This window comes from Achroia grisella, unplaced genomic scaffold (genome assembly GCF_030625045.1).
Source record: "Achroia grisella isolate CSIRO2021 unplaced genomic scaffold, CSIRO_AGI_Agris_v1 utg515, whole genome shotgun sequence".
Classification (NCBI taxonomy): domain Eukaryota; kingdom Metazoa; phylum Arthropoda; class Insecta; order Lepidoptera; family Pyralidae; genus Achroia; species Achroia grisella.
In genome coordinates, this window is record NW_026712908.1 from 3963740 (window position 1) to 4035828 (window position 72089).

Genomic DNA, 72089 nt, shown 5'->3' on the forward strand with positions numbered 1-72089 from the left:
GGGACAATTTATAAACGGAATGCCACGGGACAACTCTTTTTGTTCCCAACTCTTTTGATTGTGAAGGGTATTTTTTTATCATTATTATTTTCTTTGGAGCCAGTATTCTTATATACTTATTTAATATCTGTAAAGCCGTTTATGTTTTCTGAGTATTATTTATAAATATACATAAAGATCATGCAATAAAAACAAATAAATATTACGAACTAACAAACGAATTAACTAAACATAACTGTGTTAATTTATATGCGTTCGAAATTGAAGCGAGAGGTACACCAGGAAAATCTCTCTACAATCTTCTAATAATTCAAAATTCAAAAAATCAAAATTCAAAAATTTAAATTTGGATATTCAAAATTCGAATCTTCAAAAATTCAAATTCAAAAATTCTAAATTCTTTATTTAGGTAACACAATTTTACAATTATATTCTACAGTTGTTGAATACTCCTTTTAAGAATGAATGAAGAATGATTCGAAAAGATCTTAGACCATCTAGAAAAGCAGTAAGTTCTATACAAGAATGTGTATCTAAAGATGCACTAGCTGTAGTTACAGTCTATCTCTCTACACCAAGATAGGAATCAGTATCTGCAGTGAAGATCACCAAGTCGTGTTGTTGCCGAAAAGTCGACACAGCTTCCAAACTAGATCTAAAAACTATTCATTACCTGATGATGCCTCGCTTAGAGGTGAAACAAATGTCGCTCTATGAGTAGATTCGATAACTGTCGGTGTTTGATCACTAGTGGGAAAGGTAACCTAACCTAACGCTTCAGGTAGCAGTATTCCGGTTTTAGAATTAAATTTTTGTGGTCTTACACAAGCTAATAGTGGCGGAATTAAACAATATAAAAATAATACAAATTCATTAAGTAATAATCACCAAATCAATAACTAAATAATAAAAATACTTATGACGTGGTCTGGTGTTTTGAGTAGTCATGCTCACTAAAATGTCCAGACTTGTGGCGGCGTGGTGGGCCGGGTCATTGGGCTCCCTAAAATATGGTCGAGCGCAGTGGTGGCTGACTCATCCGTCATACTCGTGAACGGGTGCTGCTTGTGTGGACTGGTCTGCTCTAATCACTATGACTTATTTTCTCTTATTAATTGTTTAACCAGTTGTTGTATATTGAATGTTTTTTTTCTATTTTATTATTTCATTGAATTAGTGCTTATCGGTGGTTTGTATTCACACACTTAAACTTAAATTGTAAGTAAGAATAAATTATTTAAAAGAGCAACACACAAGTTTCTTGCTTGTTCTTCTTGTGATGAGACAGCATTCCGAATGAGCGGTAGATTAAAAAAAAAAAAAATGTTATGACTATTCAAAAGTGCTTCAATGTAAGTTTATTTGAATAAATGATTTTGTATTCTACTTCCAAGCATATATTTGTTTTATTAAGTTATTTTATACTACATTTAAATTAACAATTATTCATTCAAAACAGAAACATTTGGAATTTTTTTAAATATAAATAAAAATAATAAATATTCGATAACTCATAAGATATGTATTTTTTGTTTAGTATATGTTTAGAGTCGAATTTTGTGGTCTCACTGATGCAAATGGTAGCAGAATTAAATTATATGGTATAAATACAATAAATAATGAAATGAACTTCCGTACAATAAGACTGAATTCAATATAATATTACGACAGAAAAGAGCTAGACACATAATAGCCAAAATAAGGATATAACCTAATATTCAGCTCAGAGAAGATTTGATAATATTTTTTTGTTATATAACCCAAAATTCCAAAAGTTAAATTAAAGTTAAATCTAGATAGTAGCATGGACTGTCACAGGAATTATTGCAGTATATATTTACGAGTAGCTGGATGTGATTTTTTTTATAACACTGGGGACAAACAAGCATGCGGTTCACCTGATGGTAAGTGATTACCGCCGCCTATGAGCACCCGCACCACTAGGGAAATTGCAAGTGCATTGTCAGCCTTTTAAAAAGGAATAAGTTCTTTTCTTGAAGGTTTCAATATTGTATCGTTTCGGAAACACCGTTGCTGGAAGGTGATTCCACAATGAGGTTGTGCGTGGCAAACATTTTCACGAAAACCGTGTGGAGGACCGCCATTTATCCAGATGATCAGGATGGTATATATATATATATATATATATATATATATATATATACATTAATAATTCTTATTTGAACAATGGGTCAGTTTTTCTGTTCGTTTTCGTTCTTCGTTATTGTCGCTTGTACTCCTTCATTTCCATGTCTATATACGCTGATAATATTGGGTCTTTTTCTACGACATGAGTAACGTTGCCGTAAATGCGACCTTTGAAATATGGCAAACTTCTCGGTATATTCTCTACTGGTATACTCATGTTGTACATATGATATTCACCCTAGAACAAAGTAATATTAAAATTATATAAACGTACTATTAACATATTAAGAAACTTGTTTGATTAGGTAATAATAATAAAAAATGCACACTTGATGTTTATTAATGCCACAAAGCAATTAAAGGCAAGTAACAATTTGTAACGCTTCTGTAAAAACATCGCATCGTATTCATGAGTATGATTGTTTGTGTCGGTCTGGGTGTTTTCTATGTATATTATGTATGTATTTGCGAAAAAAAAATTATCTATATATTTGTATCAGTTATCTAGTACCCTGTGTAAGAGAAGAGGCAAGAGCTCCACCGACAAGAACGTAGCTCTTAAATTATGAATGAATGAATGAATCTAGTACCCGTAACACAAGCTTTAGCTTGCTTAACTTGGGTCAAGATGGCACTGTGTTAATTGTCCTGAGATTATTATTATTATTATTATGGCACAGCTTGACACTAAAATTGTTAGTTTTAATTGTGGTGGGCTTGTCAAAACCGTCAAAATGAATATGTTCAAAATTGCTTGCTACTAATATACTATGCAGAAAAAATACGTCACACGTTACACAGATTCATATATAAAAGAAAATTATATAAAAAGTGTGTACAGAATTTTACAAGAATAAATAAAACAACACTAGGGCGCTATGTTCGACGTTCCATTATTTTTTTTTTTATTTAAAAAAAATACTAATGTTTATTAGCAATCAGAAACTAAACTGTAAAAATGAGTTTCATTATGTAATCTAAATGAGAGACATGTTTAACACGAGATTGGCTTTTTATGAATAAAATAACCTGAGTCCACAAAATAATTGCCAGATGATTAATAACTATTACAGATCAGCAAGTAGAGTAAAGCCTGCAATAGACCCATACGAATGAATATTTTAGTTTGATTTCATAAAAACATTCATAACATTCCATAACAAAAATTCACATTACATAAAAAAAAAATTAAAAAAGAGACTTTTCACATCTATATTAATATTATAAAACTGAAGGGTTTGTTTGTTTGAACCAGCTAATCTCAGGAACGGAAAAAAAAATTCGAATAGAATTTTTTTTTTATTGTGTTGGATAGTCCATTTGTCATTGAAGACTTTAAGCTATATGATATTACGCTACGACTAATAGAAGCGAAGCATCAGTGAAAAATATTGCAAAAACGGGGAAAATTATTCGTAATTGAGATCTTCCAAAGATAATCACGATAGTGTTTTTTATAACCACGCGAACGAAATCGCAGGCATAGCTAGTAAAAAATAAGTCTTAGAGCCTTACCGGCGGATGTGGACATGGCTTCTTCAGCCTCCCCTGTCTCATGGTGGATCCAAACATGTTGTCCATACTGATGAAGTTGCACCATCTGCGATGGATTTCAAAAAGGATTCGATAATTTCCATTGCCTATATCCTGGCATAAGTACATGTGCATCTGAAATATACAACCTGATTAGATAACTATAAATTATATTATTACCCGACTTAGGTAGTCATGCGGATTAGTAAATCACTTTATTCCCGATGGTCGCGGGTTCTCGCACCGTGCTGACATTTTATATTTAATGGATGATTATGGAATGGTTCATCCGCCTGCGATAACGGTTTACGCTGGCGGGGCACCAGTGGAGGATGATAGGATGAGGTAAGGATATTGTTTTTTTAAATACATACATATGTAAGGTCGTACAAACATACATAAGTCAAGTCAGTCAGCCCGTTGTGACAAATTCACCAAGAATTTATCACGATGATTTCCAGCAAGAACCGCGTGGAGGTCAACCTGATTTGGTACATTGCTAGCATAAATAATTATTTCACATTACTAATAATTCAAAAATCATTTATTCATGTAGGACATTTTAGCCGCTTATGAACGTCAATGTTTATACATTATAAGTTAATTTTTTTCAGTGTTTTTATATTGTTATTATTTTTTTTTCCAAAAATTCTCATCTATATAATTATTACTAGCTGTACCCGCGACTTCGTCCGCGTAAATAATGAAAAAATATTTAACTCAATTAACACAATATAAGTCAAATAAATAAGTTTCATCATTTTAGCTTAAAAAATGATAAAAAATAAAAATAAATATTTTATCAATAGGCTAAAAAATAAATTTCAAGCTTCTAGCTTTAAACATGACGATACATCTATATGACCTTGGATCTACCCTTTCAATCCTCTTGCAACCCTTTTTCACATTAAAAAGTAACCTATGTCCTTTCTCAGGATCTAGTCTATCTATGTCTGTTTCAAATTTCAATTTAAATCGGTTCAATATTTTTGGCGTGTAAGCGAGACAAACAGACAGACAAAGTTACTTTCACATGTATAATATCAGTAGGGTATTTAATAAACTAACTCTAAAAAGACAAAGAAAAAAGTTTAATCGTTCTAGCTTCCACAACCACACAAACAGCAAATTTCCACAATAACTTTCATTCCCTATTTTATTTTACTACCCCCCCTCCCCCTAAGAGTGAAAATTTTACAAACATTGAATGTCTAAAAATGAGTCTCAAACTTCTAGTTTTAAAAAATGACGATTCTTCCATACAACATACCGTTGCAACCCCCTTACAATCCTTTTTTCACATTCAAAAGTACCCTATATTCTTTGTCCGGGTGTAAACTAACTGTGTACCAAATTTCATTTAAATTTTTATTTTGTTTTGGAGCGTAAGACTGACAGAAAGACAAACAGAGTTACTTTCACAGTTATAACATTAGTGGGGTATTTAAAAATCTACCCCAAAAGAACCAATGAAAATAGTTTCATCGTTCTAGTTTCAAAAATTACGAATTTACATAATAACTATCATCCCCTATTTTATTTTACCACCTTAAGGGTAATTTTTTTACAAACAATGAATGTCATATTTATTTATATTTAATCCACAGCCTCAAAAATAAGTTTCAAGCTTCTAGCTTCAAAAATGACGATTTTACATAAAAACTTGCATCCCCTATTTTATTTTACCCCCTTAAGGGTAATTTTTTACAAACATTGAATGTCATTTTTATTTATATTTAATCAACAGTCTCAACAATAAGTTTCAAGCTTCTAGCTTCAAAAATGACGTGTTTACATAAAAACTTGCATCCCCTATTTTATTTTACCCCCTTAAGGGTATTTTTTACAAACAATGAATGTCATATGTATTTATATTTAATCAACAGTCTCAACAATAAGTTTCAAGCTTCTAGCTTCAAAAATGTCGAATTTACATAAAAATTTGCATCCCCTATTTTATTTTACCCCCTTAAGGGTATTTTTTTACAAACAATGAATGTCATATGTATTTATATTTAATCAACAGTCTCAACAATAAGTTTCAAGCTTCTAGCTTCAAAAATGTCGAATTTACATAAAAATTTGCATCCCCTATTTTATTTTACCCCTTAAGGGTAATTTTTTACAAACATTGAATGTAATTTTTATTTATATTTAATCAACAGCCTCAAAAATAAGTTTCAAGCTTCTAGCTTCACGACGATGACAACAAATGACGATTCTTCCATACAATCTTTCATCCACCCTTTTAACCTCTTACGCCCCTTTTTTCGCATTAAAAAGTAGCCTATGTCCGTTCTCAGGGTCTAGACTATCTGTATATCAAATTTCATTCAAATCGGTTCAGTAGTTTTGGCGTGAAAGCGAGACAGACAGACAGAGTTACTTTCACATTTATAATATTAGTTTTTGTCGCAGCACAAAAATATATTTTTATCGTTTCCGTACAAATAATAATTTTACAGTATTAATCTACTATTATTTAATCTACAAACCAACATTTTGGTTCTTACAATCAGCTAAATAATTTAAATAGTTCCATAATATATGGCACAATGAAAAGGTCATTTATTTTATAAAAAAGACAGTTAGTTTTTATTTTAGTGAAAAATAAGAAAATTCTATTTTGATACAACAACCATATATTTATTAATACCTATACTTTATTAATTTTGTGTTAATGCTTTTTAAATAAACACCCACACATTATTTCTGTATAACCTACAAAAATGGGTAAATAATTTAATTTCGGATAGTGCCACACCACAACATTCTTTAAAAAATGTAAATAATAAAATTTGAAGAAAAATGTGATTGTTATTAAGTTTTTTTTTTAAGTTGTTCAGAACAGGGAAACAACGTTTGACATTTATTATTATTTAACATTGGACATTGACTTTAATTTTTGTAATTTATATTGTAAAACTTTAAGTTGGGCTAAACTGGGCTTGTATCCAGAGCCGTAAAACAAATTAATAAAAAAAATCGCCAAATTTGTCTCGCAATCGGCCAATTTCAGGTTTAAAGAAAAAACACATACACACGATATACGATTTTATCATAAAAAAGTGTCAAAAAACAATATTTTCACTAAACGTCAACGTCATGTTTCCGGCAAGATCTTTCGTTTTACATTATGTTATCTGTGGTTTTGTTCTCTGTGATGGATACCTTATTGGCGCAAACGCACGCGATGAGTTGATTGGTTGTTAGCTAGTGAAATGAAAAGATGGCGAATGGCGCAAACGCACGCGATGTGTTGATTGGTTGTTAGCTAGTGAAATGAAAAGATGACGAATAAGGATTCAACAGCATAAAGATAACCTTGTATTTCCATTTTGAACCCCTTACAACCCTTTTTACGCATTAAAAAGTAGCCTATGTCCTTCCTCGGCGTCTAGACTATCTGCGTACTAAATTTCATTTAAATCGGTTCAGTAGTTTTGGCGTGAAAGCGAGACAGACAGACAGACAGACAGACAGACAGACAGAGTTACTTTCGCATTTATAATATTAGTAAGGAAGTAAGGATTATATTATATTTATTATATATAATTATTATTATATTATATTTATTATATATTATTATATTATTAACAGAATAGACCGCAACACCGGAACTCAATTTTAAAAATTACATAGATTAAGTTCCGGTAGATGATTTACTATACTAAGTATATAATCTAATATAAATAAAATTGTGTCTGTTTGTAATATTGATATAGCCGTTTTTTACTACAGGCATATGAATATAAATACGGTACATACACCAAAATAACATATTTTACAATTTTTGTCTGTCTGTCCGTCTGTTCCGGCTAATCTCTGAAATGGCTAGACTGATTTTGACGAGACTTTTATCATTTAATTATGCATATTTTGCCAATTTTCGCGCATATTTCATGCATATAACAAGCTTTTGATGTTGCATATAATCCCGTCTCTAGTCATGAGTTTTATTCTGTAATTACACTGTTTAATCTGCACCTTATAACTGAAAAACAGGTTACAAAGCAAGCTGCTTAGCGGCTGAAATAGGTGAGCCTAAGGTAATCTACAAAGTCCACGTTTTACTAAGTCTACGTCAATTAGATGTTTATGACTAGTTGACGCTGTGTAATATATTTATCGGTTGTTCAGCGGTTCAGCTCTTTACTTTCGATGGTCGTGCGTTCGATTCCTCGCACGATACAAACATGATCATGGTTGCAACATTGTCGACATATCGAGAACTCAATAAATATAAAATGTGGTAAGATCCCATGATTTTTACTAATCATACGTATAAATAATAACCGTGTCAAATTTAAAATAGTATACAAACATTTATATTGACGATTTGTATTAATCTGGATGTTTTTTATGTATATTATGTATGCATTAAAAAAAAATAGATATAAACATCAGTAGTCTAGTACCCACACAAATTCTGCTTAGCTTGGGACTAAATAGCGGTGAGTGAATTGTTTTGGATTATTATTGTAATTTATACTTACAGTTATATTGTTATCGAAATAAGTCAAGCCTTTAAGATGTAAGTCCACATAATAAAATGGATTTTTTCTGCTGAATCGCCTCGATGTCATATTAAAGTGTGAAAAATAATTAGGGTTGAAATACACAACGTGGGGTCGTTCTGTACTTATGTATCGAACCTGAAAATGATATAATTACAAATAGAAAAACGGATATCCTTGAATATAATTATAATAATAAAAAGTAACTATAATTACTTTTATTTATTTCTTTAATTAAAACAATATAAACTTACAGCTAATTGCCAACACGTTTATATTCTAAAACTATTATACTTAACTATATTAATATTATACTTATTATTATTTTCGTTCATCAATATATGTTTGTTATTTTTTAGTTTTCTCCTGTATGTATATTATTCTACCTGTTCATTTTTCAATCCGTTTCCCTAAGGTTGCCTTGAAAAGATTGCTTTCAGCAATAAGGCCGCCTTATTGTAATTATATATGTCCTTTAATATATTGTTTATGCCTTTTCTTTACTGTGTGTTACAAATAAAGTATATTATATCTATCTATCTATCTATATATACTACTTAAAATATATAATGACAAAAACATTCTTATTTTATTTATTATGGAAGGCAAGGCATGTGTAGCTTACAAAATGCCAGCGTACGAAAACAATAATCAGTTTTTCATTAAATAAATAACAAATATTATTGTTATTACTAATTATTTCATCTTCAATAAGTTTAAATAATTAGTAATAACAATCTGATGTCATAATTATTTGCTAGTTTTTGGTTAGTTTATTAAGAAACGCTTAAGAATTTACTATTTATTCTTTGTATTAAAAAATGTTTTTTACATGTTGATTAAATGCCCTAATAATATATGGTATTGCGATTTTTAACATATTTTATTGAATAACTTAACATTTTGGAATAAAAGTTATATAATATTTTATGGGGTGAGCCACCCTTATGTCTTAAGGATATTAAAAATAGATAACAAATTATTCACTGCTACCGAGTATACATATAAAGTTTCATCAAAATCGGTTCAGTGGTTGAGGATTTCATCGCGGACTAACAACGTGGCAATTTTTTATAGGCCTATAAAACAATTTATAAATTATTAAGAAAATATTACGAAAACCATCACTATTAAATACCTATTAAAATACCAACACTATTAAATACAAACCTTTTCAGCAATATCCAAGTGTAAAAACATAAGAAAAAGAAAAAAATAAATATATAATACATTTTTAGACATTTCGTTCAGTTCAATCCGCCGCACACTAAATAACAAATCTCACGTACAATTATGACACAGCATCCGACGTAATGACATTTGTCGCAGATAAATGAGGAATTTAGATCGAGGTACACTTTATACAAAGTCGTTTCTTTAGGCACCTTTGTCTTACCTATTTTTGAATTTAGAAAATAGGGCAATAAGGAATTTATCCAGTTGAATAACTTTCCCATTTTCCTATTTTCAAAAGGTAAATATTAATTAGCAACTACTATCTATTCCTGACTTAATTTGTTTTACTGACTTTTGAAAATGGGTAAGTTATTCAATTAGAAATTTCTTATTTCTAACTTAATTAGTAGTCACGACTTTTTATAGCACAGGGGATATGCGGCTCACCTGATGGTAACTGATTACCGCCACCCATGAGCACCCGCAAAACCAGGAGAATTGCAAGTGCGTTGTCGGCCTTTTAAAATAAGCTCTTTTCTAGAAGGTTTCAAAATCGTATAGTTTCGGAAATGCTATTGATGGAAGGTGATTCCATAATGCGGTTGTGCGTGGCAAAAAGTTTCTAGAAAACCGCACTGTGGAGGACCGCCATTCATCCAGATGATCAGGATGGTATTTTAGTTTCTGGCGGGTGGTACGGTGGTGAAACTCAGCAGCTGATATTAACCCAAAAACTCCTCCTCAGAAAACTCCCCGTGATATATACGATAGAAAATGCACAGAGATGCAATATTTAGCCGCAGAGCCAATGGGTCGAGTCTGTCATAAAGACGTTGATTACCAATAATTCTGGCTGCTCGGTTCTGAATGCAGTCAAATGGAAGTAGCTGGTATTGTAGTGCTCCTGCTAAGAGATGAGAACGATATTCCATATGCGGCCGGATCTGTATAATTTTTGAAAGTGGAGAAGTTATTCAATTAGTAATTACCTATTTCTGACTTAATTAGTATTTCCGCCTTATGATATTAGGAAGTTTATCAATCAGTAATTTTCTATTTCTAACTAAAATACATTATCATCATCACCATCTGAAAAACATATTACACCGATCACAAACAAATGGGTTAAGGAAGAAGCCTTATCCCATTTATTTGTGATCGGTGTAATATGTTTTTCTCTGCCTATTCATCCCTATTCGCAGTCATTTATTTATTTATTTATTTATTAAAACTTTAATGCACAAATACATAAATAAAGGTACACATGGCGGACTTAACACCTCGAGGCATTTTCTCCCAGTCAACCATTGGGCAAACAGAGATTCATGTTGGCGGTGCATTAACAATTTGAAATTCTAATCTAAAAAAAAATAAAATAATAAGAAGATCACTTTAATATGATTAAATATAAATACATATGCGAATATACTTATAAACTATAATACATAATATGAATAAATAATTATACATATATAAATATAACTACATACACGTACGTACCTACACACATACATACAAATACACATACAATTATAAATTTATACAAATCAACAGGGAAATTCAGATACATAGAGGTGGTTGGGTGGAGGAATAATACTACAAGGATAACAGGAGCCTACACTAGTTCTGGGAAAGGTGTTTGCGTAATTTGGATTTGAATGTGAATTTTGAAGAGCTGGACCTAATGTCAAGGGGTAACTCGTTCCATTGTTTAATGGCCTGTAAAGTGAAAGATTTAGAAATGAAGCTCGTACGATGAGCAGGAACGTGGAGAAGTAAATTCCTAGACGGACGAAGGTTACGAAAAGAGATGTCCCCATGAAAATGAAATTTGGTATTAAGATACTCGGGAGAGTTAGGATCGTATAGTAATGAATAAAGAGTACACAAGAGACGAACAATTCTTCGTTGGCGGATTGGAAGCCAATTAAGCTGAGAGCGGTAAAAAGAGATATGGTCGTATTTACGGAGACCGAAAATAAAACGTATGCAATTATTGAGAAGACGATCCAATTTGTTTAAAAGGTCCTCATTCATGTCCGAGCAGCACACATCTGCATAATCAATAATGGGTAGTACCAGGGACTGAATAAGTAAGATCTTAGTACTGGTAGGAAGGAAATTTTTAAACCGGTATAAATTGCGCAAGGTGTACGTAACTTTACGACTGACCTCATTGACGTGATTATTCCAGCTAAGGGTGGTATCAATCGTGAGGCCAAGGTCTTTGACATGCGTGCAGTAAGGAATAGACATTTTATTAAAAATTATCGGAGGAACAGACGTCAGGTTCGTTTTGCCGAGTTGTCTCGTGCTTCCCAAAATGATTGCTTGGCATTTGCTAGGATTGACAGTCACCCCGAACCTAATCGCCCAGTCCTCAATGTAGGCAAGAGCATCGTTTAACCGACTTACAGCTTCAGATATTCTTTCTACTTCAATTTGATAGTACAGCTGTAAATCGTCTGCGTAAAGATGGTAAGAGCACTTGAGATCATTAGTGAGGAAGTTAATAAAAATAGAAAATAATAACGGAGACAATATACCGCCTTGAGGGACACCAGCGACCAATTCGCACCAGTCAGATAGAGCTTGGTCATAGCGAACAGCCTGCCGGCGACCCTGAATATAAGAACGGAACCAACTAACGGCCGCGGAGGAGACCCCAAGATGAGAGAGTAATGCAAGAAGGACGTCATGGTCGACTGTATTGAAAGCGTTTGAGAAATCAATTAATATAAGGATGGTAACTTTGGAACTTTCCATGCCCTCTCTCACATCTTCAGTCACTTTGAGAAGTGCTGTAGCGGTGCTATGCCCAAGACGGAATCCAGATTGAAAGGGGCTCACAAGTTTGTTTCCAAAAATGAAATTAGAAAGCTGTTTGTGAGCTGCCGCTTCCAGAATTTTAGAGAGGTAGGGCAGAATAGAAATGGGCCGAAAATCCTTGAGAAGTGTGGGAGATGATACCTTAGGAAGTGGAAGGACGAAAGCATTTAACCAGATAGAAGGGAAGGTACTAGAAAGTAAAGAGCAGTTAACAATGTGAGTGATCAAAGGAAGTACATGTTCAAGTATGAGAATAATCATGATTCTACTCACATCATCAACACCAACACAGTTGGATTTGATGGATGATATAATCTTACGGATCTCCTCGACGGTCACAGCAGTAAAAGAGAACATATCCGAGCATAAGCTAGGCCAGGAAGCAATTTCCTCCAAAGTGGCTTTTTTGATAGAAGCACTTAGCGGTAAGGGAGAAGAGAAATGTCTATTAAGATCATCTAGTGAAAAGAGTGGGACAGTATCGCTGGTTTGTTTGCACAAACCGAGCGACTTGAGGAACTTCCAAGAATTAGCCGGCGAAGCATTAAGCAAATTCGAATGAATATATTGGCGTTTGGCTGCTCTTACCATGTAATTACACCGATTACGAGCCGTTTTGAATGACGACCAGTTCTCGTCAGTGCGATTCCTCTTAAACTTACAAAACGCCTGATTGCGTCTCTTCATCGCCATGCGAACGCCTCTCGTGATCCAAGGGGCAGGCGGTTTTCTTAGTTTTATACCATGCGATGGAGCATGTTTGATGTAAAGCTGGTGGATGCAAGTGTTGAAGTTGGAGAGCTTCGCATTGACAGTAGGAGCTTCAGTAACACAGTCCCAATTAACCGGTTGAATATCTTTTCCTAGTGCCTCCATATCAATCCTAGCGAAATTGCGTATTTCTTTAATTACGGGTTTACGTTTAACTTTATTCACGTTATAAGTAACATATATTATGTCATGGCGAGATATACCTGGTGCCGGAACTTGACCATGATTGAGAACGAAATCGGGAGAGGAAATATAAATGTGGTCAATCCAACTATCAGGATAGTCTATGTTGGTATGAGTGGGCCCAGTCGGTAACAAAGTTAACCCTACTGAGTTAACAATATGACCTAGTTTACGGGAATTTGCTGTATCACGGATGAGGTCAGTATTAAAATCACCCATGATTATATGGTGAGCGTGCTCGGACATAATGGATTCAAGAATTGTTTCCAATTCCTGAAAGTAATCTAGAGATGGGGGACAATAAATAACACCTAGAACGATTTTGGTCCCCTTGACATACGTACAAATAAATAAAAATTCAGCGTTAGCGGAGATGGGGGAAGAAGCCAGTACTTCGTATTTAAAAGAAGTCCGTAAGTAAATTGCAACACCACCGCCTCGTTTCTCCAAGCGGTCATTACGAATCATAACGAACCCTGGGAGACTGTAATTGGAGGACGGCATAGCTGGTTTGAGCCAACTTTCAGAAATTAAAATAACATCAACATTAATGTTGTAAAGCATGTTAAAAAGTTCACCGTGATGTTGAGGAATGCTTTGGGCATTCAGGTGACAAATATTGAGGCTAAAAGGGAAACGCTGAAATTCGTCATAGAGAAGGGAAGAAAGAGATTCATTTAAAGAAATATTCGGCGACTGGATTGAGGGATTTGAGTCATCTAATGCAGAAAAAAAAGAATCGTCATCAGACATACGAAGTTCTTTTTTTTATAAAAAATAAAAAAAAATAAAAACTATTTGTTGATTGTATAAATCAATAAATAAATATTAATAATACTAAAGTAATATAAAAATAGAAATAAAAAAAATAATATATAAAAATACAACTAATAATATTATTTAGTCTCTGCTAGAGCCCGCCGGCCGTCTGTTAACAATAAAAAAAAAACAAAATACATATATCCAATCAACATGTACAACAATTAGATAGAATTACTAATATTGTACAAAAAATAAAAAAATCTAAGTCAACAATCACTACGTAGAATAATGTTGAGTGAAATCGCGTATAGAAAATGAAAATTAATATTTGACAATCAGAATAAAGTAATCGGAGAAAGTGTCATCTGACAGCTGTCACTTGACACATTACACAGATAATATGCAGATGTAAACATAGAAGTCAAGTTATTATAATACTAATAATTAAAGTAAACGAGTAAAATCACAAATATGAGGGTGAAACTAAAATAAAATTACGCAGTAGTGATTGCTATATAACATTGAAATTGACCGGATAATACTAAATTCCAACTACTTAACACTAATGCTTGACCCGCATACCACGACGAGTTCTTGAGTATCCAGAAACCTTATGGACTCGCTGAGCTGACTGGGAAGCTGGATCCGGCAATTTAGACGATGTGGGCTCGCTGGATTTGGGAATTATAGCGTCCAAATCATCAATGTTGTTAATGCGGCGGTGACCGCCAGACGGATCTTTAGTGTATATATTACCGCTTAACGTCCAAACGTTTCTCATACCTAACCGCTTCCGGGCCTCGAGGAACAATTCCTGCCTCCGTCGAGTCAGGAATTCGGAAACAACAAGCATGGTCCCCTTCAATTTAGTCTTGCTTTTCCAAATTAATGAACTGAGAGCAGGATTAATGGTACGGAATATAATGGGTCTACAACGGCCCTCAATCGCCGTACCTAGGCGATGACAACTAGAAATGTCAGAGGCTTGGACATCGGATAGCTTGAGGTGATCCTTGCAGATAGTGGCAATCACAGAGGCCAAGTCATCGCCACTCTCTGGAACTCCGCCAAGTACTATACTTCCGTCTGTGTCTCATCTCTATTTCATCGGTTGTTTGGATCAAGTATGCTATTTGCTGACGAAGAAGACCCAAGACTTCATGAGTATAGATCTTAAATTCATTAAATTCATTGGACAATTGAACGATTGTGAGTGTATCCGTTGTTTGAGGAGTAATAGCCTGGAGTTTACCTTCAAAACTCGCCATCATCTTAAGAAGTGTGTTCTCCAATGTCTTCTGTGTAGAGGCCAAGTCAGCAAAGTTCGCCATCTCCAAAGAGTTAAGTGTTGTTACAAAAATGAGACTGGCCGGCAGGATTATGCAGATATTTGGTTATTTAATACATGTAAAGATATGCTAACACTTTATATTAATCTTTAGACAATAAACAATGCACTTAAGGTGAGATAATATTATTTTAGTTAATAAAAACAATTAAATTAATATAAAATTTGAAGAGAGATATTTTAAGTGTACAACTACCCGCCGTTTATCATATAAAGTCATCTCGTTATTTACTCCCTTTCTTATCATATCATCTTTCATACAGTCCATCCACATCTTTTTCGGCCTTCCTCTATCCTTATAACCATCCATATTCATATGTAATACCTTCCTTAAAATATTATCTTCATTCCTACGCATTACATGCCCATACCATGATAGACGATCACTCTTCCATCTCTCCGACACCGGCGCCACTTTCATACTTCCACTAATGTATTCATTCCTTATCTTATCCATTCTTGTCACACCACACATCCATCTCAACATTCGCATTTCAGTTGCATGCAGTCGTCTTTCATCATCGCCTTTATGGGCCAGCACTCTGATCCATACAAGACAACAGGCCAGATCTTGGTCTTGTAAATTTTTTCCTTAAGCTTATGGAGAACACGTGAGTCACACGTCTTCGCCGTAACCTGATTGACTTCTAACTAAAATACATTAGAGTGTCACAAATCCGAATTAATTAGAAGCATAGGTATATAGTTTGAATTTTCAAAATATTCAATTTTTTAATAAAATAACAAACTACTTCTCTTATTCCGTAATTACTCTGTGACAATATTCTAATGATGGATAATGTTTGTGTGTTTTTGACATGACTAATAATGTAATTTGTGTTATACGTATCAAACATTAGTATAAAAACAGCTCTACCGTATCGCAATAATTACTATAGGTATAATATTACATTATAATATAAAACTTGGTACCCGACGCATCGGTGCTGCATATATTTTAGATTATAATAATAAATAAATAACCCTGCATAATGATCACAGAGCTATCTAGTCCCACAGTATGCAGAGCTTGTGTTATGGGTACTAGTCAACTGATATAAATATGTAGATATATATTTTTGTAAATACAATACATACAGAAAAAACACCCAGACCGATACAAACAATCATATTCATGAATACAAATGTTTGCACCGTAAAGCGGTATGCCAAAACGCTGGACCTCCGAGGCTGTCAAATTATAGATAGGTATATACTATCTATATCTTAATGGAATTATAGACAGTAATACCATCAAGGCGGCCTCGAAGCTGAATAATAGACGCTCATTTAATTCTAGAGTATGTAATTCAAATTCATGTACGACATTTTAGCCGCTTGTGAACGTCATATTCTTTATATTATAATGTAGAAGTATCTTCTCAATTTATACATCCTCGGAACAGCGAGGACGTTCAGTGAAGCTTGTGAAGATATATGGACGTTTCTGCGCTTCTGGGACGAGCTTGGTTGACGAACTTTAGTTGTCTCTAGTATGCCTAATAGGAGATTAAATGCGGATATCAAAGCCGTACGTATTTTGGATAAGTGAAATGAAACAGACAGACAGATTTTGCTCAAATTTACTCAAATAAAATTTACTTGTTTATCAAAAATATTATTACAATTATAAGGAATTAGATCATTTTGTTTTATTGTTTTTTATATTCTTTCAATTCCATATCTATATATGCACTGAAAATAGGTTCCTTCACTGAATTATGAGTCACGTTACAGTATATGCGGCCTTTGAAATACGGCAAACTTCTGGGAATATTCTCAACTGGTATGCTCATGTTGTACAAACGATAAATGTCCTGAAAGAAATTAAAATATAAATAGAAAAAGATAACAGAGAGTAAGTACGTCGTGGTATAAAAGTTTACTACGAAATATCGTAAGTTCAAATCTGGTTGACACGAAAAGTATTGAACGGGGGGAAAGTTGATTGTTAGTAATGTGGAATTATGACAGCATTACTAGCAATGTACCATGTGAGATTGACCTCCACGCATTTCCCCCTGGAAACCATCCTGATAAATTCCTAGTGAATTTGTCACGATGGGTTAACCAACCTAACCTCATGCTCATTCTATCATTATCCACTGGTACCCCGCCAGCGGGGTGTATATTTTTTTGTGATATAAAAGAGAACCCTTATCAGTTAGGATATAAATATATAACAACCTGTTCCAACATTTATGTAATTATGTGTGTATAAACTGTTATGGTTTTATGTAAATTAATTAATTATGAAATGCCCGTGCGGAGCCGGGAACATCGTCAACCTTACCGGAGGATGGGGGCACGGCTTCTTCAGTTTGCCTTGTCTCATAGCGTTACCAAACATGCCATCCTTAGCGAGAAAAATGCACCACTTCTTATGTATTTCAAATAACAACCGAAAATACCCATTACCAGTGTCTTGGCTTAAGTAGAAATTCATCTGTAATTGTTAGACTTATATTATTATTATTTAATTCAGGCTACTAATAGCCCACATTATAAATACCTTATAGACTAACACACATATGTAATAATAATATAAATCATCTCTGTGCTCACGGCACTGATGACGGCAATCTGCCAAAGTATTACCGATACACCACACCCTTCGGCCAACAGTCGTCCTTCATGATGGTGGGATGATGGGCAGCATGTTGGTGAGGATCCGGACCACAAACGCCTTGAAACCAGCGTTGTGATTAGACTTCAGCTGCGTCAACCTCAATGTCAAGTTGCTCTTGGTTCTTATATAGTCGACATGTTTCTGCTCCTTTATTCACAGCCTTGGTGGTGCAGCTGTTTAGCATATCGCTTTACTATTGATGGTCGCGGGTTTGAATCATCACACAATGCAGTCATTTATGTTTATGAGTATGATTGTTAGTATTAGTTACAATTGGAGGTTGACTTTCCGCGGAACTCTCCTGGAAACTACTACCACTATGATAAATTCCTGGTGAATGTGCCACGATGGATTAACTGACCTGACCTCATACTCATTTTATCATATTCCAATAGTACTCCATCAGCGTAAGTCGTTAGAACAGACGCACCATTCCATTATCATCCATTAAAATTAAAACAATATACACAGCGCCATCTAGTCTCAAGTTAATCCTAAGCTAGCTTATGTGGAATAGACAACTGATATAAATACTTACATACATTTCTTTTTCGTAAATGCATACATAACATACATAGAGAACACCCAGACCGATACAAACAATCATAGTAATGAATACAAATGTTTGTACGGTGTGAGGAATTGAACCCGCGATTATCTCGGCTACAGTCACAAAACCAACGTGGCTGTCGATTGTGTTAGGATGGGTTATAATAGCAATAATTAGTAAATAGGTTCACTTGGGTATCGTGAGAGTTAATGTATTATAGGAGTTGCTTACTATAATATGGAAGGCACTTACTGTAGTATTGTTGTCGACAGTAAACAATATTTTGAAGTGTATATCTACATAATAAAATGGATTTTTCCTGTTAAATCTTCTCGACGTTACATTTATATATTCAAAGAAATTGTCATTCACGTAGGAGATATGGGGCCGTTCTGTACTTATGTATCGGATCTGTAAATATTATATTTATGTGGTCTAGCTAGGTTTAGCAACCTTAGTTTTGATGGTTGCGGGTTCGATTCCGTGCAAGGTCAAAATTTTTGTATTCGTGAGTTCATGATCATGAATAGAAAACTCCCAGATCTTTACAAACAATCATTTGTTTGTAACTATCCGGGTGTTTTCTACGTATCATATGTAGTTAAGAAACAAAGTATCTGTATATATTTATATATGGAAATTGGAATTACCCTTAAATAAATTCAAAACATGTATTAAATCATATTTACTGAGCAAAGCCTATTACTCACTAAACGATTACTTGAATGACGAGCGTGCATGGCAATAGTTGTTTATGTACTGGATTTTCAATTAATGTTAGACATACCTATATAAATATACATTGTAAATAAATTGGCTTTTAAAAAAAAAGTAATTCCAGTCAGTTTTTTTTCCAGTTCTTCTCAATTGGATCTATATACTGAACTAGACGGTAGGGAAAAAATTAAAACTATAATGTGAAAATTTGACGTTCAAAAGCGGCTACAATGTCCTACATCAACAAATGATTTTTGAATTTTGAATTTTATGTTCTCTAGTTGTGTAAAATGTCCTGAGATATTAATATTATTGTATTTTATTTCTGAAATTTATTTTATAAATTAAGTACTCTTTAATATTTTAATGTTATGTGTTCGAATTTGAATGTATATAAATAATACTAGAAAGAGAAAAGGGAATAATCTATAATCATGTTTATAATGATTAAAATATTATTTCCAAATAATAATTTGTTAAAAGTTATTAATATTATAAACTCGAAAGTTTGTGAGTATGGATGGATGTTTGTTACTCTTTCACGCAAAAGCTACTGAGCGGATTTTGATAAAGCTTGTCGTGTCGTGTTCTTTGTCCGCGATGGACTTCTAAACTACTGAACCGATTGCAAATTTATTTTGCACATTGTGTGAAATTTGATGCAACTTGAAAGATAGGATAGCATACATCTAAATTTATTGTCGCATTTTTCGCCTTTAACGATTAAACCGCGGTTTGGTCGCCGAAGAGCCACACTAGGCTTCCAAGCTATATCCGAACACTATTCGGCGCCTGATGATGCTTCGTTCAGAGAAGAAACACGTATTGCAATGGGTGTAGACTCAATAACGGTCAGAATTTGATCGCCATTAGAGAACGTCGGAACTGTAGTCAAGATTCCACACCGAATATTTGTGATGCTAATTGTAGCGGAATTAAACTAAAAAATAATATAATTCCATTAAGTAGTGAAATGGACTTCCGCAAAATAACACCGACTTCGATTAAATATGGTCTGTAGATGTTTGAACCGCAACTTTTTTAGCATTGCGTATAATCTTCCTATATAATGAAATATATCTAGCTCTATATAGTTTTCTTTACATAGAAAATATCGTGCGAGAATCAAACTCGTGACCACTGGAAAGTATAGTGGAATACTAAACCGCTAGACCGTCGAGATCGCTATCACAAACAATATAAATATTTAGCAGACGTACTCTTACAGTTACTTACAGAAGTTACCAATACCTACCCTTTCTGCCAAATTCAAATGAAGCGATATAAACAAAAGAAGGAAAATTATGTACACTACTTTGTTACACATTTCGTTTAGTTCCGTCTGTCTGACACTGATAAATAAAACTCATAGAAAATTGCGCCGACTAATATTGAAAATTATGATTATACGTTGCTGTGAAACTATAAAATCGGATGGTTACAGAAATTTCTAGAATAATTACACGTGTTAGAAATATAAGGCAATATTAATTCTCACAAATGTTACTAGATGGCGTTGATATAAAAGTAAAACTGGTCATCGTTTCGTTTTGTGTAAAATCAGTTGAGGTGATATATGTGAATATTCAAGAATGTTTTACGGTTATATATATATATTATATACGGAATATTCAAGAAAGTGTATCTGTATTTGTGAAGGACAAATAAACCATATATATAGACACAAGTAAAGTGCTTAGTTTATACCCTTAGGAGATAGAGTACCCTTAGGACCTCAAGGTTGTACAACACGAGATTCTTTCAAATGATCCGTTTCATTTTACAATAACTTATATAGAATTAGAAGGAAAAAATGTTTAAATAAATATATATTTATATATAATAATGGAAAAATCGTTAAATGGTGATGAGACGAAAAGTTTTTCTTTGTACGTTAATGTTTTACTTAAAAATGGCTGAAGCAATTAGAATATAATTTTCACAAAATGGGCCAACATATAGCCTAAAGAAAGTTAGAATAATTACCCCCCAAAAGGGGTACCTAAAGTTATTTTCGTTAAAACCATTTCAATAAGCAATACAATTAATACCTACAATTTTATTAAGTTATTAATTAATTGTCAGAGGGATCTTGTGATATAGTTTTAATCATAAAGAATATACCTAATAATACTACCTCTGGATAATCCATAAGGGACGTAGCGTAGGAAGGCTTCCAGCAAGGTGGACCGACGATCTGGTCAAGATAGCTGGAAGGCACTGGCTACGAGCAGCGCAGGATCGATCGTCGTGGAGATGTTTGAGGGAGGCCTATGTCCACCAGTGGACGTCTTCCAGGCTGTGATGATGACGATGATGATGAATCCATAAGTTATCTGCCCCCAAACTGCGTAGAGCTTGCGTTAATAGGTACTGGACAACTGATATAAATACTTTTTGTAAATACATAGTAAACATCCAGACAAACAATCACACTCATGAATTCAAATGTTTGTACCGTGCAGTAATCGAACCCGACTATCGGAAGTAAAGCGTGCTTAATTCAAATTCCATATATATGTAGTCATATTATTTCCATATATATATTTGACGACCTCGGTGGTATAGCGGTCTAGCACACCGCTTTACATCCAATGGTCGCGGGTTCGATTCCTCGAACGGCACAAACATTTGTATTCATGAGTATGATTGTTTGTATCGGTCTGGATGTTTTCTATGTATGTATTTTAAAAAATCTATGTATTTGTATCAGTTATCTAGTACACATAGCACGAACTTCAGCTTGCTTAATTTGGGTCTAGATAGCGCTGTGTGAATTGTTCTGAGATTATTATTATTATTATTATATATATATGTACAACATGTAATTATTAGTGGAAATGGGATTGTTAGTAATGTGGATTAATGATCTTATTGCTAGCAATGTACCATGTTAGGTTGGCCTCCACGCGGTTCCTCATGGAAACCATCGCGATAAATTCTTGGTGAATTTGTCACGATGGGCTAACTGACCTGATCTCATGCTAATCTTATCATCCTCCACTGGTGTCCCGCGTAAACCGTTAGCGCATGCGGATGCATCATTACATTATCAACCATAAAAATCATGTAATTATAGCAAATTATCGAAATATCTTAATTTATATTTTTACTGTTACAGTAATATAACGAGGTAGGTTGTAATAGGTTGTTATATTATTGGATATGTATTCTTTGTCATGACTAATAATGTAGCATTGAATAAATAATAACTTTATTTGATTTATATATTTCAATTTATACTATATCGTTATGTAAATACGTATGTGTACTGGCCGGAACCTTTGTTTGGGACTGCAAGGTTAACGTGTGATACGGTTAAAAGTTAATAATTTTTCTCATTTTGTTAAGTATCCTTTTGACTATCTACTTTTTATTTTACACTAGCGACCAGCCTAAATACTGGACTAAATATACTTTATTACAACAGAATGACCTTATAAACAACAGCTTTTTTGTCGTTAGACAGTACAAATATGTTTTGTTTAGTGCCGCCGGCCGGGCCGGTACCGCCGCCCCACTATGTCCCTGCATTTTAATTCTATAATATTTTCGGAAATATTAATTTAATTTACGTGCTGTAAATGGCCATATTGATATATATTAAATGGACAATGTATTTAAGGTACTTAATTATCTACACTCTATCTATTGAAAAAAACCGAAATAGAATTTCAATTAATTTGATAAAAATTAATGCTGTATTGCAACCACTTTATAAATAAGTCATTTTTTCTCGTAAAATCTAAAGGATAAAAAATGGTTATTGAGTGGGTTAATAGAGTAACCACTAGCAGGTGGTCACTATCTATACAAGCACATTTGAAAATAATAAGAGCTGTCTTTCTTGTCAATTGTCCTTGGTTCGAATACTCTCCGAACTGACGGTAGTTTCTGATATATCATAAGAGTCCGTAATAGACCTACTTAGATAAAGATATTTCGATTTGATATGATTTGTTTACATTGGTAAGCTATTCCAGTTACACAAATAAAAAAAAATCTACCATTCTACCATTTGGGGTACAAAATAAAACAGCAATGGAGAGAATTTATGCCCAATAAAAGATCTTATGCCTCGTATAAATTTGTTACTAGACATCGAGATGTCCCAGTTTATTTTTTAATCAAACAAAATGGCCGACACGTTGTCGGGGCGGGATCGGAAGGTTTGGGACGAAATTACAAATTAGGCGCCATTTAATTGGGGTTTGATAGGCTGAACGTGAAATATTTGTTACTTTTGTTTTGTTGTTATATACATATATTTGTTAATTTGTTAAGAATATACCTATATTGTATATTGATTTGTAAGAATGGTTGGATGGAGAAGTAAGAATAAATAATATGGACAGCAGTGAAATTAATTACTGCTATTTGGTAGTTTGTATTCATACGGTTTAACTTAAAAATGTAATAAGAAAGAAAGAAAGAAAAATATTTTATTCAGTGTAATGTAAAAAATACAATATAAACAACAAACGAAAAAAAAAGAGCAAATAAAATGTACATATAATTAAACTTAATTTACCATAATTAAAAATAACACAACTTTTTCTTGAAAAAGCAAAACGGTGCGGTGGATTCTTGTGGATTCTTCTTGTGATGAGACAACTTTCCAAATTCATGGTAGTTTTAAAAAATAAATATATTAGATTATTCGAACATGCTTAAATTTAAATTTATTTTAATATGAATATAGAATTTTCAATAGTAAATTCTTTTATTAAAAATAATGATCGCCCCGACTTCAATCTGGTGCTCATAACATTATGAGTTTGGTATATTACATAATTATATAACTTATATATCTGAAATTACATACCTTCGATACATTGACAGTTTCGGTAGAGGAAAGGCTTTCTAAGGCTTCCTTTCTCTTTATATTTTAATGCTACTTGGAGACAATTATAATTAACATGAATTAACAGTTAAAATTTATAAAAATATATCGGCCATGAATTCAAATGAAATGACTTGTTTAACACAATATCACAGTAGTAGTTGTAACTAATATTTTTAAATTGCTATATTTATTATGCAAGGCGCTTATTAAAGTAAAAGGTTATCCGTAATTTTGTTCGTATAAGATGAATATTTCGATTGACTCGGTTAATTATGTTTATATTTTGTTTTTCATTTATTATATTTTCATATTTTCTGTCGAGTATTGAAAGGTTATGACGAGTATTTAAAGGTTATGACGAGTATTTAAAGGTTATGACTAGTATTTAAAGGTTATGACGAGTATTTAAAGGTTATGACTAGTATTTGAAGGTTCTGACGAGTATTAAAAGATTCTGACGATTTGCATATTTTCACACACAATTATTCTCTGCACTATCTATGGTTGACAGAAATTGGCAGAAAATGCCGGTGCCATAATGGTGTTAGGGCTGCCAAATGTACTATTACTTATATTTACTATACTTTTACTATTACACGTACTCACTATACTTATTTTGTGTTCTATGTATTGAAGTTAAATAAATATTTAAAAAATATTGATATCCTACGTCCCAAATATATAGTTATATAAAATTTCTCAATAATTGTTTCGGATGTTAAGGGCTAATAAATACTAATAACAAAGAATCTCACCTTTGATTATTATGATTGGAAATACTCCGTATTTACTTTTACATCGTCTTTATGACATCTTGTGGATGAAAAGGACACTCACATTGTTGCATATTTATTTTCACCACACGTAGAACATTTTTATACAATCATATGAAAAGACATTTTTTGATGTGACTCGAAAGAAACTATAGGTTATTCTTTCACGTCCGTAGATTATGGCAGTTTTTAGCAATTGGCATGACAAATAACCTTACTACCCACTTGATGGTAAGTGGTAACCGTCGCCGATATATATGAACAGCACTATAGACAAAACATTATCATGTGACTCCCGTGATAGATTCATGCGTTGTTGTTAATAATGAGGATAGTAGCCCCATTGGTAGTAAAATACCATGTAGGGTCGACATGCCGTCTCCACTGGTAAATTCGCCACGATGGGCAAACTGACCTGACCTCACGCTCATCCTATGATTCTTCATTGGTAGCCATTTTGGCCAGCGTATACAGTTAGGGCAAGCGCGTGCGTCTATAAAAAACCCACTAATGTAACCGGAGAACTAAGAGTTATGTTTTATATCGTAATTCTTATGGAATCTGTACTCTTAGTAGTAATTTAAAATTATTACATATATACATACATAACATACATATGTAATCCCAGAACTATTCAAACAGCGCCATCTAGTCCCAAGTTAGCTGAAGTTTGTCTTATGGGTACGAGTACTAGATATCTGATACAAATACATATATACATATTTTTTTTCGTAAATATAAACATATTACCAATAGAAAACACCCAAATCGATACAAATAATCATGAATACAAAAGTTTGTGCCGTGCGAGGAATCGAACCCGTGACCATCGGAAGAATGGGTAAACCGCTGAACCTCCAAGGCCGTCAATTACATAATACTAACAAAATTTCGTTCATTCGCTAGTTAAATATAAATCGATTTCTGATTTACAAGAGGGGGATCTCGAAGATAAAATCTGATAAACAGATTATAAAGTTTCGCCATCGTAAGATACTTGAGATTTTTACATCTAATCAATCTTTAAAGCAGTTTTTATTCATTTCTTCGCTAAATCACCTTTAAAAAGGGAAAAAAGATTTTAGGCTATCAAGCTACGTTGCAGTTTCCAGTAAGAACCACTACCACGTGTCGCATATTTGAGTTTTTTGAAATTACAGGATTTTTACACGTGAGCGACTTACTATCGAATACTACGATGGTATTAATTAGACAAGTTGTGGTGACAGAATGGATGGTGAAGTTGATGTAACTGGCTAATCAGATATGTAGGTATTTTTTATTCTAAATATGTATTTGAATTTATAGTTCTTTTATTTATTTATCCACTCCACTTTATCTAACATCACGTAATTCACGTAGCGTTTAATATATAGTCCTAATAACTACTATATAAATATAAATATAAAAATATAATATGCAAGAATTAAAATGTGTAAGTTCTACCCTACTGTGTGTATCTTTTGTTGCAGTTTTATTTTTTTTGTGTATAGATAAAACGAAAACACTAGATATACCGAGATATATATTGAGTAAAACTATTGACATAACAGAATCAAGTATAAAAATAATGTATAATTTAAAAGACACAGATATGTGAATTAAATATATCTACGTATATGTATATTATAAGTTACTAACATAGTTTTATAAGTTTTTTACTAACACAATATGGATGTAATCCGAATTAAAATTAAAATAATAATTTATATAGTAGTTATTAGGACTATATATTAAATGCTACGTGAATTACGTGATGTTAGATAAAGTGGAGTCTGGCAATATTTATTCGTCCTTTGGTGAATTAGTATGCATGAATTAAAAGAAAATGGTAATTTAAAGGGTTATAATAGTTTAAATTATGTAAGTATTTATTATACTTCAAAATTTATAATAGTTTAGGGTTAAAAAGATAATTTGTTAGACTTTATAACAATATGTTATGATCAATACGAGTCGAGTTACAATAAAACATATTAATCAGCGTATCAATAGTAGTAAAAGTACATAATTTAACCATGAAAAATAAATATAATACGTACCTCTATATATAGGTAAAATTTCTTTAGTAATAATAAATCACAATGATAATGTAATAATAATAAAAATTAATACGTTGAGATATATTTTCGAACTGATCGAAAAGAGTGAGTGACTATCGAGTAATGGTAGTAGCGGTCTTATAATCCACCGTCAATGAGCGGTCGGGCCGGGAACTCATTAACGGCAGAATAAAAAGGTTTTATTACTAACACATTTTTGTTTTATTTTGAAAACTTTGTACGCGCCTTCATGGGGTTTAAGCGAATCTTTAGTAGGTACGAATAATAAAAAGAGATTGCTTTATAGTATAACCGAATTTTCTACGTTTAATCATTCTTTATGTTGATAATTGTGGAATAGCAACCTATAATTATTAACAAAAAAATCACTATCTTCTTCCTGTAAATATGTTAGTACTTTACAACTAAACTAAAACTTTACAATTCATACATGTAAGATTATGAATATAATTGAGTATCTAATATGATCTATTTGGTAAATAGCGCCATCTAGTATTTATAGACCGAACCACGTTGTTTGTCAGAAGATAACCGATACCTCCGCTTCTCTCCCTACTACACTAACTTCGGTCTATAAATACGGAGGTCGGTAGTTGAATAATCCTCTTTGGTTGGGTGAGCCGCGCCATTCAGTCGAGGAGAGCAGAGCGTGCCGGTTGTGTTTTGGATACTAAAGGAAGGAGAATTGTATTAGGAATGGGTTCATCCCGGTCTTAGTTAGGCCTGGGGGGATGCTGGAAGTAGTGAAGGCGAGTGTTAATGTATTCTAAAAGAGCTCTTTAAACCTACACCCGTGTCACAAGTCACGGGCGCTATTTGGGGTTTCCCTTGCGGTAGCCGGCTTCAAACCCTAAGTCAGCATCTTATACAAGTACCACCCTTACATACATATATATAATTAGTATAGTTTTTCTTTCATCATGATTTGTAATTGTTTCGTATATTAAAGAAATTTAATACATATATAATAACAGAAATGTTATTTGTTATTTATAGGAGCCAAGTCAGAATAGCGTTGCAGAGTTATCTGTAACTTTATGCTGAGTTGGTTGCCTCTTCATCTTTGCGACACATAAAGACACTTTTATTTTTTTAACTTGTATATGTTTTTTTTTATCTTATGCGTGCTATGTGTTTGTGATTGATGAAAAAATAATTTATCTATCTATATATCTAATCCTTAGCTGTAAAGTGTCTTTTTAAAATAGATACAAAGCCTGTGACAATATTTTTGGAGCTGAACAAAATTTGTTGTCCACCTTTGTCGCTTCAACATCACATAACTGTGTTTTCGTTACAACACAATGAAATGTCACAACATTCCACCACCCGTAAGAATTTTTAATAATATTAAATGGTTCTGATGCGTATTTAAGTTTCTGACGAGTATTAAAAGGTTCTGACGAGTATTTAAAGGTTTCGACGATTATTAAAAGGTTCTGACGAGTATTTAAAGGTTTCGACGAGTATTAAAAGGTTCTGACGAGTATTTAAAGTTTTCGACGAGTATTAAAAGGTTATACGAGTATTAAAAGGTTCTGACGAATATTTAAGGGTTCATAAAAGGGTTTAAAGGTTCTGACGAGTATTTAAAGGTTTTGACGAGGATTATATGGTTCTGAGTAGTATTTAAATGTTCTGACGAGTGGTGGAACAGTCAGAAATATAAATTGACACTTTTTTTTTAATGTTGGCTAGTTTTCAATTCACGATGCCACAGAGGTCGGTGTTCTATATAGTAAATACTAAACCACATTGTATCAAATATTGGAAAATCCGCTTTATCTTATTTCAGTGGACCGTTTGACCTGAATTTCAGAAACAAAGGCTCGCGGTTGGCACTACAATAAAAGGTGGAATTACGTGGTATTTATGGCTACTTTGTTTCTGGTGTTGGTAACCCTTTGAAATTTATAAGATGTGAATGGTCTTTCCTTTGAATGCTTTTTAAATAGATGCCCAGTGGTTTGGTGAGATACCGCAAATGTACAAGTACGGAGCTCAGGGCCATAAAAATGGCAATACTAAACATGAAGTACAACAAAACTGAAACCTGACGCTCGAAGAACGACGACCACGGTGGTGTAGCGGTTTGGCATACCACCGTGATTACAACAACTTTTTTACTATGGTCGCGGGTTCGATACCTCTCACAGTACAAAGATTTTTTTCCTGAGTAAGATAGTTTGTATAGTGTTCTCTGTGTATATTATACACTAGCTGTTCTCCCGACTCATATCGATATCAGCTACCTGTCTAAAAAAAGTCTCGTCAATATCGGTCTAGGCATTTCAGAGATTAGCCGAAACAGACAAACAGATGTATATGATATGTACCGTGTTTATATTCATATGCATGTAGTAAAAAACGGTTATTTCAATATAACAGTCACTCCAATTTTATTTATATGTATAGATATATACATACTATTGAAATATAATGATTAATGTCAAGTAAGTGTGCAGATGACGTTGTGCGGTTCAGTTAGATATATAAATTAGATAATCCGTATCACTGAATTGACAAACAATTGTTAATAATACAAATGATAACAAAGAAAAATTTCCCGGTTCGATAACCCTATCAAACATACCTGCTCGGGTAGGGTACAATCACGAAGCATGTACCGTGTGTTCCCAATCTCTTTTCCACGAAGTTATTGGACTGTTTTCGTTTAAATTTAGGGCATCGTACGTGACCTAAGGAGGGTTGGTTTGCGACGAATTACGAGCAAAGTTCACAAGACCGTTGGAAATATAGTTAACTTCACTCTCTTGATGTTTTATGGGGCTACAGTAATTATATTACTTGTATGTTGTATATATTAAGCGAGTTGATTTTACTCATTACTTCAAAAATATCTATGTACATATTTGTCGACTTCAGGCAACTTTATATTATTTATACGATAACTCGCCCCGACTTCGCCCGGGTGTACATGTATTATATATATAAACCTTCCGCTTGAATCACTCTATCTGTTAAAAAAAACCGCTTCAAAATCCGTTGCGTAGTATTAAAGATTTAAGCATACATAGGGACGGACAGACAGCGACAGCAACTTTGTTTTATACTATGTAATGATAATGGCCCATATTATATATGTATCTTACTAAGATAAACTCGAAAGTTTGTAAGTATGGATGGATGTTTGCTATTCTTTCACGCAACAACTATTGAAAGGAATGAAACTTTACAGTGATAGAGCTTATACATCAGAATAACATATAAGCTATAAAATATATTACTTTTATTTATTTCAGGCAACTGAATAATTTTATAAATACTAATTTTATAAATTCTTACTAATTTCTGAAACGGCTCGACCGATTTTGATGGCACTTCACTCACAGATAGCTAATGTTGATAGGAGTAGGTAACTTCGGCTAGTTTTATTTAATAACTTTGATTTATTGTAACAGATTTTTTCAGTTGCGATATCTATCCAGTTAAAAATAATATTTTATTTAGAAAATATTTTTCTTATTTCAGTATGTTTGGTTGATTATTCTTTTTTATATAGAAGAAAATGGTTTTACACCAACGGAATAATTTGTTATATTAGTCAAATAAAGAGTTACCGTTTCATATTATGTTAAAAAAAATCTAACAAACAAAAGCATTTACATACTTTCCTTGTTTCTTACTTTTAGTAAGAAACAAAGAAAGTATGTATGTATGTACTCTATGCTCACCAACAAGGAATTAATTTTAAATTAAATTAACAACATAAATTTAAATATTCAATATCACTTTCAAAAGTATGCAAATATAAATACAGGTAATCACAAAGTTGCGTCTTGAAATTCACGAGGAAATACGAGATAAATGTTAATTTATTATTCACACACCATTAATTCTTGGCTCGGTTGCACCGGCGCCGTATCTCATACCGCTGCATCTTAACGTCTGAGAACTTGGCTAATGTTGGGATGGGTTTAGAGAATGGGGCGTTGCTTAATTTTGCACCGTCTTTAACGTGTTAAAATTGCTAAGAATTTGTTTGCAAAATTCTGTTTCTTTCGGACTAGACATACTTAAACATAGACACCTATACAAATACCTATAATTGTAAATAAACTGGCTTTTAAAAAAAAGTAATTCAATTGAGTTTCTTGCAAGTTCTTCTCAATTGGATCTATACGAATTGGATGATAGGGAAATTATAATATAAAAAAAATACGTTCATAAGCTATTATAAATAATAATAATAATAATTCTTTATGGGAACTAAAAAATATAATATTTTACAAAGTAGGGTAGTGTAACGATAACAGTAGATAAATGTTTGGAATTTGAATTTGAACTACTCTAATGTTGACCGCAGCCTTTTAATTTTGCATCGGGCTAAGACGAGTTTGAATTGCAAAGAATGTGTTTGTGAGTTCTCTTTTCTTTTAAGGACTGATGCTGTAGACCGCATCTGGCCATTACAGCTTTACCAAACGATGTGCGAATTCACTATCTTTGTTATGTTTTATTCAAATGAGAGATCCAAAAAAGTATGTCAAATACATGGTAATGTGTAAGGTTTATTGATATAATATATTTCTATGCATAATTAAAAATATTTTTTTAGCATTATGCACTTCTTTTCGATATTAACTCTAATTGTAATATATAAGTGTGCGTAATTTTATACTCGTTTACAACGTTTTTACTTCAAGTAGGTATATGTATTATTATTGTATTATATATCTTAAAAACAATGAGCGTAAACTATTAATTAATCATATTTAATGCGTGCGCTTTTTAGAGAAAGTTTATAATTTAACCCTTACAAAATTCACGGAACAATAAAACAAGTTTCGACGAGATGAAGTCGCGTTTTCGGCAATGAGCTTCAAAGGGTTCTCGAAGTGAGCAACCCAACAATGTTGTATGATTGATGCTTTTACCGTCCTCTTGTACATTTTGCCGCTGATAAAATGCCATTTTAGTGTTACAAAATAATTAAGTATTTTAATTAAAAGTCGAGTCGTGGCACAGTGTTTCACTACTCTACTTAAATATCGACATTGTAAGTTCTAACGCCGATGCTAAATAGTATGAGTTCGCATCGCACGGTACGAACATTTGTATTAATGACTGTTTGTAACGATCTGGGTATATTGTTTATGTTGTGTATGAATTTACAAAAAAAAAGACTCGAGTTACAAAATAATTGAGAGTCCTGATATAGTCACTATCCTGACTTAATGTCGTCGATGCTAAAATGTATCAAGTAAGTGTTGATTTCTAGTTTTTGATGGATTCGATGGTTTAGCGGTTAAGCACCGATGGTCGCAGGTTCGATTTATCGTACGGTACAATTTTGTATTGATGAGGATGATTGTTTGTATCGATCTGAGTGTTTTGTTTATATTGTGTATGTATTTAAAAAAAAAATATTAATGTATTCATATCCCTGTTGTAAACTTTCCCGTTAATAAAATGCCATTTTAGTGTTACAAATTTATTAAAATTTTTAATTAAAACTCGAGAGTCGTAGCACAGTCTTTCATTACTCTACTTAAATATCAACATTCTGAGTTAAAAACAAAGTAAGTTCAAAGAGTTTCAAGTATGTGTTAATTTATATTTCTTGACGGCCTCGGCAGTACAGCGGTTTAGCACATCGCTTTTTTTTTCAATGGTTGTGAGTTCGATTCCTCGCACATTACAAACATTTGTATTCATGAGTATATTTGTTTGTATAACTCTCTCTGGGAGTTTTTATGTATATTATGTATGTATTTACTAAAATAAATGTAATTCTCTGATAATTATTATTAATTTCTACTTTTTCCTTTTTTTGTTATGTTTTACAGATATGGCTACGCACGTATTTATAGGCTGCCAGTTTTTATACAGAATTATACATTTGGTTTATTTATGAATAAGGGGGTTAGTGTAGACACAAAATATATCTTACGTTTTACAAGATTATAAACTAAAAGCAAACCGGTGTCGCTCGCCAGGATCTCACCATGCACGAAATAGGTACACGATAAGATAATTCGTACGTACTTTGTAGGAAAATCTGCGACACGCGCCCCCAAATGTCGCAGCATAACAAAATCCCAAGGAAATTTTCGTATACTGCACGATTGCTACTTGATGTGTTCATGCCATTCACGTTCCTGTGGCGTGATGTTTTGTGATTTTAATCTACTCATGTTTTCATGTGTATGTATGTAACATTTTGTTTGTAAAGCTTAATGCATTCTAGCGAAATAAAAGGCTTTTCGCTGTGATTCCCAAGTCTACAGCTTATTTTCGTATAATTTGTGTATAAATATAAATATTTGTATACAATTCTAAGTTTCTATACAAAAATCAACAGCTAAAAGGACTGATAGAAGATCGTGGAAGGTACAGCGACAAGAATGCTCTTCAATTATGAATGAATGAATGAATGAATACTAAAATATTAAACTAAACCACTACACTAATTTTCCGTACAATCGCGCATAACAGCATTTATCAAAAACAATTAATAGCATAACATTGAAATTTAGATTTTTATGAATTGGAGTATAGCGTGATGGTTATCACCTCATCACTGTAGCGTAATATAATGTGATGAGTTGTCGCTACTTTTGATCTCATCATAAAGTTGCAAATAGTGGAAAATAAGTTTCCGCGTCGAGCCACTGGTGCGTTGTGGTTCGTTCGTAGCGTAGATCTCCACCGTGATCGCAATCTGCCCTCGATTAAAAAGTTCATGAAGGAAGAGTCTCGACGCTACTTCTACTCCGCCCAATCTCACCCAAACCCATTTATAGTCAGTATGGTTGATTACGCACCGAGGAAACATATCCGACGTACGCGATAACGTCGCCCGAGGTAAACTCTGGGGTTTCAGAGGTGCTTCCTCCCGCGTACAACTACCTGCCGAGATTTCCGCACTGCAGCATGGGATTTTTTAAGAAGGGTATATTAAGTTTTCTTAAGAGTCGGCAACGCGCACGTGACACTGGTGTCTCAAGCGTCATGGGTTATGGTAACCATTTACCATCAGATGAGCCGCATGCCTGTTTCCTACCATCGTAGTATGACCATGGCAGATTACCGTCATCAGTGAAATGATCACACATTATGTTAAATTTAATATCTTTCATGTTTATTTATTTATTTATTGTTTTGCATACAAAAATGGCGGACTTAATGCCTGATGGCATTCTCTACAAGTCAACCATCGCTTGGATCAGACATCATAAGGCGGTGCAATTTAACAATTAATAAATAAAGAAAAACAAATATATAAAAATACAGAAAAATAATATATATATATGCAAATATATAAACATACTAATATACCTGTATAAATACATAAATAAACAAAAATTAAGGCTTATTAATTACATACAAAATCATGTTATGTCTGTAAAGTATTTATAATATGCAAAAAAAAGTGAAAATAAAATTGTTTATTTGGTACACTGAAAATAATTTTAATTTACATTTTATCGGTTTATATTAATTTTATAGTACCAAATAGGTCACAGCTCAGCATATGTCGTGACGGGGTGCCACGACGTTGGTATTCTGTGGGTACCTTCATAGATAATAAATATAATAAAATAATAATAATAATACACATACATCTAGGCGGATAACACAGAGTTGTTTACTCTGTGTAATCCGCCTAGATGAATGATGTATTTACGACATACTACAATATATAAATAAACATCAAACATAACTACACACTGAAACATAAAATAAACATAAAGTTCTGGTGACACTAGTAGGGCGACACCTTGCATTACCCTGCCTTTGGAGGGCAGACACATCACGGCACAGTCTTCTGAGTGAGGAAGAGTATTTTTTTAAATTTATTTTTAAAAATCTGCACAGTTAAAGAATCCTTTATAGAACGAGCCATTGGAATTAAATAAATAAATAAATAATACAAAAAAGTACTTCCTGAAATCACTAATAAAACAATAACATGTGAAAAGAAAACCCTTTTATGTTGTTAATTTATCATTCCGACCGTACACTTGGGGACAACAAAAGTACTATACACGCGCGTAATGGCGTCACTAGTTCGAGAAATAGCACCCTTGTGTAGTTATAACTGTTTTCGTTTGCTTGGATTTGTTTATTTGTTATATAAAACACCTAAACTACGCAGGCAGTAGGGCCTGTGTAGTTCAGGTGTTTTTTTTCTCATAAATACAATAGTATCTGAGCGACAGAGTCTACATTCAGTGTTTTTTTTTTATTGTGTTTTGTTACAACTATAGAGAGATCTAGAGAGACTAAAATGTCATGCCTTTATGTTTTGTAATTACTGTTTAATTCAATATTTCAAACAGAATACAGTTTACTAAACAATTTATTATATATGTGGTTAGGTTGGCGTGTTGATATACAGAGGGAGTGATATTAATAAAAGATTGAATATATAACAGTGTATATAATATCAGAATTAAAAATAACAAATAATAATTAATTTAACAACTTATTTAGATCAGTAATTTACAAGCGAATGAATTTGACATTTTGACAATTTATTTTTTATTAAATGTATCTGTGTTATATGGCTAGTTTATGCAAGGAGGTTGGTAGCCTACATATACCTACTGCGCGGCGTATAGAAATAGGCGAAATATTTGACTACATACGAATATTTCATCCAAAGTCTTCCTCGGTAGGAATAATACAGGCATAAAATGTATTAATAAATATTATAACTATAAAATCTTTACATAGTATAAAACAAAGTCGCGTCGTTGTCTTTTAAATGACGCGACAGATTGTAATGCAGTTTCAGCAATAGATAGAGTAATTCAAGAGGAAGGTTTTGAACCGTCCCGGTTGCTAGTTTACAATAAGTTCAGAAAATACCCGTTACAAATAGTTATACTAATGACTACAAATGTCTGTGCTGTGCGAGGAATCGAATCCGCGACCATTGGAAGTAAAAAGGTGCTAAACGGCTAAAGCATTGAGTCCATCAACTAGATAATATGATATATATACAACAGTATGATATATACTAAGTATATGCATTAAGTACGATATTACTTAGAACCTATATATTGTACATATGTTGATGGGCACGATGGTCTAACGGTTTTCAGGTTCATATGTCATTTTAAGCTCTATACGGCTAGACGTTGTTGTTTAGGTCTTTTATAAAGTTATCTATGAGAGAAACAATTGTTTGTTCATCAAGTATCTAGTTTATTGTTTTTTTATACTCCTTCATGTCCATATCAATGTATCCGGAACCTATCGGTTCTTTCGATGATACATGCGTAGCATTACAATATATACGACCTTTGAAATATGGCAAGCTTCTCGGTATATTCTCTACTGGTATGCTCATATTGTACATATGGTAGTCGCCCTGAAACAAAGATTTTTCATATCTGAGTATGTCAACTAGTAAATGACCCATTTTTTATAGCATGGGGTTATTTATTAATTTGCATTCTATAATGTTACAATAGAGGGAAGGGGATTGTTAGTAGTGTGGACTGATCCCATAGCTAGCAATGTACCATGTCAGGTCGACCTTCACGTGGTTCCCCCTGGAAACCATCGTGATAAATTTCCGGTGAATTTGTCTCGATGTGCTAACTGACCTGACTTCATGTTCATTTTATCATCCTCCACTGGTGCCCCGCCAGCGTAAACCGTTAGTAACTTATATTTTTTTTATTTATATTATTAAAAGTTAAGTTAACATCTAAAGATTTATTGAAGAGGACGCAAAATCATTAATTGTGTTTTACTGAAATTGAAATGAGCATACTGTTCACAGGATGGTAGGTTATTAACACTGTCCATGAGCAGTTTTAAGATTAGATAAATTTTAAAAAAGATATTGTGCTTTCAATATTCTTTTGATTTTTCGTAGAATCATACGTTTAGTGCCGTTGTCGGAGGAACTCTTGCCACTTGTCACAGTTTTCTATCATCATCTTTGAATGTTGATACGACGCCGGTTCAACTTTGTTCTTTATGTAACTATGCCTTGGTCTTCTTCACCTCCTTCTTTCTATTTTTCCCTTTGTTAAAGACGATATGGGTACGAAATAAAATACAGCGCTTTGTAGAAATGTGTGTAATGGAATGAATGATGGATGCAATTACAGAGATCGCAATATGCACATAACATAAAAACTAGACAACGCACGCACCGCTCCCCGCCTCACCACATCAGGAACCAGTTATTATTTATATTGTATTACGGTGAGGTTTTAACATACTGGGCCCCTTTGAAAGCTTCTTTCAAGGACTCGGGTGTCGCATCTTGATTCTTCTATGCATCATGCTTTAGAAACGGCTCTTCTCAGGATGAATCACTCTCGTGATGCCATCTGATCCAGTATAAAGCTTTACAACATGACCAAGCAGCTATTTCATAGGTGGAAGTTGTTCATCTTTAATTATAACCAAGTCATCTGGTTTATTTCTTGATATTTTGTACGCCACTTCACTCGTTCTTGTAATTCAGACAGGAATAATATTCATAAATTCATACGTGCGGGGGGAAGCGCATTGTCAGAACTGTGGACTGATGATTACCAGAAATGTAGATACATGACTCATTCTACAAATTTTATAAAAACCATATACCGTGTCTCTGTCAGTTTGTTACGACTAAAAGATTATGGATTTTTTTATGTAATTTCCTTTAAGTCCATGCCCTTTTTTGTGTTTTGTTTTAAATTCTTTTTTTCTTCTTTTCCTCATTTGCTCCGCGAAACGTATTGTGTTAATTGTTTGTGTAGTAGTGTAGCTTCTCTCTTTCTTCTCTCTCTCTCGTTTAGCCTTATAACTAATTGATGGTGTTCTGAGGCTCTGGTACCAATCCAATCTGGCCCCGACTGCGACCGTGTCGACACCAACCCTCATAGCGTCAAAAAAAGGAAAAAAGCACCAAGGGTGTAAGTACACCCTTGGTGCTTTTTTCCTCTGGTACCAATCCAATCTGGCCCCGACTGCGACCGTGTCGACACCAACCCTCATAGCGTCAAAAAAAGGAAAAAAGCACCAAGGGTGTAAGTACACCCTTGGTGCTTTTTTCCTCTGGTACCAATCCAATCTGGCCCCGACTGCGACCGTGTCGACACCAACCCTCATAGCGTCAAAAAAAGGAAAAAAGCACCAAGGGTGTAAGTACACCCTTGGTGCTTTTTTCCTTTTTTTGCAACTGTGGTCCATACCTCCAACACTATAATGTGATTTTTGAACGCTGTTTGTTCGACTCTGTCCAGTATTTTTATTTCTTCATTCTTATTTTATAATGGCAAATAAGCATACGTCCCATCTGATGGTAAATGGTTACCGTATTACTATTATGGTTTTGATTTTAGTATGGATCATTCTGTATTCTTCTCTATTACTTCTGTATTGGCGAGCTCCTTAAACCTTTTCATTCTCATGGTAGTCCCTCTCATGGTTTGCTAATTCAGGTGCTATGAATACCGACTTCGGTTTGCGCTGTTACAGAAGCTGAGGCCGTGTCTTTTAGGGATATTATGCTGTGAATTTTATAGATTAAATGCACTAAGAAATAATGTTCACCAGCAGTAACTTACCGGGGGATGTGGACATGGCTTTTTCAGTCTGCCCTGCCTCATGGCGGATCCAAACATTTTCTCCATAGTAATAAAATTACACCATTTTCGGTGGATTTCAAACAACGGTCGAAAATATCCATTACTTATGTCTTGAGTGATGTAAAAATGTACCTGAAATATATGTTTTATGATATAGAAACACTAATTAACAAAAACTTTTATGATATAACTAGCTGTGCCCGCGACTTCGTCACTGTGGAAAAGTAACCATGACTAAATAAAGTATACAAATAAAGAATCTAACCCAAGCAATAAAAAAAATAGTTTCATCATTCTAGCTTCAAAAATGACGAATTTCCATACAAATTTTCACAGCCCATTTTAGTCCCTTAAGGGTAAGAATTTTACAAACATTGTATGTAATATTTATTTATACGTAATCAAAAGCCTAAAAATATTAGTTTCAAGCTTCTAGCTTAAAAAATGACGATACTTCCATACAACCTTGCATCTACCCTTTACCAGTTACAACTCCTTTTCACATTAAACAAAAATAGCATATCCCTCCTCAGGGTATAGACTATCTGTATACCAAATTTCATTTAAATCGGTTCAGTAGATTTGACTTGATGGCGAGACTGACAGACAGATTTATTTCGCGTTTATAATATTATAATAGTAAGAATTATGATTATTATAAAACTTATGTTTATCAATAATACTGTACCTAGACTGTTTTTAATAATAATAATTTATTTAATTGCTTGATTTTTTTTTTAATTCCGGAGACTAAATTGACAGTTGTAAATGTCAAATTCTCAAATAATATTACTAGAGTACCTGTATACCGAATTCATCATCATCATCATCATCATCTCAGCCCAGAAGACGTCCACTGCAGTTTGATACCGAATTGTTTAATCGAAAATTTTTATTTTAACATATTAGTTTTAAAGCTTGACATGAGATGACGTTTCCACAACATATTTTCAGAAATTAGGTACATATACTAGTGTTTCCAGTACTGTTGTAATTTTTTATTAATACGTTTAAAACTAAAAGCCACATATTAATTCTGAGTAACTTATAAAAATCGGTAATTAATATTAATTTCCAATAGTGCCTCAACCCTATTTTGAAATTGAATAAATCTGAAACATCTGAAATGTCAAATTTGTGTCCGGGATTAAAAACAGACTATAAAAGTATCTAATAAAACAATGCAATTGACATCAATAGAATTTAAGTACAAAATAAAATCATATTTCCAGCAACCTCCTTTTCACAATGTGACTGAAAATCTGAATTCCAATGTAAAATTATGGCATTTTCAATTAGCTGACTTTTAATTAGTTTTATAGATATGTATATAATTTAATTTATTAATTTGAATAGTTTAAATTGTAATTGTGACATAATTATCTTGAAAAAAAAAACATGTAATTACTATTGACGTGGTATTGTGTAACGATATTTGTTACATTTATGAATAAATTGAGAATAAATTGGGAGACGGACTGCTGTCAAAATTTAAATTAAGAATTGCAAGGCAATGTACTGACATTTACCTGCAATTCTTAATTCAAATTTTCCCTCTAAATATGAGTTTCTTAAGTCAGCCTACCCCAATGGCAATTAATGTAATCTGTCATCATCATTGTCAGCCTTACTTCTAACGGTCGCGGGTTCGATTCCTCAACACTGATAGAGTATGTTTTAATAATGATACATTTAATGCAGTGTTTTTAATTATATAGTATGAACTTACCGTCATGTTATCGTCTAGAGGAAATAGAGTGTTGACATGCAAATCCACATAATAAAAAGGATTTCTTCTGTTAAATCGTCTCGACGATAAATTCACAAAAGAAAAGTATTTAGTATTGTAATATGTTACACGGGGACGTTCTGTACTTATGTATCGAATCTGAAACAGATTAGTTTAATGGATGTTTATGGAATGAGGCACCCGCCTGCGCTATCGTTTCACTATGGCAGGGCGTCAGTGGAGGTCCATTAACCCATCGTGACAAATCGTTATATGTTCTTCTATTGTTAAAATACGTAATTAATATAATATAATGGACTAATATAATTAGTAAAATACACGGGATCTTACCACTTGTTTGTTTCAATCGACATAATCACGTGTAAACTGAACATAGCGGTTGAAACACTGCCGAAATATCGGGAACTCAATAAATATAAAACGTGGTAGGATTCCGTGGTTTATACTAATTATACGTATAAATATATCGTCAAATTAGCGTCAAATTTAAAACAGTATATAATAACTGACCTTTTCTGCAATTTCCATATGTAGGACCATCAGAAAAAGAAGGAAACCAATATGTAATGCTTTGGTATACATTTCGTATTGTTCTGATGATTAAATCGAACTCAGTGTATGTCATTTAGACATGATAACAGGATGTATGTTGCAGTAGATTCAGATATACAATAGTTTTGCAAAGTATCACGAAAGGCATTGTTATATTGAACACTAGCTACTCGCCGCGGCTTCGCACGGGTGTACATGTATTATATATATAAACCTTTCTCTTGAATTTCTCTATCTATTAAAAAAAATCGCTTCAACCTCCGTTGCCTAGTTCTAAAGATATAAGCATACATAGGGACGGACAGACAGCGATAGCTACTTTATTTTATACTATGTAATGATGATGAATACACATGTATATATATATATATATCATCTGGATTCAATAAAATCGAATTTCATTATTCCGCATTGTTCTGCTACAATAATAATAGACATTATTAATTTCAAAGTAATAAGTATTTTCTATGTGTGTGTGTGTTATTATCTGTATCAATACTATATTAATAGTGGAGTAATACAGAAATTAAAGTTTTTTGAAATTAGACTTTAATACCACAGTTATAAAGTAGACCTACCAACATTTGTAATTTTTGACTTATGCCAGTATTATAATAAGTGTGGGATATATCTACTATATATGTAATTATAATAACATTTAATTTAAAATAATAGTATTATTATTATATTTTTATCGTGATATGGTCGTGTAAAGCTGTAATCTCTATTTTTAACCTGGGATTCAAAAATTAATTGAATACCTTTTCTAACTATCGATAACAGCGGAGTCTCACTAGGATCATTTTTCTCTTCCGATGTTTCGCCGATGGCTGGCTCATCCGTCATACTCGTGAACTGCTGCTTGTGGAGACTGGTCTGTCCAGGTTACGAACACTAATTAGACTTTTTGCTTTGCAATAACATATGCTGGTGGTCAGTCTATTTCTCCCAAACTTGAAATTAAATTAATCTGTATTATTGTACACATGTACAACATTTATTTGAAAAGAATACGAGCTGAGTTACTTTTCAGTTCTTCTCATCTCGAAATCATTCTGAACTGACGGTAGATTTGACATATCGTAAGAGTCTGTTATAGACCTACATGAATAAAGAATATTTTGAATTTTTATTAACCTAGAGAAATATGAAAGACAGCGGTAAGCCCACTGTTACGTTGGATTCAAATATAGCGAGCGAATTGTAGACATTTTTTTTTTATAACACAGGGGACAAACGAGCATGCGACTCACCTGATGGTAACTGATTGCCCATGAGCACCCGCAACACCAGGGGAATTGCAAGTACGTTTTCGGCCTTTTAAGTAGGAATAAGCTATTTGAAGGTTTCAATGTCGTATCGGTTCGGAAATACCATTGCTGGAAGGTGATTCCACAATGTGGTTGTGCGAGGCAAAAAGTTTCTAGAAAACCGCACTGTGGAAGACCGCCATTCATCCAGATGATCAGGATGGTATTTCAGTTTCCGGCGGGTGGTACGGTGGTGAAACCCAGCAGCTGGTATTAATCCGAACAATTCTTCAGAACACTCCCCGTGATATATGCGGTAGAAAAGAGCTGAGACATGTCAAATATATTTTTTTTAGTGGACGATAAAGGTACACCCGCCTGCTCTACTGGATGATAAAGAAATAGTGCACCCGCCTTCGCTAACGGTTTATGCTGACGGGGCACCAGTGGAGGATGATAAGATGAACATAAAGTTAGGTCAGTAAGCCGTGATAAATTCAGCATTTTATCATAATGGTTTCCAGGGAGTACCGCGTGGAGGTCAACCTGTATTGCTAGCAATGGAGTCATTAGTCTACGTTGCTAATAAACTCCTTCCACCCCATATAAAATATTGTATTCATCATGAAGTATACTGTTAATAGTGGCTACCCCATCTGGAATTATAGTCGTGATATTTTTTTTATAATATCTTAGAACATTTTAGCGCCATCTAGTCCCAAGCTAAGCAGAGCTTGTGTTATGGCTACTAGAGAACGGATTAAATACTTATATACATTTTTTATTTATATACATACGTAATATTCATAGAAGACATCCAGACCTATATAAACAATCATAGTCATGAATACAAATATTTGCACCGTGCGAGGACACTAATTATGAGTATAGAAATAAAGCAGTACCTACGTCAAAAAGTGTGCGAGCAATCGAACCTGAGACCACGGGAAGTAAAGCAGTGCGTCAAACCGCTAGACCACCGAGGCCGTCAAAATTCGTATTATGATTAATTTTATTTTTATTCAACTGTACAGATGACTATATTAATTAAATTTTATAACAAAGCTTATAATTAATTATATTCGTATTATTATAGATATTATCTTATACTAAGATTATAAATATATATGCATAGGAAGTAACAAATCAGGTGATATGCCCTGAATACTGAATGAGATCGCAAACTGCCAAACTAGGTCGCAAACGAGCGCATTTTAATTAATTTTTAATTGATTCCAGAAGTGAAATTTGATATTTTCATCGCCGGCAGAATATCGGTAGAAGAACGTAATTTAAATAAGTGCAATGCGTTTAAAATAGAAGACCCTTCTGATTGCAATATTAATCGAGTCTGGTGATCTGTGGTTATACCTATTTCAGACATCAGCTTCTCGAAGAAATTGATTTTAATTGTAAACAAGCATTGTATTATCAAAACTACTACATGTATTTGTTGCCATCCATGTTTGTAAAGATAAATAAATAATTATTATTATTATGTTACTAGCTACTCGCCTCTGTTTCGCACGGGTGTACATGTATTATATATATACCTTCCTCTTGAATCACTCTATCTACTAAGAAAACTGCTTCAAAATCCGTTGAGTAGTTTTAAAGATTTAAGCATATATAGGGACGGACAGACAGCGACAGAGACTTTGTTTTATACTGTGTCTAGCTAACCAGCTACTCGCCTCAATTTCGCGCGGATAGATGTATTATATATATAAACCTTCCTCTTGAATCACTCTATCTACTAAAAAAACTGCTTCAAAATCCGTTGCGTAGTTTTAAAGATTTAAGCATATATAGGGACGGACAGACAGCGACAGCGACTTTGTTTTATACTATGTGTCTAGCTAAAACTCGCCTCGACTTCGCGCGGGTAGATGTATTATATATTGTTTCTTGAATCACTCTATCTACTAAAAAAACTGCTTCAAAATCCGTTGCGTAGTTTCAAAGATTTAAGCATACATAGGGACGTACAGACAGAGAAAGCGACTTTGTTTTATACTATGTAATGATAATGATAATGATCATAAACCATTTACTATGTATTATACATAAATAGCGCGTTATTATATGATGCTCGTGATACCATCCATGCGTTACCATTCCGGAAAACTACTCCTTTTTTATTTATGGGTAGAAAAATCTTCACTAGAGCACTCCCCTTTATAAACAAAAATGTTCATCATTCCTCTTCATATGGGTGATGAAGGGATGGGCAGGATTCTTACCCACTAAAACACCATACGGTGGCCGAGCGCCAGGGCCGGAGTCGCGATGTCGTGTTATTTGAATATATCATTCTACCACGAATTCAGCGGCAACTGGTCCCTCAGTCCGGATCCTTAGTGGATCCGGATCCCGGTATCTTTCAGATTTCTATAGTTTTTGCGTGAAAGAGTAACAAACATTCATCCATCCATTCTTACTTGACGACCTCGGTGAATGGTGGTAGCGGTTTAGTACACCGTTTTACTTCCGATGGTCGCGGGTTCGAATCCTCGCATGGTGCAAACATTTGTATCCATGAATATGATGATTGTTTGTATCAGTTTGGGTATAACAGTGGGATCCGGTGATCAGATGTTATGCTGAAAAGAACATATACTACTGAACTTGGTCAAATGCTGAGGAGTGGAGTTATCAAACAAACCCGAAAGTTTGTTATAATAAGTATGACCGACCGTCGCGGAAATCTTTGTCTTTGTTTAACAGTGCACGTCTACCGGGCTGAAATGATGATGATGATGATGATGATGAATGTTTGTGTTATGTATGGATAGATGGATGGATGTTTGTTACTCTTGCATGCAAAAACTACTGAACAGATTGTGATGACACTTTACAGTAATACAGATTATTAATAGAATAACACATACGTTATAGTTTAAGACGATATGTAAAATGGACGAAATATAATTATAAATGTGATGTAGACGAAATTACGTTGGTCAGCTAATCATTACATAGCATAAAACAAAGTCGCTGTCGCTGTCTGTCCGTCTCTATGTATGCTTAAATCTTTGAAACTACGCAACGGATTTTGAAGCGGCTTTTAATAGACAGAGTGATTCAAGAGGAAGGTTTATGTGTATAATACATGTACACACGGGGCGAGTAGCTAGTAGACTATACACGAAGCAGTTTTTTCTGTCAATGATAATGAAATGGTGCATCTGCCTGCGCTAACGGTTTACACTGACGGCGCACCAGTGCAGGATGATAAGATGGATATGAGGTCAGGATATTTAGCCCATCGTGATAAATTCAAGAGGAATGTATTACGATGTTTTCTAGGAGGAACCGTAGGATGGAGTAATTAATTCAGATTACTAACAATATTTATCCCCCCTCCATTCTTTATAGATGTTGAAATGTAATATTTTGTTGAGGAAGATGGAGAAAGTGCGTCCTGGAGGGGAAACTCTGAGAGGCTCGAAATAGCTCTGGTGGGTCACCAGATATGGCATCCATACACTAACAACCTTGCAACGTGGAAACGAATCGGATAGGCATCCGCCTACCGGTGGGCGATCCCACGCTGATGGAGAAGAAGAAAAACTAGTAATCCTCATTGCTAGCAATGTACCATGCTAGCAATGGGTATCACTAGTTCCCATTACTAACAATCTCCTTCTCCCCAAACGAGACTGAGAAAAGACTGTGACCCCAACGCAGACTTTTTACAAAGTAAACTATTATATCGAATGCTATAGGAACAAAGTCGTGGGTTCAAATAGATTTTAATAACGTTTTATTATCGTTCTGAACATAACAGTCACAAAAGAAGCATATTGGCCGCATTCCAAGTACGTACAATGCGTGTTTTTACATGCAGTTTGTCCTAAACAAAGTGACAGTATAAAATCTGTATGTACAATCTCTTTAGATATTAAACGTACACATTATGGTGAGCACCATCTGAGCTATTTTGATATTCTCCGTTTCATTATAAAACAAAGTTTTTTTTTAAGTAACTGGAATAAGAAGTCAAGCCAGTTGATGAAAAATGGTAACCGTTTAATAAATATAGCACAGATTACACAATAAAATTTGCCGTATTTTTTAAAACATAATGAATAGTTTTAATTTAACTCCTAAGGTGTCTTAGAACTAAAGAAGAACCTATGACTCATGAGATTGAGGCCACAGATAAAGAAAAAATAAAGTTATATGACTCTTAGAATACTGAAGGTTGTTGCTAATCACTCCAAAGTTTTAGATTACAGTATATGAGTTTATGATTTATATGTTACACATTCGTTCTTATTCTGGACTAACAAGGTATTTTTATTGTTCGAACCGATATGATATTGAAACCTTCAAGAAGAAGCTTAGTCTTTCTTAAAAGCCCGGTAACGTGCTTGCAATACCCTGGCGAGTGTTCAGGAGCGGGTAATCTCTTACCATCAGGTGAGCCGCAAGCTCGTTTGTCCCCTATGCTATAAAAATATAGCCTGTAATATACAATAATTTAACATTTATATTTGAACAAAGATTTTGGTGTACTCGCCTGCGCCAAAGATTTACAACGGGTCACCAGTAGAGATGAGAGAAGACCAGTAAAGTTACAGGATAAGAGGCATGACACCTTAGTCTTTGTCCTTACAATGGCAGCGCATTAGTGGTATCACGGCGTCACGTGATAACGTGATGTTCATGTATACAGGCCATGGTTACCACTTATCAGGTGAGCCGTCAGATTGTTTGACGTTCCAATTACATAAAAAAATTAAAAAAAAAACCTCACACGACAGCATTTTAGAAATATTCTGCAAACGATTATGTGAACATGAAACTTCGTCGAAACAATTTTCTACTAACAATTTACTTTCAAACCACCCAAACTTTTTAATTAGAGCACCCACGTACCGCTACCATGATTTATTTGATGTTCTACAAGTATAGGAAATGTACATTGGACGCTCTATTTTAATATATTGTGGCTATTTTCAACAATATAATCGGATAGTTTAATTAGTATAGTGACCTTTTTTATAAATCCATGTTACTCCCTGATAATGTAGTTTTCTATAGATTAAATATTTTTTAATTACGATTTAGTTAAAAAACAAATTCTTGCTCATTACAATATCATATCTAAATATATATAACTAAAAGGTGACTGACTGACATAGTGATCTATCAATGCACAGCCCAAACCACTGGACGGATCGTGCTAAAATTTGGTATGCAGGTAGATGTTATGACGTAGGCATCCGCTAAGAAAGGATTTTCATTAATTCTACCCCCAAGAGGATAAAAAAGAGGATGAAAGTTTGTATGAAACTTTGTCAATTTTAAACCGATCGTGCTGAGACTTTGCATGCATAAAGCTACTATGACGTAAGCATCCCCTAAGAAAGGATTTTGATAAATTCCACCCCTAAGGGGCTACATTAGCACGAGCGAAGCTGCTGGCAAAAGCTAGTACAATAAATAATAGTGGACATACTTATACATTTCTACATCCATTCTTACCGGAAGCCGCTAAAAGTCCATTCCTAATTGATCTTCATTACACAGTATAAAATAAAATCGCTGTCGCTGTCTGTCCCTATGTATGCTTAAACCTTTAAAACTACGCAACGGATTTTGAAGCGTTTTTTTTTAAATAAATAGAGTGATTCAAGAGGAGGTTTTTATATATAATACATGTATACCCGTGCGAAGCCGGGGCGAATAGCTAGTTACTTATAAGGTTGTGAGTTTGTATGTTTGTAATCCAAATCTCATCACGTACAATAATAATAACATTTCTAGACAATTCACACAACGTCATCTAATCTTAAGCTACACAAAGCTTGTTATGGTTACTAGACAACTGATGTAAATGCTTAGATTTTTTTTTGTATGTACCCATACATAATAGTCACAGAAAACAAATACTCGTGAATACAAATATTTGAACCGTACAAGGAATCAACCATCATGACCATCATGACAATCGGAAAATAAAACAATGGACTAAGATGCTAGACCTCTGAGACCATCAACAAATAATGCTTCTGACGAGTTTGGACGTTATGACAGTATATTTAGGGTGTAATTTAAATCTACAGGAAAAGATTAATACATACCGCGATGTATTGAACCCGCGACCGTCAGCAAAAAAGACAGTTTTAAACCACTTATAGTTAATAGTATCTATTAATTGGTGAATAACAAACATTCTGCGGCACCCGTGTTCAGGTGCCTTCCTGTTACTTAGATAAGTCCATGCATTCCTAATGTATGGTATAAGTTATAAGCGTACAGTATTTATATCTTGTATATATATCTTGTATAATTCTCGTGTCACAGTTTTCTTTCCCATACTCCTCCGAAACGGCTTGACCGATTCTCATGAAATTTTGTGAGCGTATTGAGTAGGTCTGAGAATCGGCCAATATCTCGTACATCGTACATTTATATTATTATATATATTAATATACTAGCTGACACCGCAAACGTTGTTCTGCTATATAAATTATAATCGCTATTAAAAAATAGGGGTTGGTCACAGAAGGGTGAAAATTTAGAGTTGTATGTATTTTTAATGCTTTATTTTATACTAGCTGTGCCCGCGGTTTCACTCGCATTGAATTTCAGTATAAAATATAGCCTATCTGTTATTCTGAAGCATAAGCTTACTGTAAAGTTTCATCAAAATCAATTCAGTAGTTTTTGCGACAAACATCCATACTTGGAAACTTTCGTATTTATAATATTAATAAGATTGTTTTCTTTTATTTTTTTATTTATATTTACTTCTAAACTTAGTTAAATATTTTTCGTATTTTCATTTCGTAAATAGTCTGTAAACATGTGTTTGGTATATCTAACATTATTTATTTAAGTACTGATATAAATATATAATTACTTTGTTTTTCTAACAGACAAGTGTGTCTAATACCCATAACACAAGCTATACTTAGCTGGGGACTAGATGGCGCTATATGAATTGTCCTAAAATGTATATTTAGTATCACTTATACAAAGTATCCCGTACTCCATTCGCGATCGCTTATCTCTTGTAACTTGCACCAGATGCACAACTTTTCCAATAAATGTTACGTTGGCAAGCAGGCAACTGTCGTTGTGGTCGCCGGCGCATTGTTGTCCCACCTCACTTGCCTGCCGTTGATTTAAGCAGAATTTTAATCTTTTAACCCTTTAATGCTTTGTTCGAATTGGTTTTATGTGGCAAAGGGCAGGTTTGCGGTTCAATTTAAAACTTTTGTTACGATAGATTGGATATGTATACGTCAATATTGAATTTGTTTCGGGGTTGATACACCATCAACATTGTAGTATTTGCGATTGGTTGATTTCATTATGGAAATAGTGTGTGATAGTGTTTAGATATATTATTATTGTATTTTTTTATCTGTCACCCATATGCCGGTGTTATTGTCATCGTCTCCTACATTAATAATAAAAATAATCCTTACGATGCACACAGCGCCATCTAGTCCCAAGTTAAGCTGAGCATATGTTATGGAGTGCTAGATAACTAACATAAATATTTATTTTTTTATAAATCCATACAAAGTATACATAGAAAACACGTAGACTAATACAAACAATCATACACATCAATACATGAAATGTTGTTGTTGATTGTGTTAAAGTTGCTTTCAGTTTGCTTTGGGAGATATGGAAATTTTGTACTTAAATTTAAATGAAACGACGTTGTGTTTTCACAGTTGTATTTTGGCGACTGATTGTAATGTATACAAACGGTGGCCGGCCGGCAGAAACACACATAACTATAACTGCGGTCCGATGTAGACCAACCAGTTGTTAACATCCGAGGAATCGACCGCACGATCATCGGAAGTAAGGCGGAGTGCTAACTTCTACTCCGCCTAGGCCGTCTTATGTCTCGGTTGCTATTTTCCATCTACTTGTTTGGTTTTTCACGTACATCACGTCATCATGTCACGTCATCACTCCTCTGACAAACCCATGAGTTGCCATTTCGGATTATTAATATTTACTGCGTCCGTGCCCTATCATTCTGCTTCCATATTTCGCCTTTTAAACTAAAATACAGCTTACAAAGCAAGCTATTTGGCTGCTGCTAGACAGAAGTCCAACCTGCGATTTTATACAAAGTCTAACTTCAGTAATAAAACAAATTCCCTTCTATAGATCCCTCGTCTAATCAAACGGGGTTTCAAATTATGATGCCCTGAGTTGAGGTTTTAACTCCTAGCGGTGCCCTCAGACTAAAGTATCCGTTAGGCTGGAGTTGGCCTTCAGCTGCTTCACAAGTCCTTGCGCGTGTTTGGAGGGCCATCTGCACTCGCCCCCTATCGTCTAGCTCTGAAGTCCAGATGCGGCTAACAGCATTAGAGTGGGTGGGGATTGTCAGTAATGTGGACTAATGATCCCATTGCTAGCAATGTACCATGTCAGGTCGACCTCCACGCGGTTCCCCTGGAAACCATCGTGATAAATTCCCGGTGAATTTGTCACGTTGGGCCAACTGATCTGACTTCATGTTCATCCTATCATCCTCCACTGGTGCCTCGCCAGCGTAAACCGTTAGCACAGGCGGGTGTACCATTCCATTATCAACCTCTAAAAAAAACAGCATTAGAGTAGTCCGAGAAAAAAAAGGAAACAAACACAAGCCAGCTACGGCTAACACCATTTGAGTAGTCTGAAAAAATATATATACATAAGCTGTCTGAATATGTACTCAGCACGCTTCCGATATTATATTTTGGTAGAAGATGTTCTATGGGTTCTGTAACTGATACACAACTCGATTATTGGTATCGAATTGCAGCGGCAACCAGGAAAATAATATTTGACACTCGCTGCAGGTGTCGCGTGTCGGGAATTAAAAAAAAATGGTATTTTGTAATCTATACCGTTATGTGGTACATGTGTAAAGATTATAGCGTATTAAACAATATATATTAAATTACTCTATTACTAAGTCTATTACTAATTACTCTATTATTAAGTCTTGGGTTTTAGCTTTGTGATAGTCGCAATATTCGATTCTCACCTATCTGCTGCCTCTACAATCACGCGCTCTTTGACATGCGTATCGGCTTTCATGCAGGAAAGAACGTATGACAAAGAGAACGAGAAAGAGAGCGCCGTCCGTTGCGAATTCCCGAATTCTTCGTTCATGCGCGATTTAGCGCGGGAAAGCCACTGCGCGCAATCGTTAGTGTAGGTATTTAACAATTTTTTATTTATTACAAAAAGGCACTAATCTTTTTGTAATAAATAAATAATAGTCAATTACAATCACTAACGATTGCGCGCGCTTGCATTTATTGCATTATAGATTGGAATTTATTTATTTGAGAATAATCGACGCTAAGTGAATTCTCTTGGTTTATTATTTTTACCAAATAAAATATTTCAAGAAATCGCTTTCAGCTTTTAGCTTGTGTCAGCTGTTTTATTCGTTCTTCAACGAAGACAGTTTGGACAAGTTATCGAAGTGTTGATAAATTTTACTGTCACATTCTATTTAATTTTTTTTTGTTTGTATTACTACTGCTGTAGGGTATTATTTATTTGGAGTTGAGATATCAAAGACACGCCGTTTGGCAACTTTTTTTGTCACAATATACCGACAGGTGACAAAAAATAGCAATCAAAAATTTAATAGTTGAATAATGTATGTATTAAAATGAGTAGCAAAAAATGAGAAATATGGTGATTGAGGTTACGGTTACTTTGCTGATTTTCTCTCTAACAGCTAGTTGACAATTTATTATTACTTATTGCTTATTGTTATTTAATATAACTAATACATGCTTTTAGTGATGATGCAGAGACTAGTGTATAGGGAGAGTAAAGGGCACTAAACTTAGATTTTAACGGCTTATGGGGACCGGTGGAAGATGACTACTGCGCCGACGACAAATAATTCTCATTATTTATCGTCGGCAGAAAACAAGACAATCAGACACACATATATATCACATACAAGTACACACATATACAGAGCTGAAATAATAGTACAGTACAACAACTATTTCGTATATAATTCTACAAAATGAGCTAGCTATTACAATAACTGTTTGAATCTGTGGCACCGAAGGTAACGGCGTGTAAAGAGTACATAGAAATATATAATAATTGCAATAGTTACTATTATTATTGAAATGATGAAGTATCTCACCAAACTTCCATTCATGGGAATAAGCATCATAATTCTAGCAGTGTTGCCATATCCTCATATCACTTTACGATGCTTTTCTTTATTGAGGGTTTTGGGTTATTGTCAACTGTTAAGACCTGTAACACTGCGACTTAAAAAGATCTATTGTGCTCGGCCTTTATTTTACCATGCTTAGTTGGTGTAGATTCTTTTAAAGAAAGCTTCTTCCTTTGGTATGATAAGGGAGGGATTTACATCGGTTGATGAATGTCATCAACCGATGTAAATCCAAATATAAGGAATACCTTTTATACCAAAAATTATGTTTTAGCTTTATTTGAAATTGAGTAAGTAATTATTATTTACATCTAATATATAAAATTTTCGTATTACAGTGTTCGTAAGTTCATCTAAAACGCTTTGTCCGATAAAATTTTGTGTGTATATTCAATAGATCTGCGTACAAACAATTTTTATTTTACTTAATGGTATGTATTTTTTTTGATCCAGTGTTAATATAAATATAATATAAATACAACTCTAAGTTTTCACCCTCCTACGATCAAGCTCTATTTTTTAAAAGCGATATTAATTCGTATGGCAAAAGAACGTTTGCTGAGTCAGCTAGTTGTGTTTATATTATGTCAGTGAGATACCAAATTATATATATTACATTACGTTTATTAATCAATAAATAATATAAAAATTCTTTAAACCATAATAGGTTTAAAGAATTTTTATTTAATTTATAAAGTTCTTATAGCACCTAAGATTTAGAAATGAATGAAATCCCTAGTAATGATATATTGAAATAAAAAACTCTAAAAATACTAATTAATTTACAATTTTTTTCCGTCATTTATTTTAAATATTAAGTATATTTAAATATTAGGTAGCACATTTATTTTGTTACTTCAAACTTTTTCATACAAATCTATGGTAAAATATGATAATCTGGCAACACTATTTCGTAGCGAGACCGCCGGCACCACGGCGTGCGATGTGTGGTTTGTCTGCGGTTAACAGCATTTAACTATTCGCAGAACAATCAGGGAAGTGGTTAAGTGTGTACCAATGTAAATATTCACGCTCCGATGACTACAGATATGGGAAAATTATATTAATATTAGCTGTCCCCGCATATGTTGGTTTGTCATGTAAATTAAAATCGATATTAAAAAGTTAGGGTTGATGGTTAGGCCGAAAATTTTAGGTTGTATGTTGCAGGATGTAAATGTTGGAATTCTACCGAAGTAGGACCAAAAAGTAGGTGATAAAATGAGTGGACTGTATGTGTGATGTAAATCAAACAATGGATAGAAAATGGTAAATACTTATAATGAAGATACGAGTACAAACGGTTGTTACAAAGGCAAAAAGTGACAATAAAAATATATGATAATTCTAAAAAAAATTAAATTGGTAGAAAAATAAATATATAAAAATGTGCAAAGAGTTTGCAACATACGTATTTTTTAATGGCACATTATCTATTTCATTATTACCATTACTTGGCACATTATTATTACACCTTATCACTGAATAGCATGAATACGAGATAGTAGTCGATTCTCCGACCTACAGAATATGCATATCTATAAATTTAATAGAAATCAGTCAAGCAGTTTCATAGGAGTATGGTAACTAACATTGTGTTACGAGAGTTTTGTGTACAAGATTACATATATAAAAATTATATATTTAATACACTGGGACAATTCACACAACGCCATCTAGTCCCATGGTAAGTACAGTTTCTGTTGTGGCTATTATACGATTTAAAAACTTAGATTTTTTTTGTAAATACAGACATAATATACATGGAGATCATTCAGACCGACATAAACAATCATGCTCAATACAATATTCATGAGTATGACGAGAATCATGTGCGAGGATCGAACCCGCGATCATTCCGGAAAGCGGTGTACTAAACCGTAAGACCACCGAGAACACATTATATATATATATATACACTTTTGTTATGATATTAATTTAAGTCAACATATTTATAACTATTCTTGCGATAGCTTCGGTGGTCTAGTGGTAACTAACGCACACCGCCTTACTTACTATGGTCGCAGGTTCGACTCATCGCACAGTAATTTGTTTTATTTATACTGATATACATGTTTTCTATGTATGTTATATATCTGTCTGTCTGTCTTATAGTAAGAAACAGTTCATCATTTGACAAAAATGGCAGCCGAAGTTGTGAGTAAGAGAAAGTTCTTAATATTTCTTTTTATAAAACCCGTACTGCAATATATTTATCTGTTGTTTCTTTTTATTTAATTATTGACCGAAGTTCAGAGTCTCCGTGGCAGTATCGCATGCAAGAATATCCCTACATAATGCTATCTGTGACGAATGTCGCATTTCTATTTTACGTGGCGCGTACCAAATTGTTTATACCAAGTCATGTGTTTTACAAAAAGCTGCCCATTCATGCGTTTACACGCGTTTGTATGGAAATATGCGGATTTGAATACCATGCGCCACAGGTTTCGCTTGAGGAGAGCCAATGTTTTTACTAGTGTGTTCTTGTATTGATTTGTAGTATATTTTTAGGGGAGTATAATGGAATGGTGCACCTACCTGCGCTTACGGTATACGCTGGCAAGTGTACCAGTGGAGGATGATAAGGTCAGGTCAGTTAGCCTATCGCCAATTGCGTGGAGGTCTACCTGACATAGTACATTGCTAGCAATGGGGTTATTAATCCACATTACAAATCCCCATCCCCCTCCATCCCCAAGTAAAAGTACTTTTATTGGCAGGTAGCTGATGTAATAAGCAGTAACTTAGGCTACTTTTTTATTAAATAAAATTCCATGCGGACGAAGTCGCGAGTACAGACAGTCTGTTAATATGATATAGTTTTAGTTTTTATGCTTAAATAAACTTAAATTTGAGTACAAATTCAAGTGTTCCGACCTGACGATTTGTAGGTTAGACATAAATTTCTTTTACGAAAACAAAACTTAAAACAAAAGGGGTGAACTGTTACCCTTACATCGCTGAAATTGGGAAAAAAAGAAAAAATAACCCTATATACGGAATCTACTACTTGTAACTGCGCTCTATTTGTCGTAACCTAGTGTTTCGAGTGTTAGAAATAAGGTTTAATATTGTATAAAAAGGATTAAATGCGAGAGTCACTAAACATTCCTCTACACAGCTGTTTTCTCTCAGAGCGATATAATTTTCCGTACTATTGAACTGCTACACTCAATGACATGAGAATATACATGGGAGATATTTGCGTCGAGCTTCAAAATCACTATCAAATTGCACGCGGCAATATCTAATATAACAAATTGTGTAATATTAAATAATTTTTAATAATCTTTTAAACTGGTATCGCCGAGAGTAGAAAATTAATAAAATACTAATATCTGTAAAAAAAATCAGGATTAGTAGCTAGAAAGGCGAAAATTGAGGGTAAATTGTGTGTATATTTGAATGCCAATCTATGAAAAAAACTGTCCTAAAATAATATCTCTAATAAAAATTAGTATTAGTAGTTGGAGAGGTGAAAATTGAGGATAAATTGTGTGTATATTTGAATGCCAATCCATGAAAAAAACTGTCCTAAAATAATATCTCTAATAAAAAGTAGTATTAGTAGTTGGACAGGTGAAAATTGAGGGTAAATTGTGTGTATACTTGAATGCCAATCCATGAAAAAAACTGTCCTAAAATAATATGGACCAACCTTGTCATCAATATAAAAAATAATTTACGTCCTATTCTTAGACCTACTGAATAGAATATAATCAGCAGGTCTAAGAAAATTTTCCCTAGACCTGCTGATTATACTCTATACAGATTTGATTATACTATATTCATAGAAATCGGTTAAGCAATTTTGGAGGAGTTTTATTACAAACACTGTGACACGACAATTTTGTAAATTAGCGTAGATTAAGTAAGAATGCTTATGATAATCTCCGGTACTACTTATCCGATTTTGATAATTCTTTTATTGTTGGATAGCCCATTTATCGAGAAAGCCTATAGGCTATATAACATCACGCTACGACATATAGGAGCGGAGTTGCACTGAAAAATGTTGCAAGAACGGGGAAAATGTGTTGTAGACGATTACAACTGGTAGCTAATGGTAGGGGAATTAAACAAAATAATATAAAAGAATTAAGTAATGAAATGGACTTCCGCAAAATAACACTTAATTACGAATTTAAAACGTACTGTATTTTATTAAGAAAAAAAGAATTTTCGACTATATTTCCATCATGTTAAGGATGTAAATACCAAGTGTCAACTACTACATCCTTGTCACAATACCCTCGCGTGTGTCGACAATGTCCGGATTTGTTCCGGTTACTTTCGGAAATGTCCGCCCGTCACTTATTCGGATATTACATCGTTTCTATCCGCAAATGTCCAGATTATAGAATTAATAATGAACTAGGCTCAGCATTATTTGATTTCATTTCGCAAATTGGATATATCGGCCCGTGCACTCCACGGGCCGATATATCCAATTTGCGAAATGAACTCTGATGCTAGACAGCGTTTACTATGTTTTAAGTTTTATTTTTAAAATTGTGACTGCCATTTTTTGGTCATACAAGTAATTCTTCATTTTATTTATTTAATGGCAGCTTGTCGATTTTTAGTTTATATAGAGAAGGAGCGCAGGATACTAATATTTTGACGTACTCAAATACGTGACGACCTCGGTGGTCTAGCAATCTAGCAAACTGCTTTACGACCGATGGTCGCGGGTTCTATTCCTAACACGACACAAACATTTGTATTCATGAGCATGATTGTTTGTATCGGTCTGGGTGTTTTCTATTTATAATATGTATGTATTTACGAAAAAAAATCTATGTATATATATATATATATATCAGTTATCTAGTACTCATAACACAAGCTTTAGTTAGCTTAACTTGGGTATAGATGGCGCTGTGTGGATTGTCCTATGAGATTATTATTATTGTTTTATTAAATTATGCATAAAAAATATATTACATACAATATCATATATTTGAAACACACACGCATAGAAGTATATATAGTCTTTGACAATGAAATCTTAATAATGTTCAAACTTATACTCTAAATTAGGTAATTATGGTCGAATTTCGACCGCTAGTTTATTGTACTTTAAATAATTAATTTAAAACTTATCGTTATGATTAAATTTATTAGTATGTGTTACCCACTTATTACTAGTTGTGCCACGCTGTGTTGGGTTGACTAGTAGAGATCTCTCTTAGAGATAAGTCCACTTTTGCTCACATTGTTTATAATTAAAATTGTTACTGCATTTCAAAGTGCCATAAAGAATATATAAAATGTAATTCCAGGACATATTTTAGTATTTTATATTAAAATTAATTATTCACTCGTTTTATTAACACTAGCGACCCGTCCCGACTTTGAAAATCTTTGAATTTGTCGGTTTGTTCTATATTATAACACGCATGTATTATACATATAAACCTTCCTCTTGAATCACTCTATCTATTGCTGAAAACCGTATCAAAATCCGTCGCGTAATTTCAAAGGTATAATCGCACAAACATGTTTTATACTATGATACTTCTTTTTAAATTTACTTTTTAATAAAAGTTAATTAAATGGTGTATTTCCAATATAAGGTGAATTAATATGGAATTTATTTTACGGTGGTCATATAATAATTTGATGTATGGTATCGGCGTCTATAGCTCAATAGATTAACTGGTTAACTGGACACGACTCGTCCATTTGGCACGACATTCGGCTAATGGATGTGCGCTGCGAACATAAATATACAGAAAAATGTTAGTAGCCATTCATTTTATTGGATTTTTATGTAATTATTTCAATATAATAATATTCTTTGACAAATCACAGTGCGCCATCTAGTCCCAAGCTAATTGACTTAATTTCTGGGTTCTAGACAACTGATATAAATATATAGATACATTTTTTTATAAATACATACATAATATACACTCAAACCGACACAAACAATTATACTCATGAATACAAATGTTGGTACCGTGCCAGGACTCGAACCCGCGACCAACGGAAGTGAAGCGGTGCGGTGTGCTAAACCGCTAGACCACCAAAGCCGTCCGTATAAATATGTATATGATTAATATGGTTAAACTGCTTTTAACACGAATAAATTTAAAGGTATTTACCTCTCTCATCGTTTCGATTAGGTTGCACTATCCGCGGTCACAAGCTGACTGCACTAATACCGTATTTATTTATGTAACATTGTGAGCATAACCTCAAAATAATGATAGGATCTATAACGGGCCACTGTCTCTTAAACAAACATCTGTACTCAATAGGCGATACTGACAGTCCCCTTTGTCGGGGCTGCTTTGAAGCCGAAGAATCGGCTGCTCGCGTAATCATGGAGTGCGTAGCAGTGGCCATACAATGAAAACAAATCCTCGAAACCGTGAGGTCGCTCCGTGAAGCCTGTGAAGACACCAGGAGACTTCTGCCCTTTTTCGGAGGAGCTTGGCTACTCTAGTAGTCTCGGCTCTATACACACAACGGCCTAGAAGAGAGGCTGATTGCGGAAAATGGAGTCCAATTTACATTATAATATGTAATAATGAGTATTAAACGAAAGTTTAAAAGTAATATAAATACTGTCTACAGTATTACTACACAAATTAGACGGCCTCGGTGGTCTAGTGGTTTAGCACATTGATTTACTTCCGATGGTCGCTGGTTCGATTCCTCGCACGGTGAAAACATTTGTATTTATGAGTATAATTCATTTTATTGACCTTTTGCGTAATTATTTATAATAATAATGATAATAAAGATGAGAATTTTCTTTTACGTTTAAGAAATAACAATATTTATGCAGTTATAGGTTGTGTTACATAATTAAGTTGTATATAAGACAATTTGAACATAGAACTTCTTCTTTATTAGAAATTACTTAAAATATTACTGAAACATTTAAATACATATAACTCAAAGGTGACTGACGTAGTGATCTATTAACGCACAGCCCAAACCACAGGACGGATCGGGCTGAAATTTGGCATGCAGGTAGATGTTATGACGTAGGCATCCGCTAAGATGCCTACGTCATAACATCTACCTGCGGATTATCAATATCAAATCATCTGAATATCAAATCATCTAAGGATTTTGATTAATTCTACCCCCAAAGGGATAAAGTAGGGGATGAAAGTTTATATGAAATTTTGTTAATTTTAAAATGATCGGACTGAGACTTTGAATGCGTAAAGCTACTATGACGTAGGCATCCCCTAAGAAAGGATTTTGATAAATTCCGTACTATATAAATGCGTATAATGCTAAAAAAGATTAAATAATTTGATGAATTGCCAGGGCGGTGACAATTCTTATAAGTCATAGTGTTAATTACTATGTTTTCATAATTATAAAAGGTATTGTATATATATGAGTATTTCAGCTATTTCCCATCAGTGTAAGGAAACTATCAGGCAACTATGTACGAAGGTAGTGAGGCGAGAATGACACAGGCAGTGACCCGTAAACTCGATAGCGTGTACCATATATATCTATACATATAAATAAAATTGGAGTGTCTATTTGTAATATTGAAATAACCGTTTTTTACTACGTGCATATGAATATAAATACGATACATACATCAAAATAACATTTTTGTCTGTGTCTCTGTCTGTTTGTTCCGGCTAATCTCTGAAATGGCTAGTCCGATTTTGACGGGACTTTTATTGGCAGATAGCTGATGTAATAAGGAGTAACTTAGCCTACTTTTATTTCAGAAAATTTCTTTTATTTTAGAAAAATAATGTTAAGTTCGACGCGGACGAAGTTGCGAGCATAGCTATAAAAATGAATTGCTGTTCGTTAGTTTCGCTAAAATTCGAGAACGGCTTAACCGATTAGCCAAATTTTAGTCTTGAAATATTCGTGGAAAGGAAAGGAAAGGAGGAAAGGTTTAGACGGTGATTAAATTTGAAGAAATTGCATGTAAATTGCATTGCAAATTAGTAAAAACAACAATTATAATTTCCCATATAAACGGCTGATAACTGTCAAAGGGTGCGTTCAGAAATTTATTGCGTAACTTCAAAAAACCTTTGACATATTTAATTTTGAGACGAAACGAAGTTCCCGGGGTCAGCTAGTATATTATAATATTATATTTCACCCAATTTCTATAATATCATTTTAAGTTATAGCCTATATGTTATTCTGATATATAAGCTATATTACTGTAAAGTTTCATGAAAATCTGTTGAGTAGTTTTTGTGTGAAAGTGTAAAAAACATACATCCATCCATCCACAAATTTTCACATTTATAATATTAATAAGTCAATTTATATTTGTTTATATAGTGAAAATGGAAGATTTTTTCAGTTAGGAGCTCTGTGTATTATGGCCCTTGCACAGATAATCTCCTACATAAACAAACTTACAAAATTCTCGCTGTCTGCTCTCTTCTTTCTAATATTAATGTAAACTTTCTTTTCATTACACGAGAATTCAATTTCGACGTACAAAGCTTTGTAAATTAAATTCGTGACATTTTAATGTCACTGTGAATCATTGGTATAAATAAAACAGGTCAAGCGCGAGTGCCATTCACCCATAAAGGGTTCTTTATTAAATATTTCAGTTTTGTTTTTAATGAATAATTATTTTTTGGGAAGACTAACGATGTTCTTCTTCAGTCAGTCACTTTTGGCAGAGTGGTGATGGCTTTTGTGATGGTATGTCTTCGTTGTAATTCGGCAACAGTGCTCCTTGAAATTTGGCTCCACCTGGTACGGTTTGGCTGCACGAGATCTACAATGGACCGCTATGTAGCCACTTTAAATTGTTCTATCCCAATGAATAATCTTCACCAATAGTAATTTATCAATCTATTTGTGATGGCTTTCTTTGTAGAGTTACTTCTCACTTCTTCTCAGTTGAGAAGAAGTGAGAAGTAACTCTACAAAGAATGTAGAGTTACTTCTCACTTCTTCTCAACTGTAATAGCTACCCGAACAGGATGTTAGGGATAGCAATTAAAAATATTAGAGCTATAATTAGAGACCCTACTTTGCATATCCCACCATACTTATTTATATATAATTTCATTATTCATAAATCATAATGATTCAATGATTCAATTATTTACCTTATAATTATTATTTTTAACAAATTCTTATAAAAATATCATAAATTATATTATTGAGATATGTATTTATCTCGCAGTTATTACTCCATCATATACCAATAAAAGAATCTATAGTTACTACATATACACAACAGGTCCAACGATACTAGACGATCACAAATTATTATTTATATGGTCAATTGATTGAGTGTTCTGCGTTTTATGATGATATAATAAATTCTAGTTGTTAATTAATTAGAGAGGGAGATTCTTTCTCTACAAATGTTATTAGCAAGAGGGGAGGGGGGGGGGTCGTTACAATTGGTGTGGCGCCGTAACCAGGATACCAGGATTGGGTTATAGGTAATTTCTTTATTAAAATAGATCTCTCCGGACACTTGATCACAATCACAAATACTAATTATAACTCTAATTTTTTTCAAACCTGACAAGGTTTCATGTCTTTTTTTTTATAACTGTAATTTGACTGATCAGCAGTATAAAAATAACAGCAGTATAAAAACATACATAAATACACTTAATATAACTTTATATTATTAAATAAGTTTGGTATTGAAAACCTTATTTCTAAAGTAGGTTGCAGAATAAAGATTGTTGAAATAGATATACAAGCGAGTGAATGTAATATTTTACTCTGTGGCCATTGAAATGGCATCGCGAGGGCACTGACTGTAACACGTATTGTTGAGGTGACAGGGTTCCTTTCCTGCGCCAGTCACAGAAAATAACATTCTGAATGTATACAACTTACATATTGCATTCTACTTCTATTCATATGATATTTTACAGTAACTTTGATAATAATATATATATTTTTTTTTTTTCTTTTTTTGGAAGTTAGATACATCAAAATAATATTTTTAATGTCTAAGACAAATTCAATATATACACTTTTTTATTTTTATTTTTATCTTTAGTATATAAGATCATTATTTCTGTGTACACATTGTCAGTTTATTATCATATGTAATATACATCGTCTCGACCAGCAACATCTTATTATTCACCCGCAACATAATATATCTCTAATTTCTTCCATTGACTTCCTGCTCCTATCCTGTGCAACTCTTCTCCGCTTTGTGCCCACAGTTGACTTCAACTCATCTTCCCATTTCATCATCTGCCTTGCCCTCTTTCTCTTTCCTTTTCTAGGATACCATTCTGTTATTTTTCTACTCCATTTTTCCCTAGTATCACGCATCATGTGGCCAGTCCATCGCCACTTCTGCTGGTCTATTTTTGATTTTTATCTGTTACTGTTAACAGTCTCAGATATAAAAGGTATATATTTATACTTTGGCAATTTAACACTCGTTTATTACTGACGGCCTCAGCGGTCTAGTGGTTTAGCATACCGCCTTACTTCCGATGGTTGCGGGATCGATTCCTCGCATACAAACAATTGTATTTATGAGTATGATTGTTTGTATAGGTTTGGTTGTTTTCTATTTATATTGTGTATGTATTTACAAAAAATATTTAGGTATCTATGTATTCATATCAGTTGTCCAGTACCCATAACACTCACGCTCTGTTTAGCAGTACTAGCAGGCGCTGTGTGAATTGTAGTGAGATATTATTATAATTTTCTAATGTTCAATTTGGATTATATAATTTTGACAATATATTGTAAATAAATAATATTGAAGCATAAAATTTATCTAGAGATTAACTAGGTCTACTATAAAGGACGTTAAAATCAATAATCAGCGCTGGAAACCATATTTCCAGCATTATTAATTGTGTTTTTCTTTATACTACGATGGTAGCAAACATGCATACGTCCCATCTGATGGTAAACGGTTACCGTAGTGTGGTCCTATTGGCTATGCTGTAATATGTGCAAATTGCTTGTTTTTTTATGTCATGATTGTTTTGTAAGAGTCAATAAATTGTAGTCTATAATTTATTTGAAATCCTCGGTGGTCTAGCACAGCGCTTTACTTCAGATGGCCGCAGGTTCGATTCCTCGCACGATGCAAACATTTCTATTCATGAGTATGATTGTTTGTATCATGGGTGAGTCTGGGTGTTTTCTATGTATTTACAAATAATATCTAAGTATATATGTCAGTTGTCTAATACCCATGAGATAATGGCGCTGTGTTAATTGTCCAGGGTAATTTATTTATTGCACTTTCATACCAGAGAGATTACTTTCTTTCCGAGTTCTCTGCAAAGGTCTAGAAGTCAAACAATAAAATCAGAGTTCAATATAATCTTATAATATTCCCACGATTAAAATTTCAGAGGGCCGAAGGGCAAAGTTCATTAATAAAACTTAATTACGTTCGCGTTAAGAACGTCACGGTGGATTAAGTGTACGTCACTTAAACGAATTAATACGGATTTGGCGAGATTAGAGGGTATACCTTGGGGATACACGGCCGGATAATGGGGGCGTTCACTTGACGATTATATCATACAATTTCTCTAAAAATCTAGGTGTTCTAAATTCAAATAGGACTTTTTCGAACTATTTTAATCTTGGCATCAGCTGGCTGTACAGCTTCACCGAACGATTTGTTTCTAGGTGTTCTAAATTCAAATACGACTTTGTTCGAACTATTCTAATGTTGGCAGCAGCTGGCCTTTACATCCTCACCGAACGATGGGGGGCGAATGATTTGTCTAAGATTTTAGATATTCTAAGGACTTTTTCGAACAAATCAGCTGGCTGACTTCATTTTGTCGTAAATTCAAATACGACTTTGTTTATTCTAATGTTTGCCTTTACATCCTCACCGAACGATGGGGGGCGAATGATTTGTCTAAGATTTTAGATATTCTAAATTCAAATAGGACTTGTTGTCGTACTAGTTTATTATTGCTAGCTGGCGTTTACAGGTTCACCGAACGATACGGGGCGAGTGCAAATAGACCGTGGCGAGTCTAAACCTGCGGAAGGACTTATGGAGAAGCTAAAGGCCAAATATTGCCTGAAGGGTATGATTTTAGTCCGACACAAAGGCACTGCTATGGGTTTGAACCTCGGCTCATTTTGAGGGAAACATAGAACAAAATGAAAGAGAGTATCTAAATATTGGCCTAATTTCTGATACTGATTATTGGTTTAATTACAAACTTCATTTTGATCAATAAAATGTAATATTAAAAATCATCATCTGCTTCTTCTTTATCCCATTTATTTAAGGTCGGCGTTCTTTCTTTCTTTCTGTCTTTCTTTCTTTCTTAATATGTTTATATTTTATGTGTTTATATTTCACTAAAAAAGTAACCCAAAAAAATAATAAAAAATTATAACTACAGTTTGTCGGTACAGAATATTCTCCCGTATGTTTGCAACAACGTAGCTAACTTTACTTTGACCTCGGCTCTGACTTTATTCCGAACTTACATTATAATATTCATAGAACTGTGTTTCTAATTGTATTGTGATACAATACCATTATATTGTAAAAGAAATTTTCAATTCATTCAATACTTTATTATTGCTTTTGATATACTTTTGTATACTTTATGAAAATTCTTTAGGATGAGTTTTGTCTCAGTAAATTTTTTTTATTTATATTTAACGGCTTCGGTGGTTTAGAGGTTGAGCCACCGCCTTAATTTCGATGGTCGCGGGTTCAATTCATATAAAATATATAAATATTTAAAAGTACAGAATGTCGTACTAGCCAGCTGCCCGTATGTAAGGAGTCCTGTACAGTAGCTATTAAATAATAATAATAACCTCAGGACAATTCACACAGCGCCATCTAGATCCAAGCTAAGCTAGCTAAAGCTTGTGTTATGGGTACTAGATAACTGATATAAATAAATGGATATATATTTTTTCCGTAAACACCCAGACCGATACAAACAATGATACTCATGAGTACAAATGTTTATAATGCCAAGAATCGATCCCGCGACCATCGGAAGGCGGTGTGCTCAACCGCAAGACCATCGGGGCCGTCAAAAAAAAAAACGCCTCAGTCTGCCCCACCTGGAGTCGATCCCGCGACCATTGGAAGGCGGTGTGCTCAACCGCAAGACCATCGAGGCCGTCAAAAAAAAACGCCTCAGTCTGCCCCACCTGGAGTCGATCCCGCGACCATCGGAAGGCGGTGTGCTCAACCGCAAGACCATCGAGGCCGAAAAAAAAAACGATGCCTCAGTCTGCCCCATCTGGGATAGCAGTCGTGAAGATATATTGACATTGTTAGTTAAAATTCATGCCGTGGAGTTAGCCGAGAAATGGGAGCCACTTCTGGGAAAACTTTTATCAGCCCGTTCAAAGATTGTAAGAGGCGGAAATCTATGAATATCAATAATTAATTTCTAGGAAAACTGCTATGCAGTCTGTTTGTTTAGGTTAGATGTAAGTACTTATATTTGTATAAAAAATAACGTGACTGTATGTTGCGAAATATGTATAAAATATATTATACTACTGGCATATCTCGGCTTCGCTATCACAGATAACATAATATTACATATATCACTAAGGAATCGGAGGTCGGTAGTCTGGGAGCGATAATCCTTACTTCCTTCCTAATCCTTACTCCTTACTAATATTATAAATGCGAAACTAACTCTGTCTGTCTGTCTCGCTTTCAAGCCTATAGAACCGATTTAAATAAAATTTGGTACACAGATAGTCTAGAACCTGAGAAAGGACATAGGTTACTTTTTAATCCGAAAAAAGGATTGTTAGGGGTGATGGAAATATCGACAATTTACGCGGACGAAGTCGCGGGCACATCTAGTATAAGAGATATAACACTTATTGTATTAGTTCATATAAATTTATTATCATTATATTAACCGTTTACCATCAGATGGGCCGTATGCTTGTTTGCTACCTACGTGGTATAAAAGAAAATATGTAAAACAAAAACTTGAAATACGTAAAACGAAAGTAAACGAGCGTACGGAGGAGTATGAAATTTAGCACACTTATCATCTATACATATAAATAAAATAGGAGTGTCTGTTTGTAATATTGAAATAATCGTTTTTTACTACGTGCATATGAATATAAATACGGTACATACACTAAAATATCATTTTTTACAATTTTTGTCTGTCTGTCTGTCTGTTCCGGCTAATCTCTAAAATGGCTGGACCGATTTTGACAGGACTTTTTTTGGCAGGTAATTGATGTAATAAGGTGTAACATTGGCTACATTTATTTTAGAAAAATAAAGTGAAATTCCACGCCGATGAAGGAACCAGCTTGGAATCAGCTTGTTTTTAATACAAACGGTTTATTTTATAGAAAAAACATATTTTTTGTGATACTTGAGGATGTTGAAGCCTGTTGTTTGTAATATTGAAATAATAGTTTTTGACTACGTGCATATGAATATAAATACGGTACATACACTAAAATATATTTTTTTTCAATTTTTGTCTGTCTGTTTGTTCCGGCTAATTTCTGAAATGGGTGGACCGATTTTGACGGGACTTTTTTTGGCAGTTAGCTGATATAATAAGGAGTAACTTAGGCTACTTTTATTTTAGAAAAATAAAGTTGAAAACCACGCGGACGAAGTGGCTGGAACAACTAGTTACATAGTATAACAAAAGACAAAAGTCCCTGTCGCTGTCTGTCCGTCCCTATGTATGCATAAATATTTAAAACTACGTAACAGATTTTGAAGCGGTTTTTTAAATAGATAGAGTGCAAGAGGAAGGTTTATGTATATAATACATGTACACCCGTGTGAAGCCGGGGCGAGTAACTAGTAGTTTATACAGAGGATTGCAGATTGCTAATATTATTTATTTAAATTATGGAACAAAACATGAAAAAAAACTTTACACACAATACTTAATTATATTTACCATAAGTGAGAATTTTTGAAAAAAAAATATATAATAATAATCTCAGGACAATTCACACAGCGCCATCTAGTCCCAAGTTAAGCTAGCTAAAGCTTGTGTTATGGGTAGGTACTAGATAACTGATACAAATACATAGATATTTTTTTTCGTAAATACATATTATACATAGAAAATACCCAGACCGATACAAACAATCATACTCGTGAATACAAATGTTTGTGCCGTGCGAGGAATCGAACCCGCGACCATTGGACATAACGGTGTGCTGGACCGCTATACCACCAAGGTCGTATAACTACTTATAGTCTTTGACAATAGAACTTTACTAATGTTCAAACTTATAATATAAATGAAATATGTATGAATTTCGACCATTGGGCGACCACTAGTTTTAAGTAGTTTCTGTATCTAGTGCCATAAAAAGTATAAATAAAAAAAAAATAGCATATCAACTATTTTTGTTGAAAATAAATTTCCATACATAACTTATTTCTGTTTCTATCACATATTATTGTAATATAATAGCGTATATTAACATCAACTTTACTAATAAAATCTATAAATTTATCTATGTTTTTTAATTACAAACTTGTTGGAGACACGAAAATAAACAATTGAAGGTGTCACATCAAACGGTCCCAAACAAAAATATACATTAAATAAATATAACGGTATAACAACTTATTTTTAAATACTGTTTGTCATATTATACATACATCACTGAAGTTCAAAAATCGACTGTAAACTGTCAACCATAAAGCTCAAAATACAATATAAAAATTGCAATTAAGTAGTAAAAATAATATACAATATTCAAAGGACATTATATCTTATGGACATGGTAATAAGTTACTTTTCACATTTACGATGGTGCTATAAAGATGAAGTTTAGAAAGACAGGGGATCACCGTTCTACCAAATGTTAGGGTTCGATGCGCACGCGCACGACTGTCAGCTGTTTTTATGTTGACACCAGCCTTGACAGGGTTGACATTTGGACGGAACTATTGCTGTGTTTATTCCAAAATAACCTATTTATGGAGGCATGTAGGTATAATAATGTTTACTGAAGGGGAAGCGGTCAAGGAGGTGAGCTGAAGTTAACATTACTTTATTTGTTTTTTTTAATTCTTTGTTCTAAATTTAAAGTGCTCTGGCTACGGTGTTTGCAGAATGTACTAGCAAGTGGATCACAGGAAAGTCGCTACACCATTGGACTATTTTTTTAATTTTTGTGAACAATGAATATACAAATTGTACATTTTTGTTTTTTTTTAATTACATATTCTAAATTTAAAGCACTATGGCTACGGTATTTGCAGAATGTATGAATAAGTGTATCACAGGAAGCCGCTATACCTATTTGACTATTTTTTTAATTTTTATTTCTTTTTGTGAACAATGAATATACAAATTGTACATTTTGTTTTTTTTTAATTCCATATTCTAAATTTAAAGCACTGTGGCTACGGTATTTTCAGAATGTATGAATAAGTGCATCACAGGAAAGCCGCTACACCTATTTGACTATTTTTTTTAATTTTTATTTCTTTTTGTGAACAATAAATATTCAAATTAAACATTTTTTTTATTTTAAATTTAAAGTGCTCTGGCTACGGTAGTACTAATATATCTGGAGAATTCACACAGCGCCATCTAGTCTCAAGCTAAGCAGAGCTTGTGGTACGGTTATGGGTCCTAGACAACTGATATAAATACTTAAATTAATTTGTTTCATAAATACATACATAATGTACATAGTAAATACCTACACCAGTACAAACAATCATACTCATAAATACAAAAGACTGTACTGTGCGACGAATCGAACCCGCGACCATCGGAAAGTAAGGCGGTTTACTAAACCGCTGGACCATCGTCAAATTTCCATCGAATTTGAAAATATAAACATGCATTCATACTGAACAGTGCTCTCTTGTGGAATTAGTTCATATCCGTTATCAATAAAACCTATACCTATAGAGAAACTTCATTATCATTACATAGTATAAAATAAAGTCGCTGTCGCTGTCTGTCCCTATGTATGCTTAAATCTTTAAAACTACGCAACGGATTTTGAAGGCTTCTTTTAATAAATAGATTGATTCTAGAGGAAGGTTTATATATATAATACACGTACACCCGTGCGAAGCCGGGGCGAGTAGTTAGTATAAAATAATGTCGCTGTCACTGTCTGTCCCTATGTATGCTTAAATCTTTAAAACTACGCAACTCATTTTGAAGCGGTTTCTTTTAATAGATAGAGTGATTTTATGGGAAGGTTTATACATTATACACGTATATCCGAGCGAAGCCAGGGCCTCATATAAAAGTTATCAACTGATCAATCTATCAACAAACGTGAGTAAACATCCGAGTAGTTGCGAATTGTCCTAGTTCGATAGCCACATCCGTGCTTGTTTCTCTGGCGAGACTGATGAAACTACTGTTTACTATGTGGTTAGCGGTCGGACTGACGTTCAAATATTTATATATATATATATGCTGACGGCCTCTAGCGATTTAATACACCGCCTAAATTTCGATGGTCGCGGGATCAATACAATCGCGGGATATAAACAATCATACTCATGAATACAAATGTTTGTAAGTACCGTGCGAGGAATTGATACCGCGACCATCGAAATTTAGGCGGTGTATTAAATCGCTAGAGAATGTTATGTACAAACGGTACAAACATTTGTATTCATGAGTATGAATCATACTCATGAATACAAATGTTTGTACCGTTTGTACATAACATGCTGACATGAGAATTCAAATTCAATAAAAATATATTTTTTCGTATAGATCTATTACAGACTCTTATGATATGTCAAATTTACCGTCATTTTAGAATGAATTCAATTTGAGAAGAATATAGTACAGATAACACAGATTCATTTTTAAATTTAAACTTCATTTTTATAATAATATATTCTTATTCTAATTATAAGTGGATTATTCAATTATGTAACTATGTACGATTATGAGTTTCAAATAGTAATATTTCATATTTTCATATTTGACATATGTCAAGTGCGAAATTAATAATTGTTACTGACCTTTAAAATCTACGACCATAAGAATGTTTTTTGTCTACCACCATAGTTGTACCACGGAGTAACAGATGTTGTAATCGACCCCAAACATTTGGGCACTCGAGAATTGATTACGGTTTTGTATGATCTAAGCCTGTAAGCGGATTTCCTTTTGATAGTTTTCTTTTTTGCCCCCGACGGCAATGCGAGGGTCAGTGTACCATAGCTTGTTGAAATTGATTTCGCTATCATAGCGGACAGAACTCTGTTCTATTATTATTTATGAGGTTTTAATTTGACATGGTACGTATTATTGTGGAATATGAAGTAGGTATATATAGAAAGCTAAAAATGTACCAACCCTTTACGTCTAACCATGGGGGTGAAAAGTATTGACACCATTTGCTTTGAATGACCGGTACATTGAAACAAAATACATATATATAGTATATAAATAATGTGACTATTCAAAAGTGTTTAAATTTAAGATTACTTGATTTTTTTTCTATTCTATTTAATTCATTACTATCAATGTACGATATAAGGTTGATGTTCACGCTGTTCTGGCAACATCGTTGTTCATTCCAACTACATTTGTCACGATTTGCTACCTGTCCTGACTCTCTCTCATCCTATAATTTTCCATTGCTGCCCTGTTTGCATATTAGAGTAGTAAACGATTCTGCCTTGTTTCTTGTTCATGACAAATTCACTAGAACCTATAAAATAAAAAAAAAACATCTATTAAAAAGAGCAACACACACGTTTCTTGCTCATTCTTCTTGTGATGAATCTGCATTCCGAATGAGTGGTAGAATCAAAATATGGCTATTTAAAAGTGCTTGTAATGAGTTTATTTGAATAAAGATTATTTCTATTCTATTCTATTCTATTCCACTGGTCCCCTGGTCATTACTAATAACAATGTACAAAAATACTTCTACTTAATTTATATTTTCCTTTCTTCTTTTGGAACCAGTGGATACCATTGCTAATAATGTACAAAAATACTTCTACTTAATTTCTATTTTCCTTCCTTCTTTTGGAACCAGTGGATACCATTGCTAATAATGTACAAAAATACTTCTACTTAATTTCTATTTTCCTTTCTTCTTTTGGAACTAGTGGATACCATTGCTGATAATGTAAAAAATACTTAATTTCTACTTTTTCTTTCTTCTTTTGGGATTAATGCTAAAAATGTAGCGGTAGGTCGACTCCACGCGGTCCACCCTGGAAACGTGGTTAGTTTCTGACCCGATGTTCCTGATGATCTGACTTGTTCATCTTATCCTTCTCCACTGGTGCCCCACTAACGCCCGTTAGAGTAGGGAACATTCCATGCAAATTTTTTTCCTAAAAAAACTACTTTCACTTCATTAGTGCCTTTCGTAATATACATTTTAGTTTCAGATTACATTTTCTGATATCAATGCTGATAATCATACACATGAATATAATTGTTTGTATTTTGACGGCTTCGGTGGTTTAAAGGTTGAGCATACCGCCTTGCTTCCGATGGCCGCGGGTTTGATTCCTCGCACGGCACAAACATTTGTATTCATGAGTATGATTGTTTGTATTGATCTGGGTATTTTCTATGTATAATATGTATGTATTTACGAAAAAAAATATCTAAGTATTTGTATCAGTTATCTAGTACCTATAGCTTTAGCTAGTTTAACTTGGGTCTAGATGGCACTGTGTGAAATGTCCTGAGATTATTGTATTTTGAAAAATTGAATTAGCGATCCTGAAAATTGCAGTAGTTAAATCACTACGTCACGAAGGTGATCAATTAAGTCCACGAACCTACAAAGGTTGGAGGTCTGTCACCAATCACATGACGACTCGCTTCAGGAAACACAAAGAATTCCTTTATTGATCTCTCCGTTTCCGGTGACATCAAAAGCAGGCGGTTTTCAATTCGACAGTGTTTTTTGTGTGTACGCAGTCTACGCAATTCCGCACCGATTTCGATGATTCTTTTTTAATCAAATCTTTACTTTGATGGCATACATA

General features: G+C 33.7%; 2 protein-coding genes across 2 annotated transcripts; both read right to left on the reverse strand.

The window, feature by feature from the left end:
* Window positions 1–2201: 2201 nt before the first annotated feature.
* LOC131847089 (uncharacterized) lies at window positions 2202–8321 on the reverse strand. The gene is made up of 3 exons (XM_059196547.1): window positions 8178–8321; window positions 3664–3816; window positions 2202–2386 (listed from the first exon to the last, which is right to left on the reverse strand). Exons 1-3 carry the CDS (start codon window positions 8265–8267, stop codon window positions 2222–2224), a joined length of 408 nt encoding a protein of 135 aa, XP_059052530.1. The 5' UTR covers window positions 8268–8321; the 3' UTR covers window positions 2202–2221.
* An 8598-nt stretch (window positions 8322–16919) lies between these two features.
* On the reverse strand, window positions 16920–40144 carry LOC131846956 (uncharacterized). Its single transcript, XM_059196372.1, has 5 exons — window positions 40139–40144; window positions 38389–38541; window positions 18699–18857; window positions 17561–17713; window positions 16920–17084 (listed from the first exon to the last, which is right to left on the reverse strand). The coding sequence occupies exons 1-5, from the start codon at window positions 40142–40144 to the stop codon at window positions 16920–16922; spliced, it is 636 nt and encodes a 211-aa protein (XP_059052355.1).
* Between the last annotated feature and the right edge of the window lie 31945 nt (window positions 40145–72089).

Bases quoted from the DNA above. Each gene is read 5' to 3' on its own strand.
- LOC131846956 (XM_059196372.1), bottom strand. The intron at 17,714-18,698 runs GTAAGTGCCTTC...TAACAATTACAG, and splicing joins CTGTCGACAACAATACTACA to ATGAATTTCTACTTAAGCCA. The intron at 17,085-17,560 runs GTAAGGTTGACG...AATTTCTTTCAG, and splicing joins AGCCGTGCCCCCATCCTCCG to GACATTTATCGTTTGTACAA.
- LOC131847089 (XM_059196547.1), bottom strand. From the start codon at position 8,267: ATGACATCGAGGCGATTCAGCAGAAAAAATCCATTTTATTATGTGGAC. The intron at 3,817-8,177 runs GTAAGTATAAAT...TGTATATTTCAG, and splicing joins ATTTCGATAACAATATAACT to ATGCACATGTACTTATGCCA. The intron at 2,387-3,663 runs GTAAGGCTCTAA...ACTTTGTTCTAG, and splicing joins AGCCATGTCCACATCCGCCG to GGTGAATATCATATGTACAA.